The following is a 72089-nucleotide window of genomic DNA, read 5'->3' on the forward strand; positions in this document are numbered from 1 at the left end:
ATAATAGCGCCGTTCCTTGTTGTCGCCCCTGTCGTACATGGATCAAAATCTCCTCGTGACACTGGAATGGCAGCAAGAGCGGTGTTTGTGAATGCGGTCGCAGGTCACACGCTTGGCGCAATGCTCCTTTTCTGACTGTTCGTAAATTGCATGACCATCCCTTTCTGCGGTCAGTCTCTTAACGCATGAGGTATTGCAACTCTAATATTAGACTCCAAACGGATGCTTGTCTCACATGGCAATAACGCAAATAGAATAAAAAGTAGGATGAAAACATGCTTGTTTTGACAATTGCAATTAACTTGTTGATATTTCAGGCTCACAGTGAGAAGTTGAGCGACTTTTATTATGAATTCACATTTGAGAAATGTAAACATAAGATAAACAGCACAGGTTCTTAATTGAGGCCTTTATTAAAGCACTGGCTAAGACAACCTCATGGATCCACAGTGATAGGACAACACCACAAGGAAGTGGCAACCCTAACCCTATCGCACACCACGCTTAGTACAAAACTGTCTTAACTTCCAACACAAAAGGACTTTCACGGTAACCCATGTGGCTCTCTACATCCATTTATCACCGAACCTAAGACGCGAATTAAAATGCTTCACACAGAATAGTGCTTACACACACACTCAAGACTACAAGGGGTAAAATTTATAAATTATGATTCACTGTTTGTTTTATTCATAGTAAGGTGCACATTTTCTTAGAAGACAGATTGTAATGTCTCACATGAGCAACATACATTTTCAGGGCTTTTACAAAGTTCAACAGATAGGTCCTTATTTGTTCAAGAATGCTCAACGCGAGATGTTAAAGTGACATTTCATCCACATGTTATACTCGCATCCCAACAATTTGCTACGAACTCTCAAATATTATAAAGCCGCATCACCTTATTGCTGTTATACCAGCACATTTATGAGATTTACCTCAATTTGACCAAATTACACAACACACATTGAAGATTATTCAATGCACAAAGCTAGAGCTAGACATGCGTGTTAATATCCATGAGTTGGCGAACGCATGACAAATGCTAAATACATTTTTCAAATCAAAATTTGGTGCTGCGTACAACCCTCAAAGAAATGAGAAAATTTTAAATTATTAAATACAAATTACCTTATTAATTTGTCAAAACTTGGCAGTTTGTGAGCTGAAGATTTTGCAGCTATATTTCAATTCATTGAACAGACTATGGACCGATATTTCTTAAACTAAATGTACATTCATTTACACGCTACAATATTTGATAAGTCAAATCGGGTGAGGGTCATATTTGAAACAAATGGAAATCTTACCCTGAGCAGCACAAATACGAACTCACAGGACAATTTCTCCAGCGAACAAATGTGCTGCTAAAATTCCATAAGTTTTTTTCGAAATTCATCAAGTGGTACACATACAAGATGTGAAGTTATTTCATTGAACAAAGTGTGTATAAAACCGACAAAAGGCTAAATTTTGCAAAACTCAAAAAAATTTTTGTAAGTCTTGAACGTTGGTGGTTGTAGGTTACTGTGAAAATGTCCTACATTCTAGAATCTCTCTCTTTGGATCCATCTCTACCAGTCCTCCGCTGTGTTGCATGGTGCTAATTGGATATTTTTCGTGCTAAATGTCAAGCTTGCAGGTTCGGCACACGTTTGAGCTCAGGTTTTGAATTGGGGCACTGTTCGAGACAGAAAAAACCTGAGAAAAAAAGTTAGACAAGGAAACAGCATAAGAAAACAAAGGAGCAGAATAGATACTTTAACAAAGATAAGCAGGGAATACGCAGGAAAAACTTGGTAAAGCTGAATGGAAGATGCGGAGGAAAGTGTTCAGAGAAGAGGGGACAACAGGATGGATGACAAAAATTACTTTAAATAAAAGTCACTGGTCCCAGGAAAGACAAAAAAACAGAAGAGCAAATGCGCGTGCGAACATGCAAGCTTGGAATGTGAGGGACTTTCACTGCTACTGAAACCTTGGATTGGCCTTTAATTGGGGGGATGGGTTGAAAGATTTTGCGTGGGGAAATATAGGAAGGTTGGATAGAAGAGTTGGGGGTGTGCGTGGGGTCAAGCATTGACTCCAGGCGGGAGGTGGGTGGGAGGCAGACCCAGCTTGTCTCCGCAAGAGGACTGCAGACATGGGCCCAGCACGACTTCCTCCATCCCCGACAACAGCTCCTGCATCAGCAAACTGCATGGATGGAGTGGGAGGGGGGGGGCAAATATATCAGCATGCTAAGGTGAGAACGTCAAAATAAATGTTCTGTATGTATATCTGCAAAAATGCAGCTAACATGTTACTTATCCAACTCTGTGTCAATTCTTATGTTGTAATTTTATTAAAGTCAAAGTTGAGTGCTCGATTAGTGCGAGGAAGTCAGGAGTCAGTGATGTATAGCTAATAATTTATGGGCATCACAGACTTCATGGCATAAGATGACCAAGGTGTCAGTGATTAAACGGATGCCTGCTGAAAAAGGACATCTGTACTATTCACTCCAATAAGCATCGTTTAACAAATGTGGTCATTTCATTTGGAAGCAAACACAATCTAACGCTTTAAAACCAATAAAAAGAATTAGTCAAAGTCAATGGCACTCATGAGACAAGATTAAAATAAAAAGGTCTGTAATAATTAAAACTACAATATAGAGGTGGGGCAGTCGTGCAGTGGTTATCGCAATGCGCTAATGAACTCGGCAATTTGAGCGATTCCCGGCCACGGCTAACACTAGTTGGCAAACAATATCTGGACCGGTCCTCGGGTTCCCCAGCCCACCACCCCCAACCTGCACGAACCATCGTGGTGAGATATGGTCAAATACCCATGACGAATATGACATGGGGAGTCCTTCATCCAATACTGTTTAACAAAGAGCATTAAGTTAATTTTTATACCTCAAACAAACACTTACACTAAAATGTTTTTTTATTTTACTGGGTAAGGCCCACTGAGCTATATAGCTCTTTTTCAGAAGCAACCTGGCCACAAATGATAGGGAAACGAAGTGGCTTATCACGTGTCAATTTAAAGCAGCAAAATATTTGGCTCATAAATAAAGAGGGAAAAACCAGAGGACCCGTAAAAAATCCACGCGACCACGGGGAGAACATGCAAACTCCAAATATACAGGAGCCAGGGTCGGGATCAAACTCCCAGAACTTCTGCATACCAGGGGAGGTAGTTAACATCTCGCCACCATGGCGCCCAACCTATGTGGAGCGGCAGCGAGATGTGAATAACAGCAGCATGGGGCACTCACCGGTCCTCGCTGCTCATGACATAGTGCACAACAGGCTTCTGGAATCCGTTGAAGGTAGAGGCAGCGGCCAGGGTGTAGGCTCCCATGTGCTGAAAGATTAACCAGTCTCCCAGGTGCAGCTCGGGAAGCAGGACGCACTCCAACACGCGGTCAAGTCCGTCGCAGGTGGGCCCCCACACAGATGTCTCGAACAGTGGCTCATCCGGATCCACTTTCTGCAGGTATACGGTCATAAACACAAACACAAAGTACGTGCAAACGCATGTGAATGCAGGCATACAAACACTCACACTAAGTGTCAATAAGAGATGCAATAATGCTACAAGCCAGATAATCCATCATTGACTTTGTTAGTGTCCCCTTTTACAAGTGCTGTGTCCTACATTCACAAAACGTTCATGTAATACACTGAAAATGGCCACAACCTAAGACGTAGAAATGAGGCTGGATTGTGGGATAACGCGTACCCGATGTGTGAGAGGCAAGACATTAGCGTGGTCGAAGAGGATGCAGTTGAAGGAGCCGTACACGCCGTCGTTGACATAGTACATATACGCAGGTTGGTCATCTCGGCTCGCTTCCTCTGCAGACGCACAGTGCACCATCGCATAAACACAGACACACCAGCGCTGTACAAACCTGTCCTACTGCAAAGGACAAACCGACTCGAGTTAATCTCAAGGGCTGTGAGGTTGGCGGTTCGGAGGACGGCATGCCACCAACGGTTAACCCAAGCAGTGGTGGCTCGTGACATTTCCACTAGGTAGGGCTATTGTGAGTAACCTCTAAAAATATGGTGTTCTAATTAAAAAAACCTCGTCATATTATTGGCCTTCCTCTGCAAGTGATGTAACTGTTATATCTACCAACGGTAGGCATTTATAAACAATACTAAACACTCAAATGCTGTCCCCATGACCCTCAAGTCCACACGACACAACCCCTTTGACACTGCCAAAAACCTCGAGCGTGTAGGTTGTGAGCTGCTATATTTGCAGTGCAACCTAGCGTTGTGACATGGTAATTACAGCTATAGGCGCCTTTTTCACCACCCTGAATGGATCTCAAAAGGCGTGACTAAAATGCAACGCTAATCGCAATGAAGGGATATCTCTCACTGATGCCTTCACAGCCGCCGAGACCTACCCGAGGCACAAATCAGACTGTGTTGCAACTTAAAGCGTTATCTTCATTATGCAATTCACGTTGAATGATTATATTTTTTTAAACACAAAACTATTTATCGAAAAGTATTTTTATTACAAAAAATGTTTCATCTCCAGCTGCTTGGTGGGGCGGTGCCCCAACGCCCCTAGTGGACAAACCGTGCCTGAACCACGTTCTCTTAAGTGTTAGATGTGGAACTTGTTTTGCACCGTACGTAGCCAACCATGCTAAATCGGAGGTGCGGGGGGAAAAGACTAAACACAAAAAGCAGTTCTGAAGAAATGAGTTTTCAATCTAGATTTAAAATGCATAGCTCCAATGGCTTCATAATATTGGAAGAGCATTCAAGACGGCAGCAGAAGCACAGCTGAAAGCACGCGATGCAGTGACCATCTTTGTTCAATGGCTCGCCAATAACCGCTGCGAGGATGACCGAAGTTGCGAGTTAATGATCTCAGCCAGGGACACCAATGATTGCAAACACATACAAGAACACAAAAAAAAATCGGTTTTGCACTTAATTTTAAAAGATATTCAGATGTGAATTAAAATATCGGTTTGACTATCTTGCAAAACTCATGACACAAATGCTGCCTTTTACTGTATGAACCAAGTTACTTGAAGGGATCTCACAAGTAGCTCTGAGGTCCGAAGGGATACTTGTATTATTTGCCCCTATGCCGATAGCATAATCGATATACAATTGGTGGCAGGTGATGGAATTTTTTTTTAAGGAGTTAATTTTCTGCAGATCGCACCATTGTCCAGGCTGTTTTGGACCACGGCCTTCTTGGCGATGATACCGACGGCGAGCATGAAGGCTGAGGCCACGTAAAAGCGCCCTGGTTCGGCAATCACGCGCACGCCACTCTCGGCGGGGAAGTAGCGCTCCAGAGCACCGTTCAGCACCCCTGCAATCTGCCAAATACAACGTTTTGAGACAAATGACATTCGTGGCATGGCACATACAACAAAAGCGATCATGTGTCGATATAGACGATATGCACACCATGCAAATACAAACAACAATATGCTTGTTTAATTCACCCATTAAGAAATGCACTAACCTCTTCAAATGTAACTTTTGCATCGGGAGAACCAGGGAAACCACCTCCGATGTCAAGGAGACTCAAGCAATATCCAAATTCCACCTGCAACACAAGTGCAAACAAGGAAATAATTTTGGTAAATGTATTGTTGCCATGTGATCTTATTCCAGTTGTAATGGCTGCAACATTTGTGAAATAAAGTCACAATTTGGACCTGCAATTTGCAAATTTGTTCAAAATCGTATTTTTCGTTGCTTGCACTGCAACAACGCTGTGATTGAATGAAGGAGAAAAACATGAGCCATCACGGCAACATGAAAGTAAACATTACATTTGGGAAAAAAACTGTAACGTGTTACTGCATGAGAGATTAGGGGTGCACTAAATCAGCCATTTATACTATACTAGCGGGAAGTACCTGGCGCGGCCCGGGGGAAAAATATATTTCAAAACTTCTCTTAAAAACATAACACACAAATACCAAGCTATTGTGAAAGCCCAGCGTGCCATTTGTCCGTCAACAAAATTATAAGAGGCTTGCAGAAGTCCAAAAAGTTATAGAAAGTGGGGGGGTAAATAGTTGATCTAAAAAGTTTCAGAAAATTGTCGACCGCCCCCCCTCAAAAAATATTTTTACCCCCTCGTAGGCATATATACTTACACACCCTACATACAATATAGTATCTACAAACTCTATGGCAGTATCTACCGACTCTACAGCAGTACCTACCGACTTTACAGTAGTACCTACCGACTCTACAGTAGTATTTCCTGACCGTAGTAGTGTCTGCAGACTCTATAGCAGTATCTGCTTACGATAGCAGTATCTACTGACTATATAGTCGTATCTACCGACTCTGCAGCAGTATATACTGACTATAAGGGTATCTACTGACTGTAGTATTATCTACTGACTATTGCGCAGTATCTACCGACTTCTACGGTAGTATCTACCAACTCTATAGTAGTATCCACTGACTCTATAGTAGTAACTACTAACTCTATAATAGTATTTACTGACTGTAGTAGTATTTACTGACTGTAGTAGTATTTGACGGATGGGGAAAACAAATAACAATGTTTCGTCCGGGGGCTTGTGTCGTATGTGTGTATTTTGATGAAACGTAAACCCAGCAGTTCGTTAGTTGAAAACATCACAAGGTATGTCCACACACACAGACAGACAGAGAGACATAGACAGAAATTACTTTTATAGGTAAGATTGCCACATATTAAACACCTAATGATGTATTCGGCCTCATTAAAAGCTAAATAGTAGCTTTTTAAATAGATGTTTTAGGTTAGTGAATTTGCAAACGCCAACCATGAATTAAGACTAATATAGCTGGGCCACAAATGCAGAGAATTGCTCCCTGACCTCTGACACCTCACTCACCGCCCTCTCTCACCCCCCATGTCCAAGTCAAACTGCGTGCGCTAATGGTGAGCAGGAGGGTCAGGTCTCACACCTTCCCATCTTCTCCTGTACTACGGTCACTAAACACAGACCCACGATTGGTTTTAACCCTTTCCCATTCCAATGACGCAAGTTTAAGTTAAAGTACACGTACTTTATCGGTACGTCTTTAGGTCAGAAGATGTTACCGAGGCTCCTACAAGGCCGTGCGGGAGGGACTACAAGGCCGTGCGGGAGGGAGTTTGGCAGTTTGGTGTCAGCTATCATAGATTGCGGTTATGTCGCTGCAGTTCTCTGCGGCGAGTACAACGTCTTTAAAAACGGCACTACGCCTCCAAATAAAATTAACGCTAACCACTTGCGCGTTCAGATATTCAGCGGTGAACGAGACCAACCCTGCAACTTGCAGACGTCTCAGAACGAGAAAGGTTTCATGGATCAATATGGTGCAGCTGTTGTAAAACAGAAGCAATGAAGTTGCAATGCAATGTTGCGAAACATTTTAGGGATTGCAAGAAAATTTCAGCATTAGCTATAACTATACGGCTAGATAGGACCATCTTGGTGACAAGAAGAATAGACTAATAACAATGGGGAAATGTAAAATCAGCCAGATACAGTAAAGTATAGTCAAGGGTACAGGTGGCATTAGAATTGATGGCACAGAACAAAAAACAGCACAAGACGGGGGCCACAGAGAAAAGATTGAAGTCAGGCAGAACATGACGGATAGTATGGGACACCGATGAATACTACATCAAATGGATGACATGGTACAGCAGGGTAAGAACAGATGAAGGCGTGGCAGGAGGTGAAGCGATACTCACGGCCATGTCAAACACGCAGCGTGCATCTGCGATAGCCAGGGCAAAGGTCTCGGCTTCCATGCAGCCACTTCCCACATGAAAGCTGGTGAAACAGCACAAAACAGTAAATTGTTATTTATAATACAGGTATAAGTCAAGATGATTAGTGCTCCTTGTATAGTTTCTTCCCCGAGTATGGATTTGTTTTCTCTCAAGAAAATAGAACAATCAACAGTGGAGAAGCGATTCTCACAATTATCAATCTCTGCAGGGCTTCATATGCACTAAGTCATGGGTCTGTACTGTAACCTTCAAGTCTTTACTATGTCTTCACAGTTCTAGGTTAAGGTAAAGATGCAGACCTTACAATTACTTGCTCATGCCACTGCCGGCAGAATGGCCTCTTAAGAGAGGGAACTGGGTAATTTGGCAATTTTCCACAACCTGTCAGATGTCTTACATGAGGCGGGAACACCCACACATCAACCCACCACACGCGACCTGTTGATCGACTCCTTGTGGTGTCCCGATTTATACTAAAGTCACAGGTCTAAACATACTACTTGATTTCACGCAAATAAAAACACGTCCCCACCTGACGCCGATGACATCGACCCCGAGTTGGCGTGCCCTCTCCAACAGGTGGCGGCAGCTCTTGAGGCTGGCTCCAAACTTCACGCTCAAGCGACAAACCGCCTTAGAATCGTCAGCCATGATTCGCAACACCAGCCTAAAGAGACGGCAACGATGGGCAGGGTAAGAACTCCACAATGGGATTGTGCCACAAAAAGCTGGAAGCTCATCAAGAAATAATTCATTATCACATAGGATTCAGCCCCGGTTTTAAATAATTAGAAGTTCTGCCAAATGAACTGCAATGTGGGCACGTAGTGCTCTATGGGTGTAAACTTTAAAAGGTAAAATTAGCTCGAGTTTTATAATCACGAAAATCCCAAATCTGTATGCCGTTTTGTCCGAACCAGACAAAAAAAGCATTTTCACTGCATAATAGGTAAACAAAAGTAAACAAATTGTTCATTATAAATACTTAATGAACATCATGCAGCATGCTCATAAGGATACAAATTGAACAGAGATGTGCAGAGCATTCATTAGAATGCCACACAAAAATGTTTCTGGTGTTTTGGTTGAGGACCAGGTCAAAGACTTTTCAAGGTTAATGTTTAATTCAACTTTAATTAACTATTCCTTAAAAGTAAACACATTATTTTAAGAGAATCCGAAGTTTATTTCTCTTGAGTAAAGCCCACCTAGTGATATGGGCTCTTTTTTTCCAGGCCCACTGGACCAGCAGACAAAAGCAGTGGCAAGCTTCATAGCCACAAAGGCATGGGGTATTTCTCCAGTAACCTTCAAGTCTTTACCATGCCTTCACGGTCCTAGATTGAGATAAAGTTGCAAACCCCTGCTCTAAATTGCTCATGCAACTGCTGGCAGAATGACCTCTACTATTGTAAGACATTGTGTGCCCTCGCACACATTCATGGAGACACCAGGACATTTGGGAAAACTGTGATGAATCTGAATCTCACTGGAATAAGCAGATTCATTTAAAACAAATTACAGGATCAATTACAGTTCAACATCATAATGAACACACCTTTGAGATTTGAGCCGGTGAGAGAATATCACGGTTTGGGGAATGCCTTCATCCAACAGCAGATTGATTATGGCTGATGGTTACTTTGGAGATATTGTTGCAGAATGGAAGCAAGGAGGGACTCGTATCAAAGCAGTCAAAAATGTCCTTTCTGGACAACTTATTTGATACTTTGGTCTCGTACAATGGTGCACATGCCAAATAAGCCCCCCTGAGCCAAGTACAAAGTTAATCACTTGCAAGTGTGTGTAGTGTTGTGTGAAAGGGCATGTCCAAGATGCCGATTCAAACCAGGACCTTGGCCTACAGTGGTGTCAAAGCACTATACATAGATATATTTGTACATATGGCTTGTTTTTCATCCCTTACAGAGATAAGGAGTTGGACTCTTGTACCCCAAACGCAGCGGTCGAGTGAGTCCAGCATGATAAATCTCGCACAAGCCTTTGTGCAGTGTTTTTTTTAGTTAGTCAGTATTTTAACAAAAATGTAGGTACAGTTTTAGGCCAGTCGATGACAGCTTGTGGAATTTTATTTCACCGACCCAAGCTCTTAGATTCCCTGACAAAATTAGTTATTTAGTCCACTCTTGGTTAATAAATGTTGGTGTGAAGACCGCACAAACTCCATTTCCACACTTCCCGAACCATGCCTATAAAACGATACCCCGTTTATAATGATCGTACGTGCTGCCAACTAGCCAAACATCGTTCATTCTGCTCGGCACATTCAACTAGGGCTCACGTTTTGTGCCGCATGACACCGATACAGCAGCTTTACCAGAGTAAACTGTGGCATCGTCAAGAGCGTGAGCGAGCAAGAGTGGGCGAGTTTACTGCTGCAAACTAAGACAAGAAATGTCACGGACTGACAATGCAGATAATTGGGGTTATCAAAAAAAAAATCACCTTTACGACTGTTTAGGAGAAACGAGAAAAGATCAAAAAAACCGTTTATCAGCAAAGTAGTATGGGACGGGTCTTTTAACATGTCGTAAACAGATTTTCACACACTGGGAGACCTGTACAAATACGAATTTACAAATACGCGGCAATGCATTAACTTCCTCATCTTTTTTTAAAGTCCCAATTCAAATTGTCATTAAACCTTGTTCAGAGAGAACACGACCAATTTAGCGAACCCTCTACAAGGTCAGCACATGCTTGTGATATATAACCAATTACCATGTTTGGTTTTCCTCGGTGCTCTCCAATAAATTATTAAACTATTATCTTAGTATGCATTTTCATTCAGGCTAGTTATTCTCATCATGGTCAGTACCGCTTTAATCTTTTTTATTTTGGTGGGCAGTCAAAGTCATCATCATTCTCGATGATACTCCTCCAACTAATAAGCATCGTTGACCAAAACAAAATAAAAACAAATCGTTGACGAATATTTTCACAAGTGTTTACAAAATTACCACTGGTTTTGTGCGCAGGGCTCCTACCGGGCATGAGGATGGTTGCGAGCCACCTTCTCCAGCTCCGCCTCGTTGTCGAAGGTCATGGTGTGCACACCGTGGCGCGCCGCGTACTTGATATGGGACACCTGCTTGCACGGGTTGGCGTAGATGATGCGCTCCGCTGGGACGCCCAAGCCAAGCACTAGAGCCATCTCATTCTGTCACAAAGCACATGAATTTTCAGACTTTCAAACAAAACAAAGGTTTCCAGCGACACGACGGTAGCATTTAAACAAAAAAAAATTACATCCCATCTTACCCAAGACTAAATTACCCGGAATACATCCGATTCATGTCGGATCCCGGGACCGAAGCAGGGTTGAGTCTGTGTAGTGCTTGGAGGGGTGAGCACAATGCATTCACATGTATTGCAGGCTATAGACCAGGGGTGGCCAACTAGCATCTCCCGAGCTGCATGCGGCTCTTTAACCCACCACATGCGGCTCTATTGAAGTGGCACCACGTAGGACATATACAGTAAAACCTTGGATTGCGAGTAACTTGGTCTGCGAGTGTTTTGCAAGACGAGCAATTTTTTTAAATAAATATTAATTTGATAAACGAGCGAGGTCTTGCAATACGAGTAGTACATATACGCTTTGTCTGCCGAGCGTCACGTGATCACAACTGATATACGATTACAAACACGTTTCCGGAACGAATTATGCTCGCAATCCAAGGTTTTACTGTACTATAACAGTAGCAAATAACAATTAATGTCTTCCCATGCTGCGTCTAAAACTGTCAATATATATACACAATTGGATCCTTGCAGAACTCATGGGTACTTTTTGGCTCTTACAGGTTGGCCACCCCTGCAATTGACTGCTGGAGCGATATATAGGGTTGCACTGTACTTCTATGCTCCCACATCTAGGTCCTCTGCCTTCGCCAATCCATAATGAAACAGCATGAAGTATAGTTAAATAACCCACATGACCCGCACAGCATAGGGAGACCCTTGTCCAGCAGTGGATTGACAAAGGGCTGTATATGTACATGCTTGTTTCCGCCCTTATGAAAGTTTGAGTAAAAAAAGTTAGCATGAGATTTTGCAATCATAACAGCATTCACATATTAGCACCACTAAGTAACAAGAAACTGCAGCGATAACTGTCAACGTTGCCAGTAATAGGCATAATAAGTTAAAAAGACTGCCCTGATAAGAAATGTTTAAAAGCTTTTACAACAACCCAGGTTGCCAATAATGTTACACGATCTTGAAAATAAGTAAACCAGAGATGGATAATTCTGGAAAAGCCCTATACAAATGGCATGTGAAAACCATGAATGCTTAATTCATAAACACGCACACACACACGCCAGCTCCAAAACTTACACAAATAAATAAACTAAAATATATTCTCACAGACACAAGCGCACAACGTGAAAACACACGTCTACACACAGACTCGCATGTTTTTACACAAACAAGCACACACGGGACAAGTAAACACACACGGGACAAGTAAACACGCACGCAAAGCAAAAAAAATTACGCAATGGAAATCGACACAGGGAAGATGAAAAAGAATAAGGCCTAGGAGCAGATGGGAAGCCACAGCAGACAGACTTGGCACAACGGGATCTAACAACCACAACGGAGAACGACGAAAGATGGCAAGAGGTGGAGGGAACGTGTGTCAACAGTGTGTGGAAACGCATAATACGGTCCCAATGATAACGCCAACACGCAACCAAGCAACACAGCCCATCCTTGTTTACCTTGATTACCACCATGTTTCACACGATCCGATACGTTATATTTCATGAGATGATTACCACGATATCAGTTTCCCTTAACTTTGTAACTGTATACCACATTTTGTCATTGTGCTTTTGTGCTCGGATGTACTTCAAATACAAAAAAGATGATCTATACAAATTAAGGTAGTGTTATTCAATCAAAAAACTCTAATTATTACAATTTTACGCTTATAACCTGCGTGCCATCAGAAACAGATCATGTTATATAACCGTTGTGTCATCAACTTGTCTCGGAATTCAACAAGGAAAAAGTTTCATTACTTTAACTATTCTGAACTTTATTTTTTCAAACTTTTGTCATGAAATAAGAGGAAAACATTTAACGATCAACAATAACCATGACGTAATATTTAGTAAAACGGACGATATGATTATCCTAGATATTATATTGTACGATGTCACGGTATCGTCACAGCATGGCCAAGGGGTAGCGTCATTGTGTGCCGGTGTCATGGTCTATGGCTTGAGAAATTAGCTCGTCAAATTGTTCTATTGTGAAACATGAACTCCTACTGGGTTAAACAAGAGCAATATCGTGGCAACCCAAATTGTTTACCTTGCTTGCGCAGTCAAAACCAGCACCCATGGCAGCAAGCGCCCGCAGCACTGGCAGCTCATCGTTGCACTTGACGGCGTAGAAGGGGCTGACAAGAGGCAGGTGCTCAAGCCAGCGTGCGTGCTTCTGTACCACATCGCCAAGGTCCGCCACATAAAACGCATCCTTTTCATCCTTGGGGGTGTACACACACACACAGGCACATCAATAAAACATTCACAAGCAACAAGTGTCTTGCTTGCACAACCATGTACAGACAGGCAGATGCAGAGGCACGCAAATCACACGAGTTGCTTAAAGCATTAGGAGTGGAGCAATTCACGCCCCCCCCCCCCTTCTACGACCACGCCCCACTACGACAATTTGAAGAGTTGGCACAATTCCATTCCAGATTAGATTATTTTTTAACAACGGATGAATGTCAGCACATCTATTGGTAGCAAGGGGAAATGAGAACCAATCACATGCCAAATACGAATTGAAAAATATTGCTTCTTACAGGTGCGATTCTGTGCGTGCATCACAGGCATAATAATCAATATCAACAATTTAATCTTTATTTTCCATTGTTCCACCCATAATAAGCACGGGTAAGTAAACACTAAATCATGTAATCAGAGATGTGTGTGTGCTCAAAATGGTTGTGTTTTGGGGAGAAAGCGAGGGTAGGCATCTACCCATTTACATGAACCACTACCGCAGAGAAAAGGTTCACTACATTCAACAAAACGTACTAATGAATCTATTTCAGCAATATTGAAGAGTTTTCCAAACTCTTTTCAGTGTTCATCTACTATGGTTTAAGTTTTTTATTTTACCACTCATCAGGTATGTGGAATGAGAATCGGTTTAATCGGCTTTTAAACAGTCTGGTAACGAGGAAAATGCATTGGGATACATGAATGGATGTGGAAAAATTATGTTATAAGGGAGGATAAAACATTTTGCAATACGGACAGACCTGTCTCTGGACTTTTTCTGCTTAGTCTTGTAAAGTTTGGCCAATTAATTTAAAATTTCTGTTTTGCTCCACGTGGAAAGAAAACGGGGTACCAGGAGAAAAATTTACACATTAAGGAATAACACTTAAAGGTCTCTACAAAGGGGCTAATGAACCTATATGCCTGTACTGCAATTTATTGGTGTAAAATCTGTGTGACCCACCAATCCTTTCCTCCAAAGCACTAGATCGCAGGCATATAGAATCACACCCAATGTAAAAACATTGTAAGTATAAATTTGTATCTTTATACATGCGCCAATAACTTATTTTATATTTGTTAAATAGTGTTCAGTCAGTTACAACAGCTGCAAACATGACCTCATGAGCCATTTATTAACTGGATTACACCGGGCCACTATGTTCTGGGCTTCAGAACAGTTTTCCCAAGAGCGATTTGATGGGATGCATACTTGGAATGGCAAGAGGCCGAAAAGGGAAAACATGGATCAAAGAACAAACACAAATTACAGACATTATGTTGACAACTCAGAAAAGCAAATGAGCTCGAGCTTGGAAACATCCCTCGGACGGGCTGACAGCAGTTGAGACTGGCGATGGAATGGCATCTAAAAGGGTAAAGCAACATACAAGAGGATGACCACTGCGGAGAGCGGAATGATGAGATCGTTTCTTTTTCAGATGGATGGTAGCGGCAGCACTGGACCACGAGGAATGGCGACAAGAGTGGAGAGGCCTTCATCTAACAGTGAAGTCGCAATGGATCATGACAAGTGGGTCTGGAATTCAGGCTTACTGAGAACACGAGGCCGCGGATGGTATCATCGAGGAAGTCACGGGTGCTGATCCCATCAGACAGGAGGGAGAAGTAGGGCATGTCTTGTTCCTTAAATCCTTTCATCTTTTCCAGTCGACGCAAATCCAAAAAAACGTATTCGGGGAATGACGAAAATTTTGTCCAAGGTTTCAGTAGCAGTAGAAAGTCCGTTATCTATGCAACAAACTGTGAAACAACCAAGTGAGAAAAAAAGTTAAGTCATTTAATTCTCAGTCATAAATCGCCATCAGGGTAATTGCACCCTAAAAAACATGTTCCAATTAAGCTAAGTAACTGTAACATTAGCTCATTGATCAATAAGTTAATATCATGCACCTACACTAAAGCACGGTTGCAAGACTATGGGTACAAGGAAAGCTATTAATTCAAACCAAGGAAATATGAGCTTCTGATTTCACGTTGTCAGAATTTAAGGACAGTTCCAAATAACATTTAAAATTTCAAATGAGAAACTTTCAATAAGGGATATACATGTAGAGTGTAATGTTTTACTAACTCTTTAAGAGTGACCCACTGTATTGCCTTATTTATCAGTTGAAGCTAACCGTGCTCTGTCTATAGAATATTTACCATCTTCTCTATGAACATGCATCCTCACTGTAACTCTTCAGGTACTCACGCGGAGCAGCTGGGAGGCGGATGGCCCCAACTATCAGCTGGGCTCCCAAGGCGGCTCTGCGTTGAAATCAAATTGCTCTAGGTAGAGCCGCCGTCCCTCTGGATAGATGTTGTATACCTTTTCCGTGTATACGCCCTGCAAAAACAACATCCAATTCAAAATGTGTCAACAGCAAAGAAGACTCCCTACAATGTCTTGCTTACGCCACGACTGGCAGAATGACTTCCACTAGAGGACGCTTTCGAGAGCCTTTATAAAAAGTATTTGGTGTCCTCATTAACGCCAGTCAGATACCTTGGAAGAGGTAGGAATACCTACAATTTACCCCATAACACGGGAACTGCCGATCGACTATGATGCACCCAGTTGTACTGCTGAGTGGAAAGAGGCAGGGGCATTTAAGAAACTTGCACCATTATTGTTTTAACTGCCGTGCCAAGAGAAGGAACCAACGACCTATGGGATCACAAGTCCAGTGTGATAACCAGGACAACTCGGCAGCTGCAAATGACAAAGTCGTACTTACATTTTATTCCAATGTTTCATGGTATTGAAAACAGACACCGACATGACGATTTGACAGCGAGCGTTGTCAATGACAGCCTATGTATATAAATATGTGCATACATCAATGAAGAACTTTGCCAAGTATTTTAGAGTTTCCGAGTATTGTAGAGCTCATGGTATCTCAAAACTGTGGGGGGGGACAATATCCATCGAGTGCTGTTTAATGAAATGGTAACATGTTCCAAAGTTAACATTCAGATTTATGAGAATGAATACCAGGGTTAATAGCAAGCGCAAACCAGATCCAGATTCCACTTCCCATACATCCGTGTGACTCAAGTTCACAAAAGATGACTGCTCTTATCGGCAGTGTAAAGTCACCAGTTAAGAAAGTGTTTCCTTTTGTGCCTTTTCAGAGCAACGCGTAACAAAGTTGGAGGCCGTTCTTCATACAGAGCAAAACTGAAGGCACAGTGGTGAAATAAATTTCCAGCTTATATAAAACACACGAGTTCTTTACATAGTTTTGTGATATGACATTAAAAGGAAGTTTACAAATGGTTTTAAATGCATGAATGGCCACATAGTATGAATGGGACTGTGTGACAAAGCAGTGAAAAAAAGTGGTCATTCTGGTGACTGGGGAATGATATTTGCAAATTCTCAGGCTCAATGGACACGTAAGCGGAGCAAAGATTGCAGTACACAATGATCACTATTTTGCACGACATTGACTATGGTAGTATCGTCATTAGAAATGTCTGGAAATGTTTCACATCTTCAAAGCATATTCACCAATCTTTGCAATTCAAATACAAATCGAGGCTTTAAACGACTTTCGCAACTGACGATTGAAAAACGCCATAAGGTGCACCATGTTAAGTCACAAGCACTGTTGTGTGAGAGGCACACCGTGGTACGTTGCTGTACAGTGGACGTGAAAGTAGCTGAATAACACGAGTTTAGGTCATTCGAGGTCACACAGTACAGTGGTGACCTTACACGCAGTGATGGACGAGCTAGTCGGCACAGTTGGCAACACTGCGCCTGAGCACCACGTGCCGCCTACTGGCTTTACATCACAGGACTAAAGCCGCATGGCAAACGGTCCAGCAAACAACACCAATTACAAATATATTATCATTGGTCAATCCACTGCTGGTTGAAAGCATTCCCAAGCCACCGCCCGCCTCTCACAACCGCGCGATGCAATAATCCACCGGGCACATAACCACAAATGTATATTTCATCGCTTCTTGGCGAAGGTTCTATCGGCCACGTTCCATTCCTTGGCTCCCATTCCCATTATTATTCTTGACCATCATCCATACTTATTTTTTAGTGACGTGTCCTGCCCAAGCTCACGTTCTGAACAGTTTTGATGACATTGTAGACGAATTAGTGTGTCAATTTGTCTTCTCGTTTTTTTTATCCATGTCTGTATGAAAGGCAGCCACCACATCACCAAGACCCATGGGCAGACAGCCACCACACAATTAAACACAATTTTACATTAACTCACTGCTGCAGTAACTTTTAGTGTTGGAAGATTTAATCTACAAACACGGGTTGCGGAGTCTTCATTGGCAAATGTGGGTTCTAGGAGATACCTTCTCCCATGACACTCCGTTTGCATTCAAAGCCATATACATTGATTTTAAGCGAAACGGAGGAAATGTCACGAGGGGGCAGCTATGTCACCGAAAACACGTCACTGCACTAGGATACAGACACACAAACACAACAGTAACGTCATAACGCTGCTAAGCAGATGGGAAGAGTACAATTTAAGTCCCCGTAATGACGAAAATAACGCATTCGTCAATAACACTGCCTTGAGAAGGAAAACAATAAGCGACATTTTGGGCAACAGTCCTTCACTGCTCTGAGAGCTGTATAAGTGGAGTCCTGTATAGACCAACTACTTCACCCAGTTAACAGCAAACATAGCAGGGGGCAGTTATAATTACAATTACAGCAGCATTAATAGCCAAAATCACAATTACATTGACTGCAGTGCATTCCGAATCAATTACAACTGTAATTTACCCCAGGTCCTGTCGCTACCACCAATATTAGTGAAATAAGCTCACATACCACTTGACGAAAGTAGAAACCACTACCACATGATGCTCCAAAAGTTGCAGCTCAAACTTGTGTCCAGTCTCAATAAACGTACAAAAATCTTCCAGGTTATAACATGCACCACCTATTACTTTAAAATACAGGTGGGAGAGGTGCGTCTTATAAAACGTTAAATATGGTAATTACAACTTTACATGTGATAATCATTTAACATCACCGTCAAGAGTAATAGGTGCCAGATTAGGGTTCAATAATAATTACAATGAGCAGCAGCAACGTTAGCTGAAATTAGAATTACACCATTATCATAATTCATTAAAATTTGTATTTAAATTGCCACAGGTGTGAAATATCAGCCACCACAAAACTACCAGGCAACCACCACGTGGATTATAACCATCAATAACCAGGTCAAGTGACGCCCAAATCATCATGTGCACCACCAACTTTTCCTTTTTGAAATACAGGTGTGAGAGGTGCGTTGAATATGCTAACTGTACATGTGAATAACCATTCAACATCACCATCAAGGGTAAAAACAGGTCTCAGCCAGATCTGGGTTCAATTAACATTACAATGAGCAGCAATGCGAGCCGAAATGAGGTGCACAAGTTATCAACCACGACCGTATTATGCCATTCCCCCTGTCCCCCTTATGCAAGTGGAAAAAACACATTAGATGGCGCGTCTTATAATCCATGTAACTTCAAAATGTAAAACTTGATTGACACCTGGTAAAAAGTTTAGGCTGCGTCTTAATCCTGAGGATACGGCACCATGACCAGTTGAACAGGAATCGAAACCTCAACAATCATCAAGACAACACGACCAACCAAATTGTAAACGCAAACACCAAATATACAGCGTATGTTAAACGCTTCTGCAAATCCACCGCTGGATGAGATACTCGACCACGCTGTGCGGGTCACGGGAAGATACATGGGCCATACTTCCCCATCATAGGTCAGTGCGTGTTTGGGAAGGGGGTGAGAGCATTTTGCCTGTTGTTGTTGAACTTCTTAAAACACTCACAACACTAATGACCTTTTGGGGAACTCTCCTCTTACCGTACTTAAAACACCAGATACCCTCAAGGAAAAGAATCCGCTAGTAGTACATCAGCGGGTGAAGCAGATTAACCCCCCCCCATCACCAGCGGGTGAACAAACCCCACAATCCTTACACCAAACACCCGGCAAAAACCGAGAGATGTTCACCGCCCCACGTGGCTGCCACTAGAAGTCGAGGCGAGCGGGGGGGGGGGCGGGGGGGGGGGTTCCTATTGGTCGAGCCGATTGACAAAACCTCGCCTTTACACACAATTTGACATCCTCCCACAGTCTAGTGCACATACATTATCAACACGGCCGCTAGCTTACGTAAACGACCTGGCACGAGGGGAGCCCCACACACTTCCCCTGGGCCGCACGGCGAGTCGAGAGGTGGAGAAGAACTCGCGACGCGGATGTCCGAAGCCGCTCGCGGCGTTCGGGGCGAGGGGACGCCGTGGATGCGGCCATCTTAACGTGGGGGGTGGTGGTGGTGGTGGAGGGTGGGAAGAGACAACTTCTCATCTCCAACACCACCACCACCGCCGCCGCCTTACAATACTAAAACGACGTACAAGGGAACAAACCACGGCCGTCCGATCACCTCCGATGGCCGAGGCTCTCTTAACCGAGATGGGGGAACGCGGCTCAAAAAAGAGAGAGAGAACGCAACGCAGCCATGTTATGTTCGAGCCGGCACGCACGCATCGGCGATGCGAGTCGGAAAAAAATATATAGACGAGGCCACTCACCAAATAAGACGTCCCTGGGCTTCTTTTAAATCGTCTTTTCTTTTTGGGCGGAATTTTTAAACGATGTGTGGGTAACCGCTAAAGAGAAACGGGCTGGCGCTCTTGGCCATATATGTTTAAGCGGAGAGGGAGCGGCTGACTTCGGGCGGGTCATGCAATGAGTCGGGAATCCTCCGCGGCGCCGCCTTAAATAGCGACGCGTCACCGCCAGTGACGAGCGGGAAGCGAATCCGCATAATGTAGTCCCCCCACCCTTTTAGCCCCGCCCAACCCAACACGTTCCATTAATTGGCTACCACATTCAGATAAGCCCCTCCCCCCCTCCCCCTTAACTTTTATTTCAGACCTATAAAGGCCGGCACGGCACACGAGGGGGTGGGTGGCCAACACCACGCCCGGCCGCCTTTGTCTCCCTAGTGGCGATGTTTACACATCGCACCAGGTACTAATTTGAGGCTGAGTCGACCTAGGGGAGGCCCATGACCGGTTCATATAATCGTCACCGGTGTTTTCCGTGAACGGGAATCGAATCCCGGTTCGCCAGGTTCGTAGCGCAGTGTAGCGCTAACCACTACACTACCGCTACCCACTATACACACACACCGCTATTGCCAAATCCCGCGCCAGACACTTATACCCAGGGTGAGTTATTTTATCGATGTTTAAAATGTACACGGGTGTACAGTATGGGCAGAACTGTGTTCTCTTGTCTCCAGATATAAATAAAATTATGTTTCAGGTCTTCTCGTCACATCACATCAGCGAAGTTACGCATCCCCCCCCCCCCCACGTCGAGACCACGTGGTCTCCACACTGTTACGCGCATCTTCCCCTCGCGACGTCATTGATGACGCGCCACTCGGAAGGCAAGGAGGGGCACGCGGTGGCAAGCCCGGCACGTCTTCGTCTAAGCACTCTCTCGAGTTGCCGAGTCGAAGGAGCGTTTGGTTATTATTGACAATTATTATCGTAAATTGATCAATCGCGTTAGTTGCGCGGCTCCACTAGAAGCGACGACGATGGAGCGAAAGATGAGCTCGTTGGCGTGCTCCGTGTTCAACGAGCTGCGCCTGGAGGGGAAGCTCTGCGACGCGGTGATCCACATCAAGGATCGCGAGTTCACCGTGCACAAGAACATCCTGTGCAGCTGCAGCAACTACTTCAGGTGACGGCGGGTGGAGTTCATCGCCAGGGGGATTGAGGGTCGCGCGATCTCTCACGGGAGTGCGACGCTCAAGCTGATAGAGAGCGGGCGGTCAAAATTCCTGCAGCTGCGCCTAAGCGTTCGAATCACACCCCCGCCCCGCCCGCCTTACAACAAAAACAAGCAAAAAGTCACACAAAACTTAGGCTGATTTGGTCTCGTGGTAAAAAAAAAAACATTCAATCCCCATCATCGGTTCACCAAGTAAAATCTCCTGGGGTGATAGCGACGCTCAGCTGTTAGAGAGCAGGCGGCATCGCGAGGAGAACGCAGGTTGGAATCCAGACTCGGTGCATTTATTTGTGAATGCTTTGCCCCGACTGTAACAAAAAAAACACTTGGCAGTATAAATTGTCGATAGTGAGTCTCCAAAAACGTAGGCTGTCTTTGATTCCCGCTAAAAACGTACACAAATATCGAATCCCCATTATTAGTTAACCGAGTAAATCTGGTGAGTGCGACGCTAAAGCCGACAGAGAGCGAGCGGCAGTATGGTATGACTGTACAGCAGAGGTGTGGACTCGAGTCATGTGACTTGGACTCGAGTCAGACTCGAGTCATGAATTTGATGACTTGCGACTCGACTTGGACTTGCATAACAATGACTTTGTCCCACCTATGAGATGTGGACTCGAGTCATGTGACTTGGACTCGAGTCAGACTCGAGTCATGAATTTGATGACTTGCGACTCGACTTGGACTTGCATAACAATGACTTTGTCCCACCTCTGCTGTACAGTACTGCGAATCGCATTTCTTTGTCGGAGGTTCAGATGTTTTGCCCCGACTGTAAAACACTTGGCTCTCCTGAACAAGAGTTGAGTCAAGCTCTTCTGGGCAAACGAGCGTGATGATGATGTTAATAATAAGTCCGATCCTGGGCAATTTTACGGTTGTTGGAATCCGTGCAGCCTTGCTCTTGCCACGTGTGGAGTTAATACCCGCACTGACAAACGCAAAAACACCACCGCGTGAGACGTCAATCACTCCCGCCCAGGACGCGATATAGGATAGGAGAGATATCCGTTCATAGGATAGGGGAGAGACGAGGGAGAGAGATGTCTTCATAACATAAATAGGAGAGAGATGGATTCAGGAGATGAATATGCGAGAGATGCATTCATAACATCAATAGGAGGGAGATTGATTCAGGAGATGAATATGCGAGAGATGCATTCATAATATCAATAGGAAATAGATGCATTCATAAGATCAATAGGAGGGAGATGGATTCAGGAGATGAATATGCGAGAGATGCATGAGATGCATTCATAAGATCAATAGGAGGGAGATTGATTCAGGAGATGAATATGCGAGAGATGCATTCATAAGATCAATAGGAAATAGATGCATTCATAAGATCCAAAGGAGAGAGTCGCACTCAGAAGGTCAATAAACTAAACAGGAGAGAGATGCATTCATACGATCAATCGGACAGAGATGCATAGGAGAGCGTTGCCGTCGCGTTGCTGATGTCGCGATACTGCTCCTTCCCTCAGGGCGCTGTTCACGGGCAGCTGGAGCGATGCAGGGAGGCGCGAGTTCATGATCCCGGGCGTGGAACCCGAGGCGATGGAACTCATCATTGAGTACGCGTACACGCGCACCCTGCCCGTCACGTGCGCCAACGTGGAGCGGCTGCTGGTGGCCGCGGACCAGTTCAACGTGATGGGCATCGTGCGCCTGTGTTGCGCCTTCCTGCGGGAGCACATCAGCTTCGACAGCTGCGTCGAGGTCTACAGGTTCTCCGGCTTCTACGCTCTGCACGATCTCCAGCAGAGCGCATTCGCCTTCATGCTGCAAAACTTCGAGGCGCTGGCGGGTTCCAGGGAGCAATTTTGCGAGCTGACGGCGGATGAGCTGGAGCTGGTGCTGAGCCAGGATGAGCTGACTGTGCGGAGCGAGCACACCGCGTACGACGCGATCCTCACGTGGCTCTCGAGGGACGTGGAGGCGCGCACGCGGGACGTGCCGCGACTTCTCGCCAAGGTGCCAACCACGCGGGAGACACACGGGCACGCTCGCAGAGACGCACGGGCACGCGTGCAGAGACAGAGACACGTAGATGCAGATACGAACAGAGACACGGGCAGATGTGCAGAGACACAGAGGTGCACACAGAGAGGCAGTTGCAGATACAGAGACACGGGCAGTTGTGCAGAGACATCGAGACTCTCGCAGAGACGCAAGCACAGAGATGCACACAGAAACAGATGTCCAAAGATATCGATAGGTGCAAAAGACAAACTGCACATATATAGACACAGAGACTTACAGATGCACGGACTCTCACACACTAAGAATCACAAAAACACAGATATATTCACACAAAGACATACAGACACGCATACTCAGATGCATACAAGATAAAGACAGACACACACAGATACATACAGACTCACAGACTCGGACATACAGATACATATTCATACAAACACACATACAGAACAATCAATAGGTTTTGACACACAGTGTCTCATCAGCAAAGCAAGCCTGGCCGCTCATGAGAAAGTTTTTGTCGAAACTGGTCTAGAGTTTTCTTACACTGAATCTATGCTGATCAAATTATGCAATGCCAGAAGGCCGTGGGTCAGCTTTGTGTAATAAATACTTTACATTTTTCATGTGGAGAGGCGGATATGCAAAGTAAAGATATTGTCTGCTTATCTATTTTAAAATATTTATGTATCTCAAATTTTAATGATGTAATCTTATGTTTACATGTGAAGTGCTCTGTGACCATTTTATTGTGAAGGGCGCTATATTGAATAAAGTTTGATTGACTGAAGATCATCCATCCATTTAGTCATTCATTCGTGTTTCCTTCCCCTTATAAATTGATCTCACGCGTGTGCCGCACATCCCTTTCTGCCCCCGCAGCTGCGCTTGTCCCTCATGAGACTCGACGTCTTCCTCGGCCACCTGGACCAATTCGAGCGGATCAGGGATCACATCGACTGCCGGGAGACGATCTGTGGTGCCGTGCAGGCCCTGCTGGCGGCGGACGGGCCCGCGCTCCGGCGCCCGCGCCTGCCCTCCTCCGTGCTTTTCGCTGTGGGGGGCTGGAGCGCCAGCAGCCCCACCAATGCCGTGGAGGCGTTCGACGCGCGCTCCGACTCCTGGCGCAACGTGACCCCCGAGCACGAGTTTAGCCCCCGCGCCTACCACGGCACCGCCTTCCTGCGCCCCCACGTGTACGTGGTGGGGGGCTTCGACAGCGCGGACTACTTCAATGGCGTGCTGCGCCTCGAGCCGGCGAGCGGAGTGTGGAGACAGGTGGCCCCCATGCACGAGCGCCGCTGCTACGTGAGCGTGGCCGTGCTGGGGGGGGCGCTCTACGCCATGGGCGGCTTCGACGGCTACGCGCGCCTCAGCAGCGCCGAGCGCTACGAGCCCGAGAGCAACCAGTGGAGCGTGATCGCCGCCATGAACGCGATGCGCAGCGACGCAAGCGCCACGGCCCTGGGTGGCAGGGTGAGGAACGGCAGCCCCCTATTCTCACCCTCCACTCCCATCCTACACTCTCACCCTCCACACTCACATACTCCTCTCACACGTTCTACTCTCAGTTCCGCTTTCACCCACCACTCTCACACTCCACCCTCACACTCCATTCTCACACTCCATACTCGCAGTCAACTCTCACACTCCACTCTTACACTCCACTCCTATCCTACACTCTCACCCTCCACACTCACATACTCCTCTCACACGTTCTACTCTCAGTTCCGCTCTCACCCTCCACTCTCACCCACCACTCTCACGCTCCGCTCTCACGCTCCGCTGTCACCCTCCTCTCTCACACTCAACCCTCACACTACACTCTCACACTCTACTCTCACACGTCACTCTCACACTCCTTTGTCACCTTCATACACTCCACTTTCCCAGTCAACTCTCACACTCCACTCTCACTTTCCACTCTCAACCTTTACCCCGACCTTCCACTCATGCTTCACTCTTAACACTCCACTCTCACCCCCTACGCACAACCCCCACTCTCACACTCCAACAGAGTGGAACAACGTGGATGTCAAGAATAAACACCTCATTGAGACCCAAAAATCACACCTCCTGGCTTTGACTTCCCCCCCCCCGATGTAACCATTAACTGCATCAGAACACCAACAAGCCGATGCACACATCTCCTTCATGACTGGAAAATTAAAGATGCAAGCCAGTGTTGCGATTGTGGCCACGCAACACAAAGTATGGACCATTAGTGAACTACTTTAGTCTACTATCCATCAACAGAGGAGGAATAGCAAAACCACACAAAACCTTCTCTTGAAAGCCCGCTCATCGTGGCTTGCAGACCTCGACATTGACATTTAGCTTCTGAACACATTGCTGGATTCATGAGCAAGAATACTAGAATCTGGAGTTGTTGGTAACACCGGTGCGTACATGTGTGTGCGTGAATACAGGTTTACATCTGTGGGGGATTCAATGGCAACGAATGCCTTTTCACGGCTGAGCACTACTGCCCCGAGACCAACGCATGGACCCTCTTCTCCCCCATGAATGTGCGGCGCAGCGGCATCGGAGTGATCGCCTGCGGAGACCGCGTGTGCGCTGTGAGTAGACCGGACCGCAAGATGCCACGGGACGCTTTTGAGGATGGCAGGGTGGAGGCAGTGCCTGGGTTTCGATTCCCGACTCGGGCACATTTTGTGCGTGGAGTTTGTACGTCCTACCCCTGCTCTGCATGGGTTTCCTCCGGGTAATCCGGGTTCCTTCCATAGCTTAGATAAAAACTCCTTGAAATATAATTGGTTATGGCCTCACATCCCAATGTTGAAAAATGACTCAATTGAGATTACAACGCAACTTCGCCCCCCACCCCCGCGTGCCCATGAAAACTTGGCAGGACCCTCCTGAAACAGTCTTATAACACAGCGAGGCTTTCCTTGGTAAAACAAGCATAATAAGAACAGTCTGTTAGGGCTACAGGGTAATCTTTGTGCGTGCGTGTTTTTGTACATACATGTCTCTTTGTGCAAATGTCTGTTTGCATGTGTGTATATATGACGATTATCTGAACCAGTCCTGGTTACTCCCCTATATCTACTCAGCCTCAAATAAGTACTTGGTGCGTTGTGTAAACATCACTACTGGGGAGACAAAGGTGGGCTGGGAGTAACCACCCACCCTCTCATGGTGTCGTGCCGTCTTTCATAGGTGCTCGCTAAAAGCACTTGCCCAAAAAGTCTGGTCAGGCGACACAAGTGATCTTTGTATCCGTACATCACATATCTATTATGGAGAATCTATGTATTTATCACTCACTTGCTGTGTGGCTGTGTGCCTGTGCGTGGGGGGGACCAGGTGGGTGGATTCGACGGCACAAACCGCTTGCGCAGCGCCGAGGAGTACACCCCGGCCACCGACTCGTGGAGCCCGCTGCCGGAGATGAACCAACCACGCAGCAACTTTGGCATCGAGGTCGTGGACGGCGTCGTCTACGCCGTGGGCGGCTTCAACGGCTTCACCACCACCTTCAACTCGGAGTGCTACGATCGTGACGAGGACCGCTGGTTCGACGTCAGCGACATGAGCATTTACCGCAGCGCGCTCAGCTGCTGCGTGGTGCAGGGGCTGCCCAACGTGCGCGACTTTGTGGCCCCCCGCGACGAGGCGGCCCCCCACAACGTCGCCTCTTAGACGTCACCCCGGACTAAACACGAAGCAGCTGCACAATACAAAAGCAACATTTATGACGAGGGGAATTGACGTTTTTATAAATACACTCTCGTATTTACTACTCTCGAGTGTCAGTGGTCCAATTTGTCTGTTGCTTCACTGTCGGCTGGTGTTTGTGCTTTGCAATTGCGTCAGACTCACAGGATAACATAGCCATTATGTCATAACATATCTCGGTAACATATCCGAATTAGGGCAGCAGGGTGGCAGTGGTGGGAGTAATAATGCCTCAGCAAGAATCGCCAGGGTCTGATTCCCTTCTGGGATGCATTCTTGGACTTTGAATGTTCCCCACCACTGTTCTACAGTTGTCTCATGAAGAGCCTTTTGCCATGCAAATCAAGCGCATCCGAATAAGCATAGACAATCTAATCGCACCTCCGAATTGCACGGTTGGCTAAGTACGGTGCAAAAGAAGTTCAACATACATACTGTACATACAACACAAACACATTGATAAACACAACAGCAGGTGCGACGTTCCTACATTCAGAATAAACTATTGGCATTAAAATGTATTACAGCAGTAAACTACAGAGGAAATTAGACATCACTGTTTAATTCATTATCGTTTTCTCAATTAGGTTCTGAATACTTGACCAGTATAAACTACCTTGCTAATTCGACACTGCGTGGCCCTATGGCGATGCAAAGCTAACAATCTAATTACCATCAGATGATGCACGTACAATAGTAACTTTTTTTTATAATGATCTTAAGCAAATTAGTGATACAAGGGATGCAATGGAATGGTAAGGTGTAATTTTTCCTGCAAGGGATAATCTTATCACCTTTATTTTTCTCAAGAGCCTTTTGCCATACAAATGCAAGCAAATCAAACGCATTTGAGCAAGCACACACATTGCACGCGCAACAGAACAAATCTGAATTTTAAGATTGGAACATTGTAATGGCAACAATTTAAATTATAAAATGACAACATATGAATAAATGCACAACAGCTGTTACAATCGTAGCAACATAATATCAAGTGTAAATTATTTTACATGTCTTACCATTGATTTGAATGTTGCCGAGATTTTAACAATGGTGTTTGTATACCAGTGTTAGCATGACCATGGTGAGGCATTTCAACTGGCAATACTGGATCTTTCACATTTCGAGCTCTCAAGCGTTTTAACAAAAAAGTATGTTCATTATCCCAACGCAAGTACCACAGAGGGGCCTTTGCTGGATTATGCGGTGGTTAAATGGACTGTGACATGACGATGCAGTGCCCATAACCATAGTGCAAACGTTACACAGAAATTGGGATCCCTACTTAAAACTATGCTCTTTAAAGCAGGTGTATCATGTATGTTAAGCCTCAAGCTTGCCTCTGTATGCGTTATAGTTTTGAATCCCCGCTCTGCATACAGGCTTTAGCATTCTGACAAGCCCAGTCGTGAGAGCTGTACCGAGAAAAAAAATCCCAAACTTAAAAAGCAATATCAAACTAAAACACACGAAAATTCAACTTAAAAATCTAATCGGCCCAAAGAATCAAACCCCGTGCCACAAGTATGCTTAAAAGCACAAATAAAATTTCAACCACACCGCAGGTAAATTAAATTCTACATTAAGACGTTAATATTTTGGTGTTCACTAGCAGATGCACAGCGTGACAACTGTTTTACAGATTTAGATGAACAAATCGAGATGGAAAATAATATCACTCCCGAGGAGTTCAAATCAGTTGAGACCCAGGCCACCGAGGTTCCTGGAGACGACAGCACGCTATGTGGGGCCCACTCATTCCACATCCACAGGCCTGTCGTGGGGCCCTCGTGTCTGAAGTCTGGGGCTATCTTTTGCGGCCTAGGGCAAATTTTCTTTCCCCCTCCACGAGGCCCTGAAAAGACCTCGGGAGTCAACCAACACCATGAAATGCTTCTGCATGACATATGCACTTTGTGGCAACAGTTTTCCATTCTCTAGTCCGCCTCAATATTTCATCCTCTGCAGCAAGTTGCGCTCAACACGCTTAAAAACTAAATCAAGTGCAGCAATGCAACGTGCACAAGATGCATGTACTGTAGCAACATGGATTCGTATTTTAGTTGTCATCTGCGTTTCCGAGCTGCTTAACCTGAAGCTAACAAAATTCAGTCCGGCACAGGTCAGACTCCCATTTCATAACATTTGGTGGAACTCCACAATACACACCTACCAAAATACCCACAACCACTACAATAGAACCTCAGTATTTCACAACACATTTCTATTTGTATTTGTTCAATTATAGGTAATGGAAAGTGTGGAATTTATTACCTGCTTACGAAAAATGCACACATCAAGCTGTTGTTACATGCATCAATTTGAGGCTTTCATTTAAAATGCTTATAAAACTAAATGGTTAAACTCCGTTTGAACCGAGGCTCTACTGTAGTAGCGGTTTTTGGATATCTTTCACGCGTTGCATAAATCCCAGTTCCATGTGCAAGCAGATGAGATGTGGCGTCCAGTTTGATTGCATTTCAATGTTAAATCTTTTAGTGCAGACTGGTGTTCAATAAATTACACCAGCATTTCACTTTAATGTTGGGACCTGCAATCTGGGTCCCTAAAGTTAGTTGGAATGGAGCAGAGGGCAAAGTATTGCCCTTAGGTTGGGTCAAAACAATATCTGTGCTGCCCAATGTACTTTTGAAAGTCTGCACATGGAAACATGGCTTTACTGGCCTAAAACACTCAACCATCTTATTTAATAAGGGAGGAGTGAAACTCAGTGTGCACACAAAAACGTGGAAACAAAGGGACGCACTGGGAAGGCAGGGTTGATCAGTACGAGGCGGCGAGGGAAAAGTCTTAACACTCCAGACTGACCGCACTGCACAAGTCAGAATGCTGTCACGTTGGCTATGGGAAGGCCCTTACAGCAGCTTCCAATGTTTGACATTTGGAGCAAATCAAATTAAAAAGTTGTGCTGCTCCGATCTCAACTGGCTCAACACGCACACACGCATACAACGTGAACCCATCGCGTACATAACTCTGCGCCACGCTCCAGAACTCTCCCACAATTAGAGCAATCGATAGGTTTAAGTGTGAGTGCGGAGAGGCTTTAATCAGGGAGGTAGGGCTTGAGGTGGTCATCCACACTGCCCACTCCCCAGTGGGTGAGCTGGTCTTGCGGCAAGTACAGGCAGATGCTGCACAGCTTGAACACGGACGTAGTCATGCCCTTCTGACTCTGGAATTGACGCACACGAAACCACGGTACAGGAAGTCAAGAGTTGCAGAGGGTGCTTGGGCAATCCCTGACGCTCTTGCATTTTCAGCTTACTCAATGTTCGAAGACTATTCCCCATGTCATCGGACTTGCTGAAGATTAAATGTGTTGCAATGTAACATACACAGTCCAGATAAACTTGTACTCATGAAAATATCCAGCCAGATAAATGTTCTTTAGGCATCAGTGTGCGATATCCTTGGACACACTTGGAGGTGCCAGAGATTTTCACTGGGTAAAAATAATCCGTCTGCTCAGCACCCCATGGTCAGTTAGCTAATTTTAGTCTGCACACAGACAGAGAGGCGTCATATTTAGTGCTAATGTGAGATAGGGTATTCAATGTGTAGCGACAGCTAAAGTTCCACACATACTGTATATTAATACATTGTGGACTGCCTTCAGTGTCCTTTAATTGTTACAAAGATTTATTCCACGTAATTTATGTTCAGAATATAGAGGTGGCTGTTTATTGAACTGGTTTAAACAAATTATTTGGTCAGGATGGCCAATGGCTCAGTGATCAGAGCACTGAGATAGCAGTGCTGATTAAACCCAGTTATCAAATGCAGTCCCCGTTGACGTTTTCAGCCAGGTCATCAGTGGGTTCATCAACAAAATTAAACTCAATTGGGAAATACCAGTTTGACTGCTATATGCCAAACATATCTCTGTGGAGGGCACGAGAGTACATGCGAAAGGTCACTTTAAGGGCCCTCTGATGCAGGACCGTGATCTCCTTCTCCGTGCCATTCTCAAACACTGACAATTCCAAATTGATATTCCGTCTCATGACCTGATGTGATAGCACAATTTGAATAAAACCGCCATTAGCGCAAAATCATAAACAAATTAAATAATAGTTCCCACTCACTGGGAGTCCGTGCCGGCGCACGAACAAGAACATAGACTCCGTGTCATTGTTGACAACGAGACCCGCCTTGTCCTTTTGGCCAAGCAACCGCACCAGCTGCTGTTCGTAGTCCTGGTAGTCAAACTCAAACTCGGCCTGCACATCAAGTACAGAATTAAGCATTCTTAGCAGGAGCATAACACACACAAAATACAAAGGATAATTTCTGTATTCTGTGGATTATAAGATCAGGAAAGTAAGACAAACTGTAACTTGTGCCCGGTGCCAATAAAGCAATAGAAATCTGGTCACTAACACACTTTGTTTGCTTTAGAGTACATTGACCAAAATACAACTTCAAATCTTAATACAGTAATAATACCTTTGGAAGCAACAGCATTCTGAATGTCATGACTCAAATATCTGAAATAACCAAAATATTACACTTTTTTTAAATGTTGGATTAGTTGACCAACCTTTTGAAGCAACATTTCAAGGCCCCTCAAACGAAAAGACTGATTGTCACCCTCACCTCGACATGAAGTATTTTATCAGTATCTAGTAGACATGACAAAGCCACCAATGATTACTGTTAGCAAATGTAACCCCATATTACTAATTGCAGAAATCTCTATCTTGCTTGAGATTAGATGTGTGGTATGATGGACTCACTTGAATAAGCTTATATGGATCGTCTGAGCCCTTCCAGCGAGAAAAGAGGAGGCAAACCACCTTCTCTATGTCCTTGCGTGGCCATAGAAAGAAATCCATATCCTGCACATTGCCGATCACATCCTGCAAATGGAACATAATAACAATGCCAAAATCACTCCAGTTAGGTCAGACACTTGACCGCTTTGTTAGTGCGGATTGGTGAAAATGGCAGAAGACCAATATAGATAATATAGATAATGCTTATTTACACATGTCATGAGATATTTATAAAGTTTTTTTATTCCTTTTTAAGCAATATTCATTGTTTATCTTGTTTTCATTACATTCTGGCATTTTTTGTGAAAATAATTGTTTTTGCTCTTGTTAGGACATTCCCACGCTGCAATGTCCCGGAACTGCCACCACTGCTGATGGTCTTGGGCTGTGGTTTTCCTTGTAAAAACAGTTGTTAAGCTCAATGGGCCTTACCGGCTGAAATAAAGTCTGAGTCTGGATAACCCTCGCTGCTCGTGTTAGCCCTGGCCAGCAAGATAACTCAGATCACCGGGTTCATTGGACGGTACACCAACCACTGCACCACTGTTCCACCTTTTAAAATTCAGAATGGCCATTGAAACACAGAAAAGGTTACTGACAAAAACTATGGTTATAGAATACAGTAGATGGAAAGTGATGAAAAATGGCAGCAAAAATAAGCAACACAATTACTAAAGTTGCTTTTGACTACATCAGTTTATGCAAGACTACAAGAGGGCTATTGTAGTTTTGCAGTGTGTACCAGATAGTTTCTGATTTGAGATGAACCATCATGTTTAGGAGCATAAAACTTTAGTTCACATTTGCAGAATAAGAGGTTAGGTAGGAACTATGTACATCAGCAGTTCTCCTGCTGTGTTTGTTTCACCTCATGACGGTTGCTTGTGTTGCGATCGAAACGTCGTCGTGATCTATTCATTTTCTATCTACGTGACTTTACCGAAAGAACCAAAGAGTATGTAATGAAGCCAAGTACAAAACAGATGTACAAATAAACGCAGGTACATGTATATTCGTACAGAGAAACGTTTGAGAAAGGGCGAGGTACACTTCCCATAATGAAAGCCGAATAGTACTTATACATACCTTGTGGTGAGGCCATACATTAACATGCACCTTTGTATTATTTGGATATCTAAACAATTTAGGGCCCACCTTTACAAGTGACTGATAAAATCAGAATCAGTTTTGCTCGTCCAAAAAAGAACCACTCTAGTATCCGATTAGTGCGGCTAAGATGGTTGCAGTAAAGGATAAATATCACTTGCGCAACCGAACAATGTGCTTATCAGAAGAAAACCATGGATCATCTCCTGAGATGCCCTGCAGCTCCACAATGCGCTCCTAAAGATGTGGCAATGCCAACACCAGAAGCAGTGGCCTGTGCAGAATTTTGAGAAAAACTCTATAGATTGGACAGGACATGAAGAAGACTTACGGGCCATTTAGAACTGTTGGACCTCATGAGGCTTCTTGTCCCTATGAAAGTCACGGGCCACATTCCACCTGCGGATCCTTAATCTTCCTACCGTTTTTGATAAACACCGAGGTGAATTTACACATTACATAGAAATATTAAACAAGCTGTTGCACACACAGCTGTACATCAAGGTGACACTTTGGACGTACACGTCGCAGTGACTGATAGCGCGGTGCGTGTAGCTGCACCACATCCTTGCTCAGCAGCTCTAGGGAGCTCTGCAGCGAGTAGTCGGCCTGTCGCACACCCTTCAAGATCAGCTCCTCATAGTTGTTGGTCATCACCGGCATCACTTCGCCGGCCTCAAACAGCGCCGGCCTCTTCCTCTGTAGAGCACAACAGAAAAAGATGCACAGGAAATGTTTAATTGGGCATGCATGGTTAAGAATGCCAGTATAAAATTGGGTTTTACTTTGAGGAGTCCTTAATAACTAATGTTTTAATGTACTGTATTCGCCATAGCGGATCTACATCCAAAATAATGAACAAATACCCATTGGCAAAACCGAAGTTCAGCCTTGGAGTAAAAAGCGCCATTTGCTTTATACGAAGCAGTAAAGAAGTCATGTTTTGCTTCCAAGATAAGACTAGCTGTTGCCTTTGACCCATACTACGTCTTTATAAGTAACCAGTTTTGTAAAGTACAACGTTGCCTATCATACTCGCTTGAATTGGGAAATCTATAGAAAAGTACGGTTTACATTTAGTCCAAATAGATCACTGGTCAAGTGGAAACTGCTTTAAAAAATGACATGCTTTACCGTACTGTAGAAATCATGAGATAAAAAAATACATCACTGTATGCGAAAAGGTGAGATTTGTGACCGCTGATATAAAATTACAATTTACACCATGCTACCAATAAAACTGCAGAGGTCGTGGGCAGTTAATCGCTCTGGGCGTATACGTGTCACATACGCCGCGTTGTTCTTGCACGTTCCAGTATTCACAAAGCATTCCTCTTTCCCACAAGGCTGGGGGCACCCTGCGGGCAGGTGAATTCGCACCTTATCTCTGAATACGAAGGCGATGTACATCTTGAAGTCAAATTGGTCGGCGAGGGATTCCCTCTTGCGCCTCAGCTGTGACCGCAAGCGACCGAGAGCGTGGTGGCGGCGGGACTGTGGGTCACCCATTGCTGCCCACCCCCGTCGAAGTTGCCCTCTGTCTTATAATTCTTCACTCCGTTTTTTTTATTTTGCGTTCCCTCCCTCAGCGCCCTTCCTCTCGTCTGTGGCCCTGTCCTGTCATATGGCGAAGGGGCCCTCGATTCTTATTTTGCTCTTCCGTTTTCGATGGAGAAAATAAAATTCGCCCTCTTTTTGATGGTCAACCCCTCTCACTCACTAACGCCCCCAACTCCTCCGTACCCCCCCCCCCCCACTATGTATTTGTGTTTGTGAATTCACCAAACAGAGCAGGCGCAAGGAAAGTGTGTGCAGAGGGTGACTTTTTAAAAGTTGGGGAGCACTGCACTTTGCTTGATTAAACCTCTCCAGCAAAGAATCGCATAGCAGAAGCAGTGCGACCCAGATGTTTGGCAGCGCCAATACATGTCACCTGCATCTCACCCCCTACCCCCCACGATATAATGTGTGTGTGGGCCAACCGCCCAGGGTTAAGGCCACATGCGAATGACAACAGCACAGTCGTTACATGTACCACGTACAGGACCGACCCAAAAAAAATCGGTGGAATGAACCACACGACGACGGACCGACCTGACAATCAAACAAAAAAAAACCCAACCCGCCCCCCTAAATGAAACGCCAATTCGCACAAAATACAAAGCCCAAAAACCCAACAACAAAAATGAGCACGCAGCACGGATGGTTATGTATAGATGAGTGAGGGGTTGACACTTTATCCATTGGCACCGGTCGAAATCTGAGGGGGAGATGGGCCACATGGGCCGAGGCCCTGCCCACGGCAACCCATGCTGCTCAACAACAAATGCCCTTCCCGTACTAGACCCGTCGTCGCTTCCTGTTTACTCCACTCGATCGCTTTGCGCCACCCTCAACGACACGAGACGGCTCCACAAGCCCCGCTGCCTAAGTTCACCCTCGCCCGCACATCACATAGTTATGGGTTGACGGTGATTATGGGTGGGGGGGGGGAAGAGGAGGGAGTAGGGGGAGAGGCCGGGGGAGCCGGCTAAACCCCGCTGGCGAGAGGCTCCATTCCACCGGCTGTCTCGCTAGGCAAGCACGAGGCTTCGGTTACCGCCGTAAAGCGCGCGCTAGGCCCGACTATCTGCCCCCCCCGCCCGCTAATGCTTGACGCGACGTTGCGATTCTTATTTTTTATGTTTTGAGTTTAAATTAGCGGTTTCTTCGCGGGGCGAAGGATCCTCCGGCGAGCGTGTCATAAGCCGCGACGGCATGCCGGCTGCCTGGCTCTGTGCTTGTCGTAGCAGAGGGAGCCGTGTTCGTCCATGGCTGATGAGCTCGCTGGGCGCGCCGCGTCCTCTCGCTTCCTCCTCCTCGCTCCACGCTCCTCCTCCTCCAGACTCCTCCTCTTCCGCCTCTTCCTCCCCCCCCAGACGACTCAAAGCTCCACCTCCTCCTCCAGACTCCTTCAGACTCCTCCTCTTCCGCCTCTTCCTCCTCCCCCCCCCCAGACGACTCAAAGCTCCACCTCCTCAATTCTCCACCTCTTCTTAAATCCATCTCCTCAATTCTCCACCATCCTCTATAATCCACCTTCTCCATGCTCCACCTCTTCAAAGCTCCACCTCCTCAAAGCTTCACCTCCTCCATGCTCCATCGCCTCTGCAATCCACCTCTTCAATCCACTACCTCAGTGATTCTTGACCTTTACTGCAGCCTGCACTGCTTTGATTCTCAGAAAGGGCATCTCCCACCCCAGGGGGTGCGTGCACCCCAGGTTAAGAACCACTCCTCTACCTCCTACATGTTCCACCTCCTCTTTCTTTTAAACCCCCGCCCACATCTCGAGGCCCAGCCTCCTGCCGTCTTCAGAATCAGAATATCGATTTATACTGGAGGAATCCGATGAGCTATAAAGCTCTTTTTTCAAAGATGTCCAGTAGGGGCGGGTCAGGATCCGCCTCCCTCGTTCCTTTTCCAGACTCCACCAAGCTCTCCAGACAAATCAAACCATGCATCCTTCATATATCTGTCTACACACACACAAAAAACCTCCAAAAGTATTTCTTTCACAAGCCATATGCCATACGGCCTTCTGGCAGTGCATCATTTTCTTCACCAGGTGGTAGTGTAGCCCATGAGCAGCAGATGGCAGTCTATTAACAGCAGAAGGGGCAGTGCAGCAGCAAAGGGCAGTGCAAAATCCAGACCAACGTGGTGAATTTTGGATTTTAAAAAACCTCCATTTATAAACATGCGTTTAGATTATTTACATTATTTTTCTGTTATACATTTCCACATGATAAGCCACTTTGTTTAGCTATCACGTGTGGCCAGGTCGCTTCTGAAAAAGAAGCGAATAGCTCCGTGGGCGTTACCTGGTAAGATGAAAAATAGTTTAGTTTAATTTGAATGTTTTTTTTAAAGTTTGTTTACCTTTCCTATACTTCGCACTCTTACCGTGTTTTTGTATTGTTTGTTGATGTAACGTTCTGACCTACCCCAACTGGACATCTGTGAAAAACAACTTCATAGCTCATTGGATTCCTTCAGTATAAATATTCTGATTCTGGGTTGACAAAACGGGCCGTTCGTTCTGTACGCCTCGTTTGCAAAGTGCGGTCCTTTCTCGCCGCCTTACATACAGCATACATCAAAAATGTGTTCTTGCACGCAACATTCCGTGCAATGGTGAGCGTAAACATCGATGTCTATCGATCAATAATTGCATGTTTTTCAGTGCGTTATCGTATTCTCTGGATTATAAGACGCTCCGCAAAGTAGGACGCGCCTCCAACGCTGGTTTTTTCCCTTGTGTCAATACATTTCTACAAATCTGATCGCACGTTTACACACTTATCGGATCACACGACGTAACACCCAACGTTTGTCTGAATAAAACCCGTTGAAAAACAAGGTGCGTCTTACATTGAGTTTAAATACACGTCCACATATCATGCCTTAATGATAACCCTATTTGTATACGTCTTAACAAACGTTCCAAAACTGTCAACGCAGTATAGAAACAAGCATTATTTTGAGCCTTTCTCAATTCACGTAGGTCACAGTCTATTTTTAAACCATACTTCATTGCGGATTAGTGAATGGGTTGCCGGAGTCAGGGGCCGGTTCGGATGTCAATACAAGGCGCGCCACTGATGTTGGCTGTAGCCGGGATTTGAAATCAGGTGGCTCGTGTTCAAAGTGCAGTGCCCGCTAACCACTGCTGCATCCAAATAAAAATCACAGTATTTCGCTAGAGTACAATTACGACAGGGCACGTGCTTCCCTACTTTGACATGTAACGATGCAAGTGGAATTTCAAAAGACTCGGCACCGCAATCTCCGGATTTTTTAAAGCGCGTGTTTGTCTGTGACAAGATTTGTGGAACTTTATTCACACCGGGCGCACACCATTATGGGTTGCGTCTTATAATCTGGTAGGTGGGTATACCGATGACGATTATCTGAACCGGTCATAGGCCTCCCCTAGGTCGACTCAGCCTCAAATGAGTACCTTGTGCGATGTGTAAACATCGTCACTGGGAGAGACAAAGTCGGCCGGTCGTGGTGATGGCCACCTACCCCCTCGTGTGCTGTGCCGGCCTTCATTGATGCTCGCTAACAGCACTTGCCCCTACATTGTGCTTAAGGCTATGTGGGGGGTCTTTGTCTTCGTCAGATCCAAGATACCTGTGACTTTACTAACACCCGACACAATATTGGGGTGCGTCGTATAATCCGGTAGGTGCTGTGCGTGCATGTCTTTGTGACGTCACAGGTCGCGTAACTTTATTGGCACCGGGGTAACATTCGCGATGCGTCTTAGAGTGCGGCATGTGTGAAATCTCAGAATATAACACGCGCAACTTTATTGACACCGGGGCACGGATTGTATTTTTTGTGCGTGTGTGTGCGTCTTTATTTTTTGCGGAGCGTCTTATAACCGACGACGACGACGATGATGATGACGACGGCGGTGATGATGACGACGATGATGACGACGGTGGTGATGATAACGACAGCGGTGATGATGACGGTGATGACGACGACGACGGTGATGACGATGATGATGACGACGGCGGTGATGATGACGACGGCGGTGATGATGATGACGCTGATGATGACGACGGCGGTGATGATGACGACGGCGGTGATGATGACGATGATGACGACGGCGGTGATGATGACAACGGCGGTGATGATGATGACGCTGATGATGACAACGGCGGTGATGATGATGACGATGATGATGACGACGGTGAACATTGGACCGACCCGCAGCAGGGAAGCTCCAGGCTCCACCGCGGTCGGAGCCGCTCCGTGCCGGGTGTTGACGCTCACACGGCGGAAGCAGCAGCAGCAGCGGCAGGGAGGGAGGGAAGGGGAGGAGGGGCGGAGGCTTCCATGGCAGAGTTGAGAGGTGAGAAGAGCGGTGAGAGCGGTGATTTTTTTTTCTGCGCGCAATCCACCTTCGCTCGCGTACGCGTACTTACTACTGTACTCAAAAGTGCCCCACGTCACATCCGCAGCCGCAGCACACACTGAGTACAGACAGCAGGCACGGTGCTCTGCCGTCATCACAACCGCAGTATACTGAGTAGAGGCAGCACACGCACAGAACTCCACCATACCAACGTCACATCCACAGCACACTGAGTACAGGCAGCAGGCACAGTACTCTGCCGTCCCCACGTGACATCCGCAGCACACTGAGTACAGGCAGCAGGCACGCTGCTATTCCGTCATCACGTGACATCCACAGCACACTGAGTACAGGCAGCAGGCACGGTGCTCTGCGTCCCCACGTGACATCCACAGCACACTGAGTACAGGCAGCAGGCACAGTACTCTGCCGTCCCCACGTGACATCCGCAGCACACTGAGTACAGGCAGCAGGCAAGGTGCTCTGCCGTCATCACGTGACATCCACAGCACACTGAGTACAGACAGCAGGCACAGTACTCTGCCGTCCCCACGTGACATCCGCAGCACACTGAGTACAGGCAGCAGGCACAGTACTCTGCCGCCCCCACGTGACATCCACAGCACACTGAGTACAGGCAGCAGGCACAGTACTCTGCTGTCCCCACGTGACATCCACAGCACACTGAGTACAGGCAGCAGGCACGGTACTCTGCTGTCCCCACGTGACATCCACAGCACACTGAGTACAGACAGCAGGCACGATGCTCTGCTGTCCCCACGTGACATCCACAGCACACTGAGTAGAGGCAGCACACGCACAGAACTCCACCATGCCAACGTCACAACCACAACTGCAGTATATTGCGTATAGGCAGCACGCACATTACCATACCCACATAATCACGACTCAATATACTGAGTACAGGCACACAGAGTACTCTACCATCTCCAAGTCATATCCACAACCACAGTACACTGACTGCATCTATCCCCCCTTGTCTTCGGATTGCTCCCCCCCCCCCTCTATATAGGAGATCACGCTACGGGATCGCCGACCGGTCACACAGAGGACGAGCCAAGTCCAGTGTCGTCGTCCGCACCAGCCATGGAGACGGAAGCGCCGCCCACTCCTCCCAAGAAGAAGAGCAAGCGGATGCAGAAGTACCGCGACGTGTGGGAAGAGGAGTACCCGTGGCTCGGCAAAGTCCACGGCGATTGCTTCAGAGCGAGGTGCAAGATCTGCCGAAAGGACATCTCGGTGTGCCACGGCGGGGCCTACGATCTGAAGCAGCACGCGGCTGGGGAGATGCACATCCGCAACATGCAAAGATCCGAGCGTAAAGTCGCACGGCCCAAGCTTGCGAAGGTTGCTGTCGACAAATCTCTAGAAGCAGACAAGGTACACACCCTTGTAACCCCCGCTCCCTTTAGCACTCTGCCCAATGACAAGCCTTTGGCTCGGACTCCTTCAATCTTTGTCCGACCATCTGGAGCTTTCTTCCATCGAGTTGTCAAGCGGCATCTCTCTTGTTCTGCCTCTTGGCCTCTTTCATAAGGCCCTTACGAAACTTGCTTCATCAAGCCTCCACATCTGAGAATATTCCCATATTCCCAATCCACATCGATGGACTTGTCTGGATCATCGCGGAGTGCATCATCACACATCCTCATACATCCTCATAATCATCAGCATCATCACTAGCATCCGACCTTCCAGATCTTCCTTCATCAATCTTTCACCTCTAAGAATGTGTCCAAGCCACACCAACTTATGTTCTCCCATTCGGTGCCATACCCTCATCACGACCCCTTAACACCTATGAACAAAATCACCCGCAATGTGTCACCAATCTCGTCAGATCTCAGAAGCTAAGCAAATATTGAGCCTGACTAGTGATTGTAGACTGTTGCAGGAATTATGTTGTTCGTAGGATGCAGTATAGCAAAACACATTGTTGTACTGGTCTATGCTCCCCACCTTCACCGACTTGCACTGACCAGCTTGGTGAATATGGTTAAAGAACCCCCATAAGGTGGACTGTGTGGGGAGGCCCTCATCCAGTAGTGGATTGACAACGTGCTGAACACATGTGCTCGTACATAAAGCAAAAAACTTAAAAACATGGGTGTGTGCCGACATACAATCTCACACATTTGGGTAAACAAAATAAATCAGCAAAAAAAAGCCTAATCTGAGAAACGTTTTTGAATCTATAATTTAAAAAAAGTGTAATTTAATCCTTGTTTATTTTTCCCTCTCCAAGGTCACTGCGGCTGAGCTGGCAAACGTGTATCACACCGTTCGACACAACCTGAGCTATAACAGCATGGGTTGTGGCATCAAGTTTGGCGATTTGTGCACAAGCAAGAAGATTTCATGCGGCAGGACAAAGGCCGAGAGTCTCGTGAAAGACGTCCTAGCTCCTAAAGCTGTGAGTCACATTTTAAACGCCCTATGCAGGGAAGGGCAACATCCATTTCCATTTGCAATTCAGACGGACGCCGCGAGCAAAGGAAATCGCAAATCGTTTCCCATAGCCGTCCAGTTCTTCACCCCTCAGCATGGCATGGTAAACAGAATGATCGACTTCATAGAAAATCCAGACACATCGACCGCAAGTGTGAAAAACTCTATTACAACATCGCTCGGCAATTTGGGGCTGTCTGTCGACTTGGTCTCGGCTTTTAGTGCAGATATGACTAACTTTAATTCTGCGGTTCATCATTCCCTGTTCACCGATCTGCATAGGAACCACGAGCATCTGCTACAAGTAAACTGCCACGCTCACATCGTGCACAACGCCATTAGACACGCCATGGATGAACTTTCCGTGGACATTGAAAACGTAATTTACAAGGTATGCGGTTTCTTTGCGGTGTGCGCAACACGGTCAGAGTCGTTGAAGGAATTTTTTGATTTTCTGGATACGCAGTGGAGAGAAATACTCCGGAATTCCACAAACAAGTGGGTTTGCCTGAATCCTGCCATATCAAAAACATTACAAAACTGGCCGGCCATCAAGTCAGAGTTAAACGGCATTGGTGAGGAATGTCCCAAGCAGATCCGGAAGGTCCTGCACCCTCCAACAAATGGAGACGCGGTTGAGGCCGACGACAGGCAAGACTCAGTGGAAGTGTATCTTCTCTTTTGTAACAACACTCTCGGCGTCTTTGAAGACGTCGTCAAGAAACTTGAGAGATGTGACGTCACAATCCTGGAAATTTACCAGTTAATGACCAGCCTAAAAGGGAAACTCAACCAAAGGATGGAAGATGAACTGTATGGTTACATAACCAAGAGGAAGTTGGCCGGGCTGCCCCCATTGGAAGCAGTCAGGGCCAGAAGTGAATTTAAGGCCTTCCTAAACTGCGCCGTCGCTCATCTTCAGAAATGGTTTTGGTTTTCCGAGGAAAATTGGCTTTCTTCTCTGCAGCCACTCGCCCTGCATGGTGCTTACGAACTGTCCTTTGCCGATCTGGGCGAGGTTGCTCGTCGCCTCAGTCTGATCGAGAGGCTGCAGTTGGACATGGACGCGCTCTTTCTCGAGTTTACAGCGTTCAAGGCGGTTCTCGACGAGCTCCAGAAAACCAAGGAATGGAAGTTGAAGAGTACCTCGAGCAAGTGGCAAAGCATATTTCAAACGGCCGGTGCCGACGCACTTCCAAACTTGCTCTCTTTGCTGTCGTTCCTGCTGAGCGTGCCCGCGACCACGGGATACGTCGAGCGCATACTGCCTCTGATTCACAGCAAGTGGAACGACATCCGTAACAGGTGTTCGATAGAGCTGATCAAGAGTGAGCTTCTTGTGACGCTGAACTTTGACATGGGGTGCGCTGACTTTCATGCGATGATTCTCAAAGACAAGGCTTTTCTCACAGTGGCGAAGAGCGACCAGAAGTATTCGTTCAAGAGGACCAAGCCAAGTCAATGTTGAGGTACATCAAAAAAATAATACTCTGGATTGCCTATCAACACCAATGATCAAATTTACACAGTACATTGGCAGCAAGCGTAATGTTTCACCGCCATTGTGATTTTTTTACATTGTTGTGAAAGCAGTGGCGGTGGAGCGGTGGCACAGTGGATAGCACACTACGCTTTGAACCTGAGCTCGATTTACAGCCATGGCCAACATCGGTGGCGAGCGATATCTGAACTGGTTCTGGTCTCCCATTCACAAACCCACACCGACCAGTACGGTTACGTACGGTTACACAAACCCATTGGGTAGGTCTTCATCTAGCGGTGGATTGTCAAAGGACCGTAAGTGAATGTAGTGGGCACTAGCAGCAGCAGAGATGACGTCAACTCGTTACATACACCATATATGAATTTAAAAACATTAGTTCTCAGCCATGGCAGCTCAGCGCTTCTGACCTCCGAGCCACCCAGACACCTGGCCCATGTTTGATTTTTTTTTATCAGAGGCCAAATAAGTGCTGCTGTGCATTGCTTATTCTACTATATTAGTCTGAACTAAGGAATAGAAAATCCACGACTGGCAGAATTAGGAAGGAACAGATTCAACGTGTACAGACGTGTTCATTTCTGAGCAAGTGATGCTTACCTCTGGCAGTGATATCGGTGTATCATATAAAAGCGACCAAAATAACATTGGTTTTATTTCCCTCAGCGGTCTTCAGTATTCCGGTCGCCACTTTCATCAGTGGCAAATCAAAAAGAAGGTCCGGAATGTGACTACGGAAAACCTGACCAAACCGTAGAGAACTACTGCAAACTTCTGGAATTCAAACTTGATTTGAAGCTTTCGTGACTGCAGGAATTACTCTTTGGTTCTTTCGGTAAAGTCACGTAGAAAATAAATTAAGTAATAGAATACGACATTTCTATTGCAACACAAGCAGTCGTCATCACGTAGAACTAAATTTGAGAGAGAGACAAAACACAGACACGGAGACACACAGACACACAAGCAGAGAGACAAAACACAGACACAGAGATACACAGACATACACGCAAGCAGAGAGACAACAAAGAGAGACACACAACATAGACACACAGTGTGTGTCTTTGTCTCTGTGTCTCTGTGTTGTCTCTCTCTCAAATCTTGTTCTACCTGATGACAATTGCTTGTGTTGCAATCGAAACGTCGTATTCGATTATTTATTTTATTTTATTTATGGAATTCAATGGGGCTGCAGCGGCAATTCATTTCGCCTCACCCGAAGTCATCGTTTGGCTTTCAAACGTGGATATATATATCTATTAGGTTGTTATTAATTTAGCCATATGCAATAATGTCGGTGTGGATTATCCATTCTTCTCTCGTTGACACATCTGTGTCTCTGAGAGTGAAGGAGCGATGTGCGGCGGTGCGTTCTCAGTTGAAATGATGACACTTTCACTTTGCTACACTACCCGACACGACCCTTAGAGTAAACTCCACGCTGGTTCTCATCACTGATGGGAAAGCAAGAATGTGTGCGTGTTTTTATATTTTACTAGCAGAAGTACCCGGCGTTGCCCGGGTGAAAAATATATTTCTTAATAACCTTACATATATACACAGATGGGCTGCTACCCCTGCCCCCCCCCCCCAGCCACGATCTCCTCGGCCGCTGTGCAGTAATATGTACGGCCTATAGTGTGGTGGGGTGTCGAGGCCTAGTATCGTGCAGAGCCTCCAGCCTCGCCTAAATTGCCCACCCGGCTGAGGCTGGGTCCTGGGGCCGTTACCCCCCCCGCTACAATAATACTGTCTAATCGCTATAATGTTATTATCTACCGACCCTATAATAGTAATTGCACACATTGGGGTGGGGGGGGGAGTGAAGAGGACGTGAAACTTTGATGAATTTACCTCAGAGTCGCGTGTTAATGCGTGCGCATATTTTTAACGGGAATTAAAAATGGCGTCCACCCCGCAGCGAATGCGTCGCTACCCGTTGCCAGGGGCAACCGCCGTGGAAAACCAAACGGACCAATCGTGTCTCGCAAATCCCTCACATTTCGTCCAATGAAACTGCGTATGGTCCGGCGACACACAGACAGACAGACACACACACAGACAGACAGACATACAGATTTGCGATTTTATATATATAGATAATCTGGTGGAAGTACCGTCGTTGAACGACATACCCCCCCACCACCACGAGCCCCAACACCCTCCCCACTAACCCAAATACCCCTCCCCACTAGCCCCAACACCCCCCCACTAACCCATATACCGCTCCCCACTAGCCCCCCCCCCCCCCACTACTAGCTCCAACAACCCCCCACTAACCTAAATACCCCTCCCACTAGCCCCAACACCCCCCCACTCACCCATATACCGCTCCCCACTAGCCCCAACCCCCCCCCCCCCCCACTAGCCCCAACACCCCCCACCCCCACTAGCCCCAATACCCCACCTCCCCCCGGGTTCCCCCCCCCTCCCCAACCCGCCCCTCGCGTTTGACAACCCCGTGCCAGGTGTTATAGGCTGCGGTGCTACGTTGTGGTGGGCAGTCGAGGGCAGTGCAGTAAAAGCCATTGTTCTGTGCTCCCACAGCTATGCAACCCCGCCGTCACCGCCCTGCACTGACCGACACGGTGAAGCGTGGTCAAATAATGCCCCCACCCCACACGATCCACAACAGCGTGGGGGGGGGGGGCCTCATCCAGCGGTAGATAACACGGCTGCATGTGCATAAAAAGTATGCATGCACCAAAGCAACACGTTTTCCTACACTACTTTAAAACTGTACAGATGATAAATTTTCAACTGCGCATCTATTTTGCCGACACTTCGCTAAATTTATTTTTTTGTACGATAAAATATTTCGCTTCCGTAAGGAATGTATATTCAATATTGATGCTGCCCTGGAATGTCTTTAAGTGTTTTAAGTTATTTCTTTCAATTTGTGTTTTAACCAATTCATCATTTAGTTGAAGATGTGTTGTGATCCACTACATTTTGACGGTGTTTATTTTTCGCACATATACTGTGTATAAACATGACCCTTGTCCCTTGGAATCTATCATATACCAGGTCTCATTGTATAGCTTTACATGTCTCCGTAGATTGCCACATGGACAATAAAAAATGATAATTTAAACCTTAATGCACAATTTTGAAAATATGTATTTTTGTGTTCCGATTGTGTCATTTGAGTGATGTTAGTCACGAGATGAACTATCCATTCACATACCGTGTCAATCCATACGGTTTACCCGTATTCTTGTACAGGGAAATTGAGTTTTAAGATAAATACGGCGTACAACCGTTTCAACACGGGTAAAAAAAAATGTCTGTGTTTCTCCCTTGTGATGGGACTTGTAGGATGAACGTTGAGATGTATAAGGGCACGGGGGTGACCGATAAGGTCTGAATTTGTCTAATAAGGTAGGAGGCACCGACGTGTTGAGAGGTGTGCATTCAAAACTCTCACATGGCAGTGCCATAACCCCTGAACAGCTTCTTAGGCCACATATCCTGCTCCAGATAAATGCCCGTCGCATGGAAATAAAAACTTGGCAAAAATTTTTTTTTTAAATACATTCTGAGATTTGTGATTTAGTCAGTAAAATAACTGCACAATCCAGTGGAATTTGTATTTATGAACACCTGACATAAGCACAGTTCTGATATAAGCAACACACTGGTGGCAGGGAACTTTAGCCTTGCTGCCAATGCCAAGTGTGCTTGTATCCAGCTTTAATTGTACAGTCATGTTGATCTGAAAACTCAAATATGTAACCCCGCATTTGCAGTTCTAGTCTTTCCTCCTGAGCAACTGCTGAAACCGTATTTAATATCATGTGTCCCAAACCACTTGCGCGCATTCCCATCCTGATTCAAATGATCTGATCAATCCCTGGGACTTATTCCCTCCGAGTGATGAAAGCATGCAGGTTGCACTTGAATTCATGCAAAATAAACCCACGCAGTTACCTACGACGAAGTATAAAATCACACGGTATTTATCACAGATGATTCGGGAACAAAAAAAACCGGTTGCGCTGGTTGGGACGTGTCCAGGATTTTTGGGATGGCCGATCGCCGAGATTGGAAGTGGACCGCTCCACTTCCAATCTCGGCGATCGGCCATCCCACCGGCGACCAAAGGGAAGACGTAAGAGGCAGATGGGTGGGAACCAGTCAAGGCAGATCCTGGTGGTCCCCCCGTGTCGACTGTGCAGCAGTTGTGGGATCTTGCGGAAGGAGGCCAAGGAGCGCTGGCGAGGCGAAGTGGCATCAACAGCTTTGGACCGCGATTACGCTTCGATCTTTAATCACAATCTTTATTTAGACTTGCGAAATCCGATTAGTGATGCCAGCAATCTTGAGATGATTACAGTCTTTTAAAATGTGAAATGTGTATTATGGTATAGTCAAATATGAATGAAGAAACCCACTCGGATGAATAATTGTATTGGCTTTTAACTGAACATTACAAATTAGGCAATGCTTTTTCAAGAGATGAGCATTGCTTTCCAACAAATTGCACACTTTTTTATCAGCTCAGTAATGTATTATCATACCGGTCTGTTTTAATGTTCACTTTGTCTACGTAATTATGTTGACATGTACTGCTCAGCTACACTCTTGTTGCTCAAACTAAATCAAATTATGTCACCTGTTTGTGGTTTGAACAGTTGGCAAACCCATGCCCTTGTTTATTTTTGCGTCCCATACATTGATCGTATTATACATCCCTAATTTTAACGTTATATTCCCACTTAAACGTAGATTAAATAGCACACCATATTTTAAGCATCTCGGAATCATAATATGTTCTTTTATAATTAATCAACGTACGAATACAAAGCTGCATTTCTAACCGTAAAGATCTGGGCTGTTATGCCATCCCAGATAAAATAAGCGGACTGCTTAAAAACGTGTATGACGGAACTCAGGCCTGTGCATGGACAGAATGCGCGACAACAGCATGGTTTGATGCATATGACAGGTGTTCGGGACATTTAAATTTCTCCCACGTTGAATGTTGTGCTTGACTGTCTCAATCACTAACACTGTGAATGGGGTTAGCACAGTAAAGAACAACCAGTTATCAACAGTACAGTTGAGATGAATGTGCGGGACTTGGAGTATGCAGGGGACGCAGCTTTGTTGGCGAGGACTTTGGAGCCGTGCAGTTGTTGGCGGTCTTAGGCACTGACGACTTGAGATCAACTTTATTCACACAAAGTTAGACACACGGCTGTTGTGGTGGGATCGCAAGTCCCGATAGGAAATGGTTAAGGTGGGTAATGCAGGTGGCTGTGAGAAGGATGCCAAGTAGGGCAGATTTTTTTTCATGGACTCTGGAAAGCACACTTTGGATGAGATGTTATGTATGTATATTGAACTTATTTCGCATCGTACATCGCCAACCTTACTCATCGGAGGTGCGGGAGATAGGAAAACAAACTAAAAAAAGCAGTTCTAAAAAAATTCGTTGTCAATATAGATTTAAAAGTGCATAGCTCCAGTGGCTTCCTAATATCGGGTGGTAACTATTAGTTTAAAGAAAAGGTTCTTTGAGATGCGAGTGCTGTGAAAGTAACAAAAAAAAATAGTTGTTTTTTGGGCACACGTGTCTGAAATAAATGATACAAATGTGTAGCAAGACAGGAGGCCATGCCAGGTAAGTATTGTAGATATGATGAGGCAACCAAAGATTGCACTGGGTGGGCCCACGTGTGTGCAAAATGTAAGGAGGGCTGACTACTAAGACAGGCATTGGAATGGTCGACTCAACACGTTCGGCGAAGATGGTGGGATAATTGTTAGGGCAGATCTTGGGAGGTCCCAGCTGCAGGATCTAGGATTGGGTAATAAGAAAGCATTGGCGAGGCACGGTGGCATCAACGGCTCTGGCCACGATGACATACTGATATATATTCTCAGGTTTTTTCGGTAAAGTCACGTAGGTAAAACATTAAAAGTAATGCATGGACATACTGATATACTCTATGGAGGGCAAGGTAGGGGGGGTAAGAAACCTAAATAGGGTAAAAGGCCACGTGTTGTCCTGGTGCTGCCAGAAATGGTGTAATCAGCCATTATTAGGTTGAGGTGCAGATTGGCGCCCTCGTTGAGAGGTTACCTGCTGCGGGTTTTTTGCAACTCGACGGAGAACCACACGTGAATGCCAGGACCAAAAAGGCATTTTACCCCACGTAGGCCTCTTACTCCACTCTATGACAGTCAGCAACTAATCTGTGAAAGTCTGGTGAACGCCTCCTAGACCGCTCCGCAGACTTCAATGAACGAGTCATTCAATTGCCTGCGATATGTAGTTTATGTGACGGTCTAATTTATGAAAATGTTAAATAACCTGTGACCTTTTAATTCAACTTATCGGCTCCAACACTGCTGATCCATTATATTATTTACAACGGCAGCAATGTGTGTGTAGAGCAGGGGTCCTCAAACTTTTTAAACAGGGGGCCAGTTCACTGTCCCTCAGACCGTTGGAGGGCCGGACTATAGTTAAAAAAATCTATGAACAAATTCCTATGCACACTGCATATATCTTATTTTGAAGTGAAGAAACAAAACGGGAACAAATACAATATTTAAAATGAAGAACAAGTAAAGTTAAATCAACAAACTTGCCAGTATTTCAATGGGAACTATGGGCCTGCTTTTGGCTAATGAGATGGTCAATGTCCGGTTCCATATTTGTCACTGCTAGTCGTAACAAGTGATGCAAGTGTGCATCCGTTAGTCTAGATCTGGTTGGAGATTTCAAATGTTTCATTCTGGAAAAAGTTTGTTCACAGACATAAGCGCTGCCAAAGATGGTTGCCATTTTGAGTGCATGGTTCCTGAGATGAGGATATGTCTTAGAGGAGAGAAATGCATAGAAATTATGAAGGCTGCTTGACTTGAATGCGTCTTTCAGAGAGTCACAATTCTGCAGTTCAGCCAGTTCCATTTGGTAAATTGTATCCACATTTTCAATGTCAATAGAAAATGGGTTACGGAAAAGCTGTATGTCCTGTTCATGGAGATGAAGCTCTTTAAATCTAAATTGGAAATCCTTTTGCAATTTTTCCAGTGAATCCACACATGTTTTGTTTGGGAATGCAACCAATGGTTTTTCCGCTAACAGATTTTGAGTTGTGGGGAGATGGCAGAAGTTTTCCTCCTTCACTTGTTTGATGAGGAGGCCTAATTTTACTTTAAATGCTTTGACATGTGATTGCATATCACAGATGAGCTTCCCCTTTCCTTGAAGTTGCACATTGAAACTGTTGAGTAGCTCTGTTACATTTGTCAGAAAGGCAAGGTGCCATTTCCATTCTGCATCATTGAGCTCTGGTACTTCTTTGTTTTTTGAAAACAGAAAAGCTGTAATCTGTGGAAGTAAGTCATAGAAACGTTTCAAAACTCTCCCTCGACTCAGCCAACGGACTTCTGTGTGGTACAGAACATCTCCATAGTCAACATTTAGGTCAGACAGAAATTCCTGAAATTGTCTGTGGTTTAGTGCATGAGCTCTAATGAAGTTAACAGAGTCCCACTTCAGTGATTTACTACACAGCGCTTGTTGGTGGATGAGGCAGTGTATGGCTATTGGATGAGAATGGTTATGTTTGTCCATCTCTTGGTTAATGCGAGCAATTACTCCTTTCTTAGACCCCACCATGCTAGGAGCACCATCAGTTGTCACACTAGCTAGTTTAGCCCAGTTCAGCTCGAAACCATTCACAGTTTGGCAAACCTTTTCATAGATATCCTCTCCTGTAGTTGTTCCTTTGATGCTTTGCAGTGCAGCAAGCTCTTCTGTGACTTTGAAATAGTCATTCGTCCCACGAATAAAAATTAGAAGTTGTGCAGAATCACGAACATCATTGCTTTCGTCGAGTGCCAAGGAAAAATAGGAAAGTTTTTTTGTGGAGTTTTGCAAATGCTGATGGAAATTGTCTCCCATTTCTTCAATCCTCCGTGTAATTGTAGGTCCTGAAAGACTCACTGTACTAAATAAATCGGCCTTCTCTGGACACATCTCTTTGGCAACAGAAAGAAGGCATTCTTTAACACATTCTCCCTCAACGAATGGTCTGCCAGTGCACACTATTAGCTTGGCAACTTGAAAACTTGCTCGCAGTGATGAAATATTTAGCTGCTTCTGCTTCACAAAAGTATTTTGCTGAGTTGTTAATGTATTTTTCAGTTTTTATATTTTATCTTTTCTCACTTCTCCGACCAAACAATCATATTTATCTTTATGTTGAGTTTCATAGTGTCGACGTAAATTGTATTATTTGAACACAGACACTATATTCTGGCATATCAGACACACAGCTCTTTCCTTGTACTGCATGAAAAAGTAATCATAAGTCCACTGTTTTTTGAATATCCTACACTCCGAGTAAATTTTTCTCTTTCTTGACATCATTGTTTCCTAGGGAGTCAAAATTGATATTAGTAAAATACCAATATATATACAGCGCTACAAAAACAATATACCAGCAATAACTTTGCCCACACAGAGACATACAGACTGCACTGCCCATCAATGCAGTCTGATTGGGGGAACTCCGCTTTTACCCCAGGCTCACACTGGTGCGGGTGCTATTAAAAAGTTAATTACACCTGCAGTTTTGTTCACAGATCGCAGCTCAATGAGTGCTCACCAGCGCAGCCCAATTAGTGCTCACCAGCGCAGCCCAATTAGTGCTCACAAGCGCAGCCCAATTAGTGACCATGGGCCGGATAAATGCCCTCGGTGGGCCGCCGTAGTTTGAGGACCCCTGGTGTAGAGGATGCCTCACCCATCCTAACACACTCGCAACCACGCAAACAACACGCACACCTTCCGCACTCGACATCACACGCCACACACACATCAAGCACGGGTTGATGCACGTGGGAAGGGTCGGAGGTCAGGGGTAACTCACGTCATGCCACACACGCGGCACGCTCGGGCAAGGGAATAGAGATCAGGGGTGTGAGCACTGACGTGCACGACGCGCAATCCGATGGGTAGGGTGGATGACACGCTGATGGGATTGGTGAGCAGAGCGGATCTTGGAAGAGGGGGATATGGGGAGAAGGGTCATTGGTGGAGAAGGGCGGAGAAGACATTTAAAAGGGACTGTGGAACGAGGGAATTGGGGTTGGTTTGATGATTAGTGTTGCTGCGGTGTACGAGCGGTGACAACGAAACAGAGAAGTTGACATACACCAGTCCAAGTCTCCTCTTCAGGTGCAGCAATCCCCATTTCCAAATCCTACTACGAATAGGCGTGTGACATTGTGGAGTTGTCGATAAGTCATTGAATCTCCACGAACATCTTCACTGTCTTGTATAAACTGGCAAGTGGCGATGGCCAGGTGAACTGATGACAGGTGAGCAGTGTAAGGTGAGTGGGTGAACATCTGATAAGGGGTTAAGTGTCAGGTGAGTGTCATTGTAACCCCATTGATTCGACCGCCTGCCCTCTGAGTTCCTTATAAATGAACACAAACTTTACTAAGGATAGTATTCATTGTATAATCAAATTGCACGATACATAAGATGCACGATACATAAGATTCAGACTGCAATAACTAATAATATCAATTGTGTTTCATGCGTACATATGGTATATGCTCTGCAGAGTGCATACAATCCATATATCTCATAAGTCCCAGTCCACGTGTTTGTGGAAGAAAGGAAGCTTCTGTGAATGTGGATGAAACAGTGCACAAGAGGACACGAGTGCTCGTGCATGAATGCTCAAAATCCTGATCTGTGTCGTATTCACGTCAGCCAGGGGTGGGGAAGCTTTTTTTCCTGACCGAGGGCCGAATAGGACTTGCAAACAAACACCTTTGGTGGGCAACCAACCACACATTAACACGAGACAAAGATCCCCCGTATAAATCATAACACGACAACTGGGGCAAGGGCTGTTAGCGAGCACCTTTTGTCGGCTGTCACGGCACACGAGGAGGCGATGTTCACACACTGCACCAAGGTAGTCATTTGAGGCCGAGTCGATCTCGGGGAGGCCCATGACTAGATCAGATAATCATCGCCGGTGTTGGCCATGAGCAGGAATTGAACTCGTGTCGACGGGTTCGTAGCCACCGCTCCCCATAACACACACCTCAAGTCTCTTCTGTCACTGCAAGAGGCCCCCTGAGATGATTTTAGAATATCGTTAAAGAAAAATACGGCATTGTTGCCAGATTTTAAAACATTCCCCTCTAACACCCAAAATGTGCATTTAAGATGCTCGCAGGGACCAAAAAAAAATATCAGTCCTGGGCCCTTGCGATGTGGTTCGCTGCATGTGGCCACTGACCATGTGGATTGAAGTCCCGTCGGCTTCCCCACCCCTGATGTTAAAGCACTTACAGGTACAAATGACACGTTTGATTCACACAGTACCTCAATGCATCTCGAGATAATCCAAAAACTCAACGCATTGCATCAATAACACTTCCATTCTTCACAATGCATAGAGAGGTTTCACTATGTGCTGTGATGAATGGCCACTGCCCGAATTGTCGCCTATTGTACACTTTTTTTCGTTTTAGAGCACAGTGTTTCCGACGAATGCGACGAGTTTTCGTTGTTGTTGCTGTTATTTGTGCTTGCGCACCAACTGCCTATACGCAGCATTGGCATCGCCAAAGGCTTCTCAAGATGCTCCTACATTGGAATCAAGAGATGATGGGTGCCCGCTGCATTAATTATGAGTAGTTAAAATAGCCTCACAAACATGTCGATGTAACGGCATGCAAGCATTACATCACTAAGAAAAACCGTCGATCGTAAAGATACATTTAGTTGTCAAAGCATGCCTCCGTTCGATGACCATATCACACACCCCCTCTGCTCCGATAACTGAAAAATGTGGAAACTAAAAGAATGAAGTTGATATTGTGTAGTTGCGGAGTAAAGCACAGCGAATAGCAAAGAGGCTTGGATGTCTGCGTGGCAGCATTGCTTCCGCAGCATCACATCATGGGTGGTTTGCCGTTTTCTTGTATCTTTCCTGTGAACACGCGCGCGCACACCACACACATAGCACTTATATGGGCGCTGCAACCAATACTAAACTATATATGTTTTTATTTTACCAGGTAAGACCCACTGAGCTATGTAGCTCTTTTTCAGACCCGACCTGGTCACAAAATGATAGCTCAGCAAAGTGGCTTAAAAAATGTATAGTAGCCAATTTAAACTAAATTACACGCAAGCATGGGGAGAACATGCAAACTCCAAATATACATAATAAAGATTTTTGGGTTAGATCGCGTTATTTATAAATGTGTCCCAACCCTCTACCACCCGACACGGCCAATCAGTAAAAATGTGTGTCACGTTGACAAAAGACAAATAGTTCCAAATATACAAGTGTCGGGGTCAGGATCGAAACCACGACCTCCTGTACCCCAGGTGAGGTAGTTAACATCTTACCAGCTTGGAGCCACAGCGCCCCACTAACATATGTGTGACAATGCACTGATCCTTAACCTGGCGATACATGCATTGCACCGTGCGTGTATAAATTGGTCATTCACGATTCATGTACACTGAAACTTCTTTTTTTTGTCCAATTATCCGCTCTTCCTATTTACACAACCCTGTAATAAATTTGCGGAAAAATTACATTCGCCTTTCGATTCTTCCGAATATCCACACTTATCCACAGATAAGGAGAGTGACCCAGATGTGGTGGAAAATCCGTCATTCTATGTTCAGATAGGAAGAGTTGCGGTCGGATAAATACACATAAGAGGATTTACACGTAATCATAATTTACATTTATTTTTGAGGCGCCTTGCACTAATGTCTCAAGGCACCTGGTTTATACATACACGTGGTGAATGTATAAACCATCTGAGATTGATCGCCGACGGAGTTATAACAACCAGCGGTGCAGGACTAGATGTGATTGAAAACTTAACTAAATGCGGCAACAAAGTGGAGCTAATGATAAATATGAGCAAAACAATATTCATATGCAACAAGTTGGTGGAATCCATAATTGCTCTTTGGGTCAGATCGTGTGAAGATATTTATGGATCACCCCAAAGAAAACCCCTCCGATAAATGTGGGGCTCGGTATTCGCTGCTCATTGCAGAGATGTGTGGTTCGAGCCAAGTGGCCGCCCCAGTTAACACTGTCGGTGTGCTAACCATAGACACGTGCCAGCTGCTTGACAGTGGATGTTTGAGATCCCGTGATGTTATTCTAAAAAGAGTAAGCCATGTGCGCTGGCATCGTGGTCCAATTTTTGCAAAACTTGATCAAATTACTCGCAAATTACTTCATCGCCAAGAGCCACTTAGTAACATCGGCTCGTTACAGGCGGACTAATAGCAATTAGTCCGTTTGCTTTGTGCCACAGGGACGGGTGCCAGCGAGAGTTCCTTAAGATAAGTTGCAGTGGCACAGCATTAGAATGGTTGAGATGGGATGTGATGTACTTTGGGTTGCGAGGTATTTAAGCCAGCGCTCAAAAACTCTCCGTGTAATTATCAAATCCTGATCTGAAGCCTTACTTTTTCTGTGACAGCAGAAGCCTCCAGCGCCCACGACTATGAACACCAATGCCCCGAGGATGCCGCCCACGATGATCGACGCAACATTCTTGGCAAGCAAGGCACGCTCCTCCTCCACCGAGAAGGGGTTGGTACTCACCTGGTACTGGGTGTTCTGGTTGATAATAAACTGCATCACAAAGCCAGCGCCTATGGGGTGATTGACAGGAGGGAGCAAAGGGGTAAGGGTTGAGGAATAGCGGTTGGGGAGCGGTGAGAATAACGGTGAAGGAATAGTGTAGGTTCTTGCGGTTGCACTGTATTATGTCTGTTGAACTCTTTTCGCACTGTACGGAGCCAACTGTGCCAATCGGAGGTGCAGTAGGACAACAAACTACACGCAAAAAGCAGTTCTAAAGAAATTAGTTTTCAATCTAGATTTTAAAGTGCATAACTCCAGTCACTTCTTAATATCGGAAGAGCGTTCCAGACGGCTGCAAAAGCTCATCTGAAAGCACGTGACGCGGGAGCTGTGTTCGAACTAAAAGCCGCCGCTACGAGGATGACCGAAGTTTGCATGGATGGGTTATGTTCCTTTCCGAGAACAGCAAGGTATTGTGGTTCATTTGTAGGAAGCACTTTGTGAATAATGAGTGCAACCTTGTAAAAGTTTTCCTGCAGTCTTTTCAGGCATTGATCGCCGTATTGTACAACTTTTAGCTCTACGTGCTGAACTATTCAGTGCCTGCAGAAGCTCCCACGATGTGGATACCACGCCATACACAGCGCGGTAACAATCCAAAGACTCATTGGGGAGCTAATGTTAATCGAAATTATAAATTAATGAATACTCTACAGCCCTTTTGTCAATCCACTAACGCAAGTAGTTACTTGCCTGCAAAAGGTATTTCAAAGTCCTGTTCGGTTATCAATGAGCATAAATGTTCTCTTCCCCTGCTCTACATTATCTTGCAAGCACAGCGAGATGTTATCTCCCTTGCCTGGGATGCAAGAGGTCGTTGGTTCAATCGCGATCCTGACGCCTGTATATTTGGGGTTTGCATGTTCTCCCCATGGTTGCATAGATTTCTCTCAAGATCCACCGGTTTTTCCCTTCGCATTTAGAAACATGCGCTTATATTATTTGGCTGCTATAAATATCCACATGATAAGCCACTTCATTGAGCTATTATTTGTGGCCAGGTCGCTTCTCAAAAAGAGATAGAAACCCCAGTGTACTTTACCTGGTAAATATTTTGTTTTTGTTTTAAACGTTCTCTACCCCCTGCACTATTATATTCTCTTGCAGACTGAATGGGGCTTTGTGTTTGCATAAGCGGCTGCAATAGAGGACTCGTGCCTGTGCTTGTGATCTGCAGGTCAGTGTAGTTTCCCCAGCAGCCTTTGAAGTTGATGGTCGGGTGACCACGGAGTAGTTCTGCCGGCTTTCCCTTGGCATCCTTGAGAATGACGCTGAGTGTCCAGGATGCCCCGCCCACGTTCACGCACAAGCTCTAGGGTGCGTGGGGCGTGGGGAGGAGGGGTTGACGGTTGGAAGAAGCAAAATAAGAATCTTTATTTAGACTGGAGGAATCGGATGAGCTATGATGCTCCTTTTCACAGATGTCCATTTGGGGCAGGTGTCGGTAATTTACAACAACAAACGATACAAAGAAAAAAACGACAGGAGTGCAAAATAGCGAAAAAGGTAAGCAAGTTACGGAATATAAATTGATAAATAAAGACATCAAGTATATAAGCCAGATTTTTCAACATTAAATGCAAGCTTGTGCTGTTGTGCATTAACTCGAGCTGTAAAAAGTAAATCAGATTCTGTATTCCACAATCGTGTACATGACATGCACTTTTCCTTTTTTTTTAAATGTACCCATCTTTTTTGCCTGATTGTAATTTCAGCTTTATATCGTGACATGAAGAATCCACTTCTAGAATTTAAAACATAGGTTTTTCGTAGCCAATGCAATGACCCATGTTTTTATTGTGGGTTTAGCCTCATGGTAGTTTATGCCAAAGTTCTTGTCATTAAGTCACAGGTGAGCTTTACGGATCAGAATTTAAAACATTTGTATCTCTCACAGAGCAGTGCAACCATTTGTGATAGAGAAGAGGCCACGGAAGTGAATATCACATATCTATCTCAGAGGTGCCTTCTTCAAGTGACCTTTGGTCTACACAGTAGAGGGCAGCACTTTTCCACCCACTGTGCATATAAAAGTAATGTTTGTCGCACGACAGTGAAACTGATATTTACATTTCACAGAGCTAAAATTTCGCCAAATTAAGTGCAGAACCAATATTTTTACATGATGTTTTGTGCAGTTATTGGTGAATGAGCGGAGGATCATTGGCCAAACTGGACCTGAGGACCCAGTTTAATCTGGATTCAAAGCCAGGACCTCAGCGGTGCCAGCTCAGCACTCTGACCTCCGACCCACCAAGGCCTCCTCTTTGAAAAGAGAGACAAGCGCTTATTATGGAGCCGTACGTTTTTGTCGATGGCCTGGACCATGACCAAGAAAGACTTCCCGGCGAGCATCTTCTTTGGGAACGAGAAGATCCTGAGGCCGTAGAGGGATGACATGTACGGCGACTCAAAAATCACGTCCGTATATGTGACCTATACAGTGGTGGAGGGGCGGTGGAAATAAGTACACCTCAGGGTTAGATTCTCTTGAGAACGGTGGGGCATGATTGCCCATTTGCTTCAAATGTGAGATGTTTCTGCTGAAGAAAGATTATACAACTTAACTTTGTGGCGGACAAACATAACCTAATCAGCACGTACACAAGCTCAGACACTTAGGTTCTTAGGGCGCCAAGGTGGTATACAGGAGGTCGTAGGTTCGACCCGACCATGACACCTGCTGTATACTTGTAGTTTGCATGTTTTCCCCGTGGTCGGGTGTATTTTTCTCAGGGTCCTCCGGTTTTTCCCTCCACATTTAGAATCAACGTGCATTTAGAGTATTTGGCTGCTATAAATTTCCACTTGATAAGCCACTTCGTTGAGCTATCATTTGTGGCCAAGTCACTTCTGAAAAAGAGCTATATAGCTCAGTGTGCCTGACCTTGAATAAAAATAATAATAATAAAAAATGCAACTCTTTCATGAAATCATGGCGCTTCTACATAACCGACCAATGAGCTTGTCAGGCGAAGCAAACCATGGATCATCTCCTGAGATGCCCTGCAGCACCACAATGCACTTCTCAAGATTTTGCAATGCCAACATCAGAAGCGGAGGCCTGTGCAGAATATTGATTAAAGACCATATAGGTTGGACAGGAGACACGGCGAAGAAGAAGACCTGGTTTAACAAATATACAGTTTATAGTTTAGTTTTATAGTCGTGTTTTTTTTAGCTACCTCAGTCCATTCTGAAGAGCCCACAGCAGGCAGGGGATCAACCACGCTTATGTTGGAGAGGTCAAAGCCGAGGTCAGCCGACAGTTGCCCACTCAGCACACTGGCCGTAAGCTTGTCTCTGAGGTTTCTGGAGAGGATGTACGCATCGAAATCTATCGCGGACAACATCCGGGGGACAAGAAAGAACAAAGTCAAAATCAATACAGTGGGTCCTTCAGTTAACAGTGGCATCGGTTAGCGGCTTTTCGGTTAACGTTTCGCCTCCCATAAGACCCCCGTGGTTTTTGACGTACATTAAAGTTTTTATTAACACGATGTTTACGTTATGCACGTGGGCGCCAATTTCGGCCAATCCGAGCACTCGTAAGTGGGGCTGAGCATGCCTCAGCCAATCAGCGACGGATATTTATGAGTGTTTAGAACTCGACTGGCTTTGTTTACATTGTTTTCTGTTTTGGCAGTGGAAACAGCTCTCTTGCAGAGTCTGTGATTTTTACTTATTTTGAAACTTAGAAGTGAAGTCAATTAACAGTTATTTCGGTTAACAGTAGTTTTCGTGGAACGAATTAAAAACGTTAACCGAGGGACTAATGTATCGTGTTTTTCATCCATGGTTTCATTTCCAGCAGTGATTGCGCTCAGCATAAGCAAACTATATGTGAGGTTCTACAGCCTTGTTTAATCATTTAACTTTTCCACTTCATTGTAAGAAAATTAAGTAAAAGCTTCGGGCCACAAGCATCCCAAGGGGCCCCGGATTCATGAAACATGAGTCCATTAAATATCGGCTCAAATTGAAATCCAAATAAAATTTTCAAACATAGAATTTTAAAAAAAGCCATTGAATCTCTCTTCTTTCATCTCACAAAACTTAAAATGTTTCTAAATTGATCTCATATTACAACATCTCGATCTCGTCTATTTCTCTTCTGTCATCGCACTCCAGGTTTATAAATTGAAATAGGAGGAGTGGCTAAAATAATTTCCACTCAGGGCCTCCTATTTATGGGCCAGCACCACCACCGACTTACAGTGAAGCTTTTATATCACCGACCATCTGAGAGAGCAAATCGCAAATACCTGAAAATCACGTCCGTGCAGATAATCTGTAAGTCAAGTGTGACATCATTTACCTGATATAGTATACAACGGATACCCAAGTCGTATACCTGAGATGGTGAATATCACGAAGACATCATGCGAACATTACCATTTTGGTGCCAATGATGATGATGACGATGATAGAAGTGGTAGAACATATGATGATGATGGCAATGGCATGGCTCATGATAATGGGAGTGGTAATAGCTGTTTATGTTGATGATGATTGATGGCAGTCGTGTAAATAATGATTATGATGGTTATGTTTAGCATTGTAGTCAGTATGCAGGGTGCAGTCATGTCACATCATTAAAATGATAGTGGACATAACCACTACTGTACTTAATCTCACATGGCCCACAGCTCAATCAGGCCTACCACTTTGATATAGCCCATAACAACGTTTTATCTGTCACTACAAGGCATCTTAGCTGTACTAATCGGGTACTAGAGGGGAGTACGTTCAATTGGGTAACCCCGTGTGTCTTTATTTTGGTGCCCGCACTCAGTCACTTCTGTCAATGCAAAAGCCTATTTCAGAGACGAACATTTCTTCGGTGTGTATGTGTTAATGTGTGGTGTAGTGGCCAGCGCTGGGCTGCGATACGAAATCTCGCGACCCGAGTTCAATTCCCGCTCATGGCCAACACCACTAACTATTATCTGAACTGGTCCGGGGCCTCCCCTAGGTCGACTCAGCCTCAAATTAGTAGAGTACCTATTTTGGTGTGTAAATATCGCCACTGGGCAGACAAAGGTGGTCGGGCGTGGTGCAGGCCACCCACCCCCTCATGTGCTGTGTCGGCCTTCATAGGTACTCACTAACAACACTTGCCCCAACAGTCTGTCTGTTTGAATGTCCTATTTTATTTTGCTGCTATACATTTCCACATGACAAACCACTTCGTTGAGCTATCATTTGTCGCTAGATCGCTTCTGAAAAATAAGTGAACAGCTCAGTGGGCTTTTCCTGGTGAGATAAAAAAGAGTTTATTTGTATTTGTATACTTTTTGAAGTGATTTGTTTACCATTCCTATACGTTACACTCCTGTCGTTTTTTTATATTGCTGAAATGTTCTGACCTGCCCCGATTGGACACCTGTGAAAAATATATTTATAGCTCATTGGCATACATAAATATTCTTATTCTGACATGAACATGAGGCATAAAGGGATTTGAGCACTCGTGCACACGCGGACTCTTGCATGCTGTTTCGCATCCCCACGTGGGCCTTTTTATCATCCACATATTCACAGAAGCTTCCTTTCTACCAACACATGGACTGGGACTTACAATGTTTATGGATTGTATGCACTCTGCGCAGCATATACTGTAGGTACACATGAAATACTGTTTATATTATAATTACAGTTATTATCTTGCCCTCTGACTTAAACTAAATATTCCCGCTGACGTACAGCATAATGTTTTTAGACAATAATTAATATCCGAATATAATTTCATTGTCATAAAACTACTCCTCCTAACTACTATATTTATTTTACCAAGGAAAGCCCATTGAACTTTAAGAAGCAATCTGGCCACAAATGATAGCTCAACGAAATGGCTTACCATGTGTGAATTTATAGCGGCCAAATACTCTAAACACATGTTGATTCTCCATGTGGAGGGGAAAACCGGAGGACCCGGAGAAAAATCCACGCGACCACAGGGAGAAAATGCAAACTCCGAATATACAGGCATCAGGGTGAGGATCAAACCCACGACCTCCTGCATACCAGGCCAGGCAGATTACATCTTGCCACTGTGATGGCCCACTTTATACAACAGTAGAGAGCAGCTTGCCCTACGAGCGAGGTGGCATGACACTCGCCTGACCCTAAACAGCCCTGCCGCTGTGCCTCGCTGTCGCCCTGCCCACCTGCTTTGGAATTAATGTTCAAGGCGGCATCGTCGAGGTTCCCATCGTTGATGTCGGCGATGATGGTGATGTAAATGATGGGGTCCAGATCGTCGGTTGAACTTCGTCGCTTTCGCGCTTGAATCTAGCACAGAGACAGCAATGGAAGCTCAACACAACGCATTCGACAATAAAGCTGCCAGTGTCAGCTCATCCCCATACCTTCCACACGGTTTTCCCACTCCATTTCTATCCCCGATCTCCGATCTCTCACTCACTCGAGAGTCCCAAGTCAAGAGGAGGTGGGTGGCCAGCACAACGCCCGGCCGCCTTTGTCTCCCCAGTTGCGATGTTTGCACACCACACCCACTCACCAACCCAAATCCCTCATTTGTACTACAGCCATCGATCAATGTTAACAAAATGGTGTCTGCAATGGCGAGATGTTAACTACCTCACCTGGTATACAGGAGGTCATGGGTTCGATTCCGACCATGACGCCTGCTGTATATCTGGAGGTTTGCATGTTCTCCCCATAGTCAAGCGGATTTTTCTCCGGGTTCTTTGGTTTTTCCCTTCACATTTAAAATCAACACGCGTTTAGAGTATTTGGCTGCTATAAATGTCCACGTGACGAGCCACTTTGTTGAGCCATCAATTCTGGCCAGGTCACTTCTGAAAAAGAGCTACTTAGCTCAGTGGGCCTTACCTGGCAAAGTAAAAATTGTTTAGTTTAAATAGTTAGTCCACTCTTCCTACATGTGACTTCGTCACATCCTTGTCTGTCTGCCATTGAAGCCCTTATGCCCACATGATACGGCAGTGTGAGCTTGGCCCATGATGATTAGTTACAGCAGCATCACCTCTGGTGCTGGCGTGTGGCGTGGGGCTTGCCTGAGGTTTTTCGATGATCACTTCAATTTTGTCGTTGCTGTAGTTGGTTTTGGCCGCCACGGATTTGCGAATATTGTCGGTGGTGGGGGCATTCTCGGCGGTCGTGTTGCGGGCCGTGAAGGAGATTCCGGCGGTGTTGCTGATGAGCAAATCCACCAGATCGCCGGCGTGGAGGTTCAGGTAGAGGATGCGGTAGTAGTTGTTGAAACCCTGTACGGCTGCGGGGTAAGTTCACGGCAAATTCTGAGACCACTGTCATGTATTCAACCATACAAGGTGGCTAGGAGGTGTTAAATACCTCGCCTGGTATACAGGTCGTGGGTTCGATCCCGACCCTGACACCTGTATATCTGGAGGTTTTCATGTTCTTCCCGTTGTCCAGGTCCTCCCGTTTTTCCCTCCACATTTAGACACTGCTCAAGACATCCTGAGATTTTCCTTCCTTATAAAGTGTTTTATTTCCAATTATCCCTAGGCATCACAAAACAGCCATTCGAATCTAATGGCTAAGCAGTGCAGCTCATTCGTGCTAGAGAACCGCCCCATGGACGCTTCTTCACGAATGAAATCCATTCTATTGAAGAGCGTGCCAGGCGAAACGTCGGACGTCGTGCCATACAACGTGTTGTACAACTCGAAAACACGTTAGTGAGCTGGACAGTACAACCGCGCAAAACCTATGCGGAAGTAGTATTACACGTCACCTAGATAACTAAAAATATCATTCAGTATAATTTGGCGTCCGAGGACTCAGTGAGGCTCTGCTTGGAAAATAAGTAATAATTATTACGAGATTACTGCCCATCTCTGAATTTATTCCCCGTAATATCCCCTCCCCACTGCCATGGCCACTGCTCGGAAGGCACAGTGATGTCCTCAATCCCACCCAAGGATTAACTTCTCGCGCAAACAACACGCGGCACAACCCGACAGCACATCGGAGGGTCATGGCAACGTGGACATGACTCGCGCAGTAACAAACTTGATGCAAATTTGAAACTGAAACGCTGAAATGTTAAAACGGTGTTACTCGTCGCGTGCATGCACGAGATCAGCAAAGAAAACCGAGGCATTACCGTCCGGACAGGAAATGTTTTTTCCCACAGTGACGGATGTCCATGTTCCACGGTTCACGCTCACCCTGAAGCGCAAATCCTTTGGGTAGAAGAGGCCCACTTTGAACGTCTGCGCCACGATCAAAACGGGACATGCGGATTAGGAAAACATGGGATGGGTGGGCAGCCTTATGTGACACCAAACAATAAGCGCAATGGGTGAGAAAACAGGGCTCACCGTGTCGGGCTTGCCGGAGAGCAGCGTGAGACGGAAGGCATGCGGAGGGTACCGTAGGAAGTACACAGTGTGGCAGTCTGCTGTGTTCACAATGCCGTGGAACACGCTGGTGGTCTGGAGACACGGGCCGTCCTTGGGGCAGGATTCCATCTTGTGCAGCGGGGGCCCTGTGGGAGATTGTAAAAACAGGTGTCAATTTCCTGAAGGTGAGGAGTGACGAAAACGTTCGCCAACCAAGCGTTTTTATTTTATTTTAGTCAACGATGACTTAAGACCGGGCAAAAATCATTAAGCATGATGACGATGACTGATGATGAAAATGCTCACTAAATGAGTACTGGCATTATAGACTGTTCCCAGCATGAAGCGGTAGAAATGTACATATGTTGACCTTCTTTCGCACTGTACATAGCCACCTGTGTTAATTGGAGGTGCAGGGGAAGGACAACAAACTAAGATTGATCATGATTAATAAACAATAATAAAAAGGCCCTGGGGTTTGTGTAACCATACTTCACCACGCTGGTCAATACAGATTGGTGATGTCGGGTGCCCAGGACCAGATCAGTTATCACCTGCCACTGATGTTAAGCCGTGGCTGGGAATTCAACTCAAGTTGTCAGGTTCACAGCCAGCAGATATTTGCCGTGCCGAACCAGAACATAGCCATGTGTGACGTCAGTCAGTGCTATGTGAGGACACGACATCACCGCATCGTCTACACGCGTCTGGACACGGTTATTTTACGACGGCACGGCTCGGGTCCTGCAGTGGAAAAACAACGTGGTGCCTCGCGGGCCTCGCCGGGCTGGCTCGGCATGGCCACGGCATGGCTGTGCAGTAGAAAAGAGGAAGGAAAGTGCTCCTGCAGGCGGTCCGAGTATGGACCAGCACACGCGCCACACAACGCATTGGATAAGGGGCAGCGGAGCAGCGGTCCGAGCACCACGCTACGAAGCTGGCGACCCGAGTTCGATTCTCGCTCACAGCTAACACCGAGTGACGATTATCTGAACCCATCCTGGGCCTCCCCTAGCTCGACTAGGCCTTGAATGAGTACCTCGTGCGGGGGAGACAAAAGCGGCCGCGCATGGTGCTAGCCTACTCGCTAACAGCGCTTGCCTCAACAGTCTGTTAACGGCTATATGGGGGAGGGAGGGGGATCTTTGTCGTCTTTGTCTTTGCTGGTCCGCGTGGCTCTGAGCTTCACCGTTGAGGACGTTGACATAGTTGGGGCTGAGCAGTGCTGCCGGGGAGAAGGGGCGCGACGTGAAGTCGGCGTCCATGCTCTGCATGGCCAGCACGGCGTGGTGCACCCCGTTGCAATTCCACCACGTGACCATGTCCGTGCAGCCGTCCATAAACACGCCTTGGATCGACAACGACAACACATTTCAAATTAACTTCACGTGTAATTCATGGGAGGAATGACATATGTAGATTCATTCGCGTAGGTTGCTGCGGTCGTCCTGTATCATGAGTGGCTCTCCGATGAATTTTTTTTATTTGTTTGTACTGGCGTGTTGCGTTGGCTCAATTCCTGGCATTTCACTCGATGTGCTGGGAGTTGGAATTTAATCTAAACTATTTTTTTCTGGCAAGGCCCACTGAGCTATACAGCTCTTTTACAGAAGTGGCCTGGCCACAAATTATATCTCAACGAAGTGCTTCATCACGTGGAAATGTATTGCAGCCAAATACCCTAAAATTACATGTTTGTAAATTTAACCGGAGGACCTTGAGAAAAATTAACGCGACCACGGGGAGAGAGACACGTAAACTCCAAATATACAGCAGGCGTCAGGGTCGGCATCGAACTCACGACCTCCTGTATACCAAGGCGAGGTATTTAGCATCTCGCCACCGTGGCATCAAAAAGCTCCCAGAGAATAAAACGTCGGGAATAATAGCAAATACTTCAATTGATTATATGGCAGAGACATTCATTAGCTTACGGTCTTTACAGGCTGCTTCAAAAACATGTTAACACTTCCGAGAATTTGCAACAATACCACAAGAAATGTGCCTCCGGGCTCTGGAGCAGTGGCATCACTAGGGGGGTGCGGGGGGTGCGGACGGTACCGGGTGACACCATCAAAGAGGGTGACACCAAAATACAATTTTTGTGCAGTGTTTCAGCAGAATTTTTTTAAATAAAAAAATATCCCGGTAGTTAGTTATAACAAAAGAAAATTCGTAAGCCCAGCTTACATGTACTGTATAAATACATCTACAAGGCTAAAACTCTATGCTAATTTAGTTTTTTACCTTCTAATGCGTTCCAATTACAATTGTAACTGTGTTATTGGGCCAAGATGCGTCGTTCCCATGCAATTGCCGGCAATACCGGCCACAGGCCGATAGGGGGCAACAGAGAAGCTGAGCCCCAATGCTGAGAGTTTATGGGCCATAGGGCCCAACGATTACCCTATTTAACAGCATGTAAAAGGGGCAGACCCCAGACCACAGGAGGGGGGACTGGGGGATGACATCATCCCCGGATCCTTCTCGAAGGTTCGAGAAGGAAGGTGTAGCCGGGGCGGAACGAGCCACGGCTCTGTATAAAAGCCGGACCTCTAAACAGTCCCAGCAGTCGTTGTCCAGCTGAAGACAAGAAGCCTCCTGAAGACTGAAGAGCCCCAAGGGCAGAGCAGTACCCCTGGCAAGGGTCGACTCGAAGCTATACCAGTGAAGATTGAAGAGCCCTGAGGGCAGAGCAGTACCCCTGGCAAGGGTCGACTCTAAACTATACCAGTGAAGATTATAGAGCCCCGAGGGCAGAGCAGTACCCCTGGCAAGGGTTGGCTCTAAACTATACCAGTGAAGATTATAGAGCCCCGAGGGCAGAGCAGTACCCCTGGCAAGGGTCGTCTCTAAGCTATACCAGTGAAGATTATAGAGCCCCGAGGGCAGAGCAGTACCCCTGGCAAGGGTCGGCTCCAGCTTGTTTACCAGTGAAGATTCAAGCTTCACTCGCGGATGACTTGTAGATTAGCCAGTGAGAGGCGTAGTAGTCTGGAGAGTAACCTCCATAGAGTATTGGGTGTGAGGGGCCGTTACCTCTCTGTGTTAAGTGTTAATTGTTAAATAAAAACTGTGTTGCCTCAGAGAAGCCATCTTCCAGTTATTAAACCCACTACACAATGACGCGTCGAATCACGTGGATTCGTCTGCACGCGCTGTTGTTTTCGTCGATGGTGGTGTTTTTATAGTCGCTGATTTTGTCAAGTTTTCTGGTGCTTTAGCTACAATATTGTGGTAATTAGTATTTGTGAACCTATATCAATAACTTTTTTGAGAATGAAGTAGTAATTAAAGGAAATATTGTAATTTAAAGGTGTAATTTTATTTTTTGGTAGTTGTTTATGTCACTACTATTGCCATTACATTCAGTGAAATACGGGAATTACGATTTACGAGTAACATTAGTACAGAAAACATTACTAAAGATTCTATATGGTCTGGTACGGGCGGAGATCCATGGGGGGTGACACCATGAGTTACGCACCGGGTGACACCAACCCTAGTGACGCCACTGCTCTGGAGACCACCTGGAGAAGATTCCAGGCATGTGTTGACAATTATGGCGAACAAGTGGAGACTCAGTCTCGATTTGAAGCTTTCGTGACTGCAGGAATCCATACTCTTTGGTTCTTTCGGTAAAGTCACGTAGTTATAAAAACATTTTTTATTAATTTTATTTTATTTTATTTCATTTCTAACTACGTGACTTTACCAAAAGAACCAAAGAGTACATGCTAATCTCTTACATTTACATACAAATTCCATCTCTAGCTCCGCCCACTTAGCCTTGGGTGGAGCCCACCAAAAGCCTATATCACCTCTTGTTGCAGCAGCTCTTTCTCCGACGTCAGCAGTTCTCCTGCTGTGTTTGTTTCACCTGATGACGGTTGCTTGTGTTGCGATCGAAACGTCATGATCTATACATTTTCTATCTATGTGACTTTACCAAAAGAACCAAAGAGTAAGTGGAGACTCCTTGATTTGTTTCAAGCTATTAGCATATATTTGTCATCATGTTACAGTGTATTATCCGCTCTTTTTCCATTAAAACGATAGTCCCATGTAAGTGTTACGATTTTTTTGGAAGCACCCTGTATTTTACTACTTATATCCTCTGGCCGACGAAAATGATCATTTTGGGTTAAGCAAACACCGGAACATTACCACGCACGGGACGAGATATTTGTGGAACACGCGAACGTCGTGCAGCAGACGGTGACTTCATAGGTGTGTTTAAAGAAGCACAATATCCACCCCGAGTTAATTACACATCTCACGTGACCGTGTTTCCTTTAAACACGGGGCATTGTTGCCCGAGTGTAAACAGTGTGGGGTTTCTTTTCTCCTATAAACAAACGACGGAATGTTTGACGGGTAAAGTTCAGCTCTGTTTGTCTTGCTTCCGAAACCATTATGTTGCGCATCATTGTATTGAACTTGTAGGCCAGTTCATACAAATAATTGGCTTTCAAAAAAGAAAATCATAGAAAGGCCACCCCTCCCACCCTGCAGGTCTGAGCACACGGAATTTCGCACGTCATGTACAAACCGTAGACGTCTGTGAATGACGAGGAGGCTCCCCCCCCGCGCCCTCCCCCCCGTGGCACTGCGGCTTGTTTCAAGTGAGGGGGTCACTTGAAACAAGCCTCTCGCAGCGCCACTCGCGTACGGGGTCAAAGGCGTCGTCCGCTGAAGCGGCAACGTGTGCTGGGGGCGAAATGTTGAACGCCGCGACCGTCGACGGCACGTAGCCACTCGTGCGTCCCGCCCCCCCCCCCCCCGAAAACGCATTCGAGAGCTAAGCGGCGCGACCGCAGAAACCTGCGCAGCAATTGGACGGTCCCCCCTCACCTCTGTCTCTCAACCTCGGAGGCGACGCACGCGGCACGGGCAGCGATCGCTTTTGCGCGCAGGTACCTTTTTTGGAAGCGATGCTGGCGAGCGTTGACATCGAGTTGTTGGGCAATGTGAGCGCGATCTTTGGCACCCAATTGTCCCCGATGCCCAGGGAGGGATCGCCCCATATATTGTCGGCGGTGGGCACAGCGGTGCCTTCCGTGCCCAGAAAGGATCCGTCTGTGTCGGTGAGCAGCGCCGTTCTCTTCCCATCACACGCCGCATTTGGACATCCCAATGCGACGGTTTTCCTACGCGCGCGCACAGACGGCAGTTGTTGGGGGGGCTGTGCGTGAGGAACCGACAATGCTGATGTTACAACGGCGTGCGGTGTCGTGCTACCATGCACGTGAGCAGAAATCCGTACTGCTTGCCTCTAAGTCTCTCTATCTCTTGTTCATCTCTCTCTAACCTCACAAAGCCGTAGCTCTCAGCGGGCCACGGCTCGGCAGGCCGTGCCTAGAGCCTTCGCAGGCCACAGCTAACTCAAGGGCCACCAGCTAAAGAACCCTGGCATAGCCAATCACGCAACTTCATTGTCCAGTGCCAGGGAAGGCCTTGATACGTTATTTTCCACTGTACGTAGCCAACTGCGCGAATCGGAGGTACGGGAGAAGGACAACACACTAAACACAAAAAGCAGTTCTGAAGAAATGAGTTTTCACTATTGATTTAAAAGTGCATAGCTCCAGTGGCTTCCTATTATCGGAAAGAAGAACGTTCCAGACAGCCACAGAGGTGCAACTGAAAGCGCGTGATGCAGCGACCGTTTCTGTTACATGGCTAGCCAAAAGCCACTGCTGCAAGGATGACCAGAGTTTACGTGATGGTTTATACTCCTTAACGAGATCAGCAAGGAAGAGTGCGGAGCTGGGTTCTCACTGGGCCACGTGCATGTAGATCTTGTTTTTATCGTTCACGTTTTGGAGCTTGGTGCCCTTGATGACGATTGGGTGCTGGAAGTCCTCAGACAGGCCGTTTGTGGCAATCGCAGCAGAGCCACTGTTGCCTTGGCAGGTGCTGACGAAGTTCATGAATTTCACGGCTGGGGAGGGGTGGGGGCGGTGGAGGTGGAGGCGCTCGTCAAAACAGGTGAGTGCGGTCAGAAGGTCGTGAAATTCAAATCTCAGTCCACGTCAAGTGAAAATTATTTGTTTTAAGATGCGTGTTTGTCCCCGTGTTATTATAAATATAATTTGACAGGTGTTCATATGTGCGTGCGTAACTGGCGTACGTGTGCAACAAGTGTGTACAACTTTATTGACACTGGGTGCAAGTTTTGGGGGTGCCGTACAACTTTCTGGAGTGTCTTTTAATCTGGAGAGTATACGGTGATATTTATCAGCCCCCCGTGTTAAGCATCAGTGGCAGTGATGTGTTGACTGGAAAACCCACTGTCGATGATGGTCTGGCCATTCAAGACACTGTAGTTTGTTGGTACGGCATGGTGGCCAAAGGCAGGGGCCTTGTTACGGTTGGATGTAAACATCGGCCACAGGACACCGACTCGGCCATCTGGGACAAGGAGAAACGACAATTCATGTCGGGCACGCAGCGTCAGGGAACAACCTGCAGTGTGACCTCGTTTAAAGGAGGACCATACAAAATCTCCCGACAACAGTCCATGTGAAACAAACTAAATCTAAATCGAAAATTAATTTGTTTAGAACTGCTTTTTCTGTCCAGTTTATTGTCCTTCACCAGCACCTCCGATTAGCGCGGTTGACTGCGTGCGGTGCGAAAGAAGTTCAACGTCCATAATATACGTTTTTTGGGTTAGATCGCGTAAATATAAAAGTGTCGTTAAACCCGCTACCACCCGACACAGCCAATTAGTAAGGTTTGTCACGTAAACAGAACATGCCAATTAGTTACTAGTATAGCACACTGGTGTGTTGGAGAGCAAATCCACAACATTTACAATCTGAGTACGACGTTTCGACAGTAATTACAACTAGTTTCATCAGGCGCAGGCCGATTTGTGGAGAAATCCTCCTGTATCATCCCTTAAATAGAGGCGTAGATGTGATGACGTCACTTGTGAGCACTTCTCGTGCGAAGGGGAGGGATTAATAAACGCATATAAATTACAATGGGTATCTATTGCCAGTTTGGTTATTCATATGGTAATCAACGCACATTCTGCATGCACATTGTTCTTGTAGCTCCTGTCATTTGCATGCAATAATATAGCAGTACCTGCAGGTTCAACGTACATACAGAAATACACAAATGTTTATAGTTCCTCTCTCCACGCTAACCAGGCCTGCACCTGTACAGAATAGGAATCTCCGGATGTGTCCGTGACGATGAAAGCCGGGGCGGCCGCGTGTGTGTGTGGGTGCGCACGTGGGGAGCGGTAGTGTAGCGGTTAGCGCGCTGCGCTACACACCCAGCTACCCGAGTTCGATTCCCCGCTCACAGCCAACGCCAGTGACGATTATCTGAACCAGTCCTGGGCCTCCCCTAGGTCGACTCAGCCTCAAACTAGTACCTGGTGCAATGAGTAAACATTGGGACTAGGGAGACAAAGGCGGCCAGGCGTGGTGTTGGCCACCCACCCCCTCGTGTGCCGTGCCGGCCTTTATAGGTGCTCGCTAACAGCACTTGCCCCTACAATCTGTTAAGGCTATACGGGGAATCTTTTTTCTTTGTGTGCGCGCGGGCTGGAATTCTCACCGGGCACGGGGAGGGCATTGAGCTTGTCGGGCATGTAGCCGTTCTGTGGCGCGACGTTGCCGCAGGTGTCGTCGGAGCTTGCGCCTATGATGGTGCTTGCCTGCGATCATTCCAAGCACAGCTCTTACAATATACATTCATCATCGCCGCGCCGTCATCGTCATCGGCCAATACAGCGCCATTCGACGGTTTCCCCCCTTGCCGATGGAACGATTTTATTTTATACTAAGTAAGGACCAACTGAGCTATCTAGCTCTTTTTCAGAAGGGGACCTGGCCTCAAATGATTGCTCAACCAAGTGGCTTATCATCATGTGGAAATGTATAGTAGCAGCCAAATACTAGAAACGAACGTCAATTCTAAATGTGGAGGGAAAAATCGGAGGACCCGGAGAAAAATCTAGTTGACCACGGGCAGAACCCATGACCCCTGTATACCAGGTGAAGTACTGTAGTTAACATCTCGACACCGTGGCGCTGGCGATGCCAGGAACGGCGGTGGTCTTTCATTTCCAAACGTGCGGCAACGAAATGTGGTTTAAAAAAAAAAAGATGTTTACGTAAACGATTAATGGATTAAATTAATGAGGTGTGATGATGACTTAAGTGTGCCCGCACAAAGACCAAAGCGCTTTGATGAGACGGAATAATGAAGTTTGAACGAAAGAGCAGACTGAGGTCATTTAGTAACGCTGCCAGACTGCAGTGCACTGATGAAGACCGAACATGGTAATTGGATACATGTGTGCATATATAAGATTTCCTGAGTTTACTGATCGCTTATCCTGGTAATATTGGAGAGGGGGGAGGGGGTGCGGTGGTGGAGGAAGGAAATTGCGCACCCCTCCCAACAACATTTGTCC

At 45.8% G+C, this 72089-nt stretch overlaps 3 protein-coding genes and 1 long non-coding RNA gene across 7 annotated transcripts; 2 read left to right on the forward strand and 2 right to left on the reverse strand.

The window, feature by feature from the left end:
• Positions 1 to 394: 394 nt before the first annotated feature.
• Positions 395 to 20096, reverse strand: LOC144940693 (ornithine decarboxylase-like). The gene is made up of 12 exons (XM_078867009.1): positions 19928 to 20096; positions 15535 to 15669; positions 14874 to 15080; positions 13117 to 13290; positions 10779 to 10951; positions 8303 to 8437; positions 7729 to 7810; positions 5503 to 5586; positions 5194 to 5353; positions 3736 to 3851; positions 3269 to 3483; positions 395 to 2196 (listed from the first exon to the last, which is right to left on the reverse strand). Exons 3-12 carry the CDS (start codon positions 14976 to 14978, stop codon positions 2073 to 2075), a joined length of 1368 nt encoding a protein of 455 aa, XP_078723135.1. The 5' UTR covers positions 14979 to 15080; positions 15535 to 15669; positions 19928 to 20096; the 3' UTR covers positions 395 to 2072.
• Positions 20097 to 20946: 850 nt separating this feature from the next.
• On the forward strand, positions 20947 to 26795 carry KLHL10 (kelch like family member 10). The gene is made up of 5 exons (XM_078867340.1): positions 20947 to 21092; positions 22631 to 23120; positions 24012 to 24605; positions 25559 to 25708; positions 26460 to 26795. Exons 1-5 carry the CDS (start codon positions 20947 to 20949, stop codon positions 26793 to 26795), a joined length of 1716 nt encoding a protein of 571 aa, XP_078723466.1.
• An 818-nt stretch (positions 26796 to 27613) lies between these two features.
• C23H6orf62 (chromosome 23 C6orf62 homolog) lies at positions 27614 to 38898 on the reverse strand. 4 transcript variants are annotated; one of them, XM_078867012.1, is made up of 5 exons: positions 38501 to 38898; positions 33299 to 33436; positions 31592 to 31714; positions 30941 to 31075; positions 27614 to 30027 (listed from the first exon to the last, which is right to left on the reverse strand). In XM_078867012.1, exons 1-5 carry the CDS (start codon positions 38852 to 38854, stop codon positions 29899 to 29901), a joined length of 879 nt encoding a protein of 292 aa, XP_078723138.1. In that variant the 5' UTR covers positions 38855 to 38898; the 3' UTR covers positions 27614 to 29898. The 4 variants fall into 4 exon arrangements, with proteins under 4 accessions (XP_078723138.1, XP_078723136.1, XP_078723139.1 ...); XM_078867010.1 differs by having other exon boundaries at positions 33260 to 33436; positions 38501 to 38891; XM_078867013.1 differs by lacking the exon at positions 38501 to 38898 and adding an exon at positions 34118 to 35631 and having other exon boundaries at positions 33260 to 33436.
• A 438-nt stretch (positions 38899 to 39336) lies between these two features.
• On the forward strand, positions 39337 to 41460 carry LOC144940695 (uncharacterized). Its single transcript, XR_013639158.1, has 3 exons — positions 39337 to 39354; positions 39682 to 40049; positions 40915 to 41460. It is a non-coding gene; the product is annotated as an uncharacterized LOC144940695 (long non-coding RNA).
• Positions 41461 to 72089: the final 30629 nt, after the last annotated feature.

The sequence above is a fragment of the Lampetra fluviatilis genome, chromosome 23 (genome assembly GCF_964198595.1).
Source record: "Lampetra fluviatilis chromosome 23, kcLamFluv1.1, whole genome shotgun sequence".
NCBI classification, from domain to species: Eukaryota; Metazoa; Chordata; class Hyperoartia; order Petromyzontiformes; family Petromyzontidae; genus Lampetra; species Lampetra fluviatilis.

Coding starts and splice junctions, on each gene's coding strand:
- LOC144940693 (XM_078867009.1), bottom strand. CDS start 14,978: ATGAAAGGATTTAAGGAACAAGACATGCCCTACTTCTCCCTCCTGTCT. Junction 10,952..13,116: donor GTTTTGACTGCGCAAGCAAG/GTAAACAATTTG, acceptor GCTTTGTGACAG/AATGAGATGGCTCTAGTGCT. Junction 3,484..3,735: donor TCTTGCCTCTCACACATCGG/GTACGCGTTATC, acceptor GTATACCTGCAG/AAAGTGGATCCGGATGAGCC.
- KLHL10 (XM_078867340.1), top strand. CDS start 20,947: ATGGAGCGAAAGATGAGCTCGTTGGCGTGCTCCGTGTTCAACGAGCTG. Junction 21,093..22,630: donor AGCTGCAGCAACTACTTCAG/GTGACGGCGGGT, acceptor TCCTTCCCTCAG/GGCGCTGTTCACGGGCAGCT. Junction 23,121..24,011: donor TGCCGCGACTTCTCGCCAAG/GTGCCAACCACG, acceptor CTGCCCCCGCAG/CTGCGCTTGTCCCTCATGAG.
- C23H6orf62 (XM_078867010.1), bottom strand. CDS start 38,854: ATGGTGGAGTTCTGTGCGTGTGCTGCCTCTACTCAGTATACTGCGGTT. Junction 33,437..38,500: donor CTGGAGCTTCCCTGCTGCGG/GTCGGTCCAATG, acceptor TGTGCTCTACAG/AGGAAGAGGCCGGCGCTGTT. Junction 31,715..33,259: donor GCTATCAGTCACTGCGACGT/GTACGTCCAAAG, acceptor TTCCATTTGCAG/GATGTGATCGGCAATGTGCA.